Source organism: Empidonax traillii, unplaced genomic scaffold (genome assembly GCF_003031625.1).
Source record: "Empidonax traillii isolate 1590-97213 ecotype Southwest subspecies unplaced genomic scaffold, ASM303162v1 scaffold45:size3623477, whole genome shotgun sequence".
In the NCBI taxonomy this organism is placed as follows: domain Eukaryota; kingdom Metazoa; phylum Chordata; class Aves; order Passeriformes; family Tyrannidae; genus Empidonax; species Empidonax traillii.
Genome location: NW_020955238.1, coordinates 2,670,727 through 2,742,815, shown reverse-complemented (window position 1 = coordinate 2,742,815; position 72,089 = coordinate 2,670,727). Strand labels below are relative to the sequence as shown.

Sequence of the window (72,089 nt, the reverse complement as noted above, 5' to 3'; positions counted from 1 at the left end):
TAATTATTAATAATGCCACTGTAAAGAAAATAAACCCTGCAAATATGCACACATTCAACAAACCAAAGCAGCCTGGATGAAAGGGGCCCTGAGGGAGAGGTCAGTCCTCACAGCCAACTGGAGCACTGGGCTCTCAACTCCCTTTGCATTAAGCAGAGCTAAGATGCTGTCTCAAGTTTTGAGTATCAGAATTTAGTATCCTCCACCCATCATCTCCTCCTTTTCACAGCAAAAAAAAGGCTGGGATGTGTTGAGAGACATGCCCGTGGCTTACCTGGAGCCTGCTGTCTGGGAATCGCCCTACCAAGGGTGTGTAAGTGACGTCAGGGACACGCCAGGGCAAGTGCCAGGGCAGGGGACAATCCTGCTGGGCACTGGCAAGGTGGCTGCTGCAGCCCAAGGAGGAGAAAGAAGCATGATAGGTCAGTGAGACAGCAACACCTCGGTCTGGGCTTGAAGGACAAACAAATGAGCTGAAAACAGACACCCACCTGCACCTGCCAGCTGCTCAGCCATGGGCCAGCAGGGCTGGACAAGGGTGGCCAGGAGCAAGGATGCGGGTCCGACTGTAAGCCCTATGACCAGGAGTGCAGGATACTCTTCCCATAGGTAAAAAAACACTAGGGATAGTTTTAGTAAACTTCATTCCCCTACAAATTCTGAAAATAGGGATACAAATACTTGAAATTATGCACAGCTTCCAGTTGTTAAGCTGAAAAATCTGGCCTAACTAACCAAGATTTGCAACAATGAAATTAGCTTTGCCCTAACCATTAATTTCCTTTTTTATTTTTCTTTATTTATGTTAGTGTCATAAATAAACCTGAAGATACTGAATCTCACCATATAATAGCTGAAAAATTAATCTTTATGCAAAATTGCTCAGTTACTGATCACTTACATTTCTAGGAAAGCAGAGAAAGACAGAAATACCCCAAGATTTCTGTGTACCTTTTGTCCCAAAAATATAATCACGAGGTATTCATTGTTCAGATTTTTTCTTTTATGATTGACAGAGGTGACAGAAGTGAGGAAAGTCTCCCAAAGGACCATATAAATAATTTAAATAACACACACAGTGGCTGCTGGTGCCCAGCCAAATTCACCCTAGCTGTAATTCTGCTTGGCTCTGTAGTATTCCATCTCCAAAACAGACAAACCAAATGTGTAACAGAGAATTAAGACAGAATAAAAAATACCAGTAAACCTCTCTAGTAACAATTATAATCTGTCTTGATAGAGATTTAAAATCTAAGCTGTGTTTTGAGAAAGTTTATAAGGAAATTATGTACTGAACTGCTCTGGAATCTTTGGATGGAAAACACTACATATGTTCTAAGTCATTTTTAACTACCACAACTTGCATACCACTACTTTGAACACAACCAATCCAAAGTATGTGTAAAAAGGTGTTATATGAGTACTTTAAATCAGGGCATCAAACTAGAGAATATTAAAGTATATAAGACGCCTTCCTGTCTCTAGAGGTTTTAATACGACTGAGACTTGAACTCCTTATGAGCTATGATATATTAACTGTACATCTGAGCACAACCAGTTCACTGTAAACCTAAGCAAAATGGATACTACCCTCTAGAGAAAACTAAGTATTGTTCTCTCTGCCATTTTTTTTCTTACAAAAAAACATTTGAGGTAAAATTTTCATTTCAACACTACAAAAAAGTTAAATGACTGGGGTTTGTCTGATAGTTTGGAAGAACACATGAAAATGGCTTCCCTTGTTTACTTTTTATACCATTAGTTAAGGGGGAGGTGTTGTAAATATCCTAGAGAAATAAATATGTGCACAAATTAATTTGGAAGCTGAAATAAATTTCATTACTTTAAGGACAAAAAGGTTTGCTAAATCAGCCCAAAGAAAACCTATGATATTTATTTTTTTCCTTTGAACATCTTACCCACTACAATCTAAAATAAACCTGAGCTGAGGGAGAGAAGAGTATATACAGTTTTGTCTATCAAAGTCAAAGCAAAAAGCACAAACATTATAAACTTTTCAAAACCTTTGCCAGAGGTAGAAATGTTCTCTCTGAGGGAAAAACTAAAACAGAAAATGAAAAATTACCCTTGTTTAAATTCCTTATATGGGATTTTACCTTTTAAGTCTTTTAAAGCTGCTTCATAATCCTCAGCTATAGAGGCAATTCAAACGACAGAACTCAAGAACTAAATATTTTGTGGTTTATTCTACATATGGAATCATTTACTTAACAACCAAATTGCTTGTGATATCAAGAAATAACCGTATGGTTTCCTAGCACTATCCTAGGTGTCAAGAAACATTCTTCTCCCGTGGAAAAATACTGCAACCCATAATATCCTGCACTGCTGTGGGTCTTAGGAAGTCAGACCGATTTAAGCGTCTTTACTGACGTCAAATTAGCTGCACAACACCAATTAACATGGCAGTCTGTAGCCATGTCATCTATGGAAGAAGCTGGCTTTCAGAAAGTTCCAAAGAACAAATCTGCCTCTGAACCAGCCACTGCTAATGGTGACATTTCCCAAGGCTATCTAGAGCGGGCAGCGTTCTTCCCACTCTGGTACATCAACATCACTCTGTGAACTTTGTTATAAATCATCCTGCTGATTCTGCAGCTCACTAAGATCTTACCTAGGTCTCATTTGCTGTATTATTCTTTGTGTAACATGTACTGCCTCAGCTGGTGTTCTGTCTGCTCTATCCATGTTTAAGCTCTTCATGTTTGTTTCTCTGTGTTGAAATTCAAAAAAGGATCACAAGTGATATTCGCTTTCTAAAAGTGTGGGAACACAGCTAAACATGGACCTGATACATGCATATGTTATGTACAAAACACTGTAAAAAGTTAAATCTAGCAGATGAAATCACTAGGGACTTCAGTGTGAATTTAAACCAGCAAACTCCTCAAAATTTGCTCCTTTTGAAAAGCTTATAAAACAAACACTAGATGAAACAGAAATTATTTTTATAGAATTCATAGAACCCGCTTTACAAGGATAAAGAATGTGTACTATTTATCTGCATGTGTAAGTAATTACAATTCAAAGCATTAACGTGAATAGTAAGAATAACAAGACCTTTAATGAGTCCCTATGGAGCTTAGGCCAAGCTAGTTTGTTTGGCTAAAATCTTTCATAAATAAAACTGCAGTGGAATTGTGCAAGAACAATAAAGCAGAGTAACTGCCTGAAAAAGAGCACCAAATAAAGGTGAACAAAGAAAAAGAGTATGAATAAATATAAATCCTGAGTAGCAAATATAAAAGGGAATTAAAGACAACTGTACCAGCATGTAGTAAGGAAGGCAGCTAAAGAAACATTGCTGTTTCTCAACAACTACCTTTATCTCCTGCTTCGTACCTGTTTCATGTCAGAAAATGGAGACAAAAGCAATAAAAGTAAGTTGTGAAAAACAGATGCATACCACAAGATCTTACGCTAGCATAGACAAAACACTTTCTCCAGATGACAACCAAATAGACAGTCAAAAGAAGTTTCTCTGCAGTCCACCTCTCCTGATGCTGTAAACAGACATGAGTTGGCTTGTTAGACAAGCAGTTTGCATCAAAGCAAGCAGTTCTCCCTCAAAGGAGCATCTTTTAACAACCTCTTAAAGTCTTTTGACTGCTGATTTTCCAAATATGCTCCAAGGACACAAAAGAAGTCAGTCACTCCAATCTCTACTTTAAGTGAAGGATTTGATTAACCATCCAGAACGTATTACCGTGGGACACGTGACAAGCTTACATCTCTTTAACTCCACTGCATGGATTTTCAAACCATTTGTGAAACAGCTCCCAAAGGGCTATATTACAGTACAGTTTTAAAGCACACAGAAATGATTGATAGTTCTCTGTAAAATGTTACATTTTAACATAAAGCATAAGACCCTGAATCATAAACAACTTGGACATGGACAGAGTAGGGCAGGAAACTTGGAGAAGTTAGAGCTAAAGTTGTCCCAGCATAAGCCTTTCCTGCTTACTTTCAGAAGCCTGAGAATACCCTTTGTTAATCAGGCTAGATCCACAGTTGGCTTTCAGAGCGCCTGGTTTTCGGCATTCACAGTCTAGTACAACGTGCAACTTTTAAGTGGGACATAGAATTCCATTATTATGTGTAGAAAGATCTGATAATTTAAAAGTGGGTGTACAAAAAAACACAGTCTTGGCAGCAAAAATACAGACCAAACTGAGGGCTTATGTCTGCATGGGAATCATGGTTTTGAGCCTGCTCCTGAAATTCAGTGTCTTCAACAGCCATTGCTCATAAAACAAAACCAGGAGATGAAGCAGTGGTTCTCCAGTTTCATCCAATGGTTAAATGCCTGCATTCATTTGAGACACAGAAGAATTGTATCCAGATCCATTCTCCACTTCAGACATTTAGATTTCTTTTGTCCTATGCTGGCTGCTTTAATATCCTTTTTAAAAACTGGGCTTTCAATCTTTTCTTCAATTAACATTTATGTACACAACATTCAGTAGAATATAGACAGAAAGCAAAACCAGCATTATAAATTTTATTTTTTTCTTATTGCAAGTCAAAATATTTAAATCATTTCAACACATAGCAAATGTGTAGTAGTCATAAAGCTGCAATGTCGATGTCTGCACCAACAAAACCCAGTTATATTCATTTCAGTTATCTATGGTGGATTGCACTGAGGAAACACTGGAAATCTTCTAAATGGAAATCATATGCTCAGATGTATCAGTTTATGATTCTCTCTATAAACAGGTTTTTTTACAATATTTACTTTTGTCAGCATCAGCTTGTCTATTCACACTTGTGAACTGCAGCAGGTTGCTGCAGTATAAGAGCCTGAAGAATAATAAAACAAATGGTTTTCTGATTCAAGAGATTAGCCTGTAGCACACAACCTTTATTCTAGCTATAATACAATTCACATCTGGTTAAATGAGATGTAACGTGCAGAGAGGGTCTGTCTGTCATGCAGGCCTGACGCATTAAGTCCTTATTTTTCCTGTTCCTATATATTTGCTGAGCTCTAAGGTTCAGCAGTGAATGTGAATGAAGGTCTCACAGACCTTTTCTTTTTTGCTTAGAGGTCAAACCTACATAAAAAGTAAAAAAAACCCCCTTTTTCTAAAAGTAAACCGCAGTGAAGATTATTATTCTTATGTATTATGAGGGATACTCAGTTTTTACAGTAGGGTCATTATTCAACACAGAGAAATTTTAGTGATTTGCCTCAGTTACATTGCAGACAAAATAAAGTAACAGTAGCAATGGCAAGTTGACATTTGTTTTCAGAAAGATAATTATTTAAAGTGACAGTAGTCTCTCACAGTGGTAGAGAAAGAAAAGCTGTTTTCTCAACAGTACAGACTTGAAAACTATAGGCACAGTAAGGACACCTCAAAGTAACAGCCAACACAAAAATATGTACAAATATCATGAGTTCTGTTTTATGTCCTAACTACTATATATGCTTATTTTCTGACTGTGAACAAGCAAACCCTTTTTTTAAATGACAAGCAGGAATTAATTTAGAAACATGAAAATGCTTATTTCTCTGTGCATATTGGTCAAATTTTGTCACTAACACATCTCACGAACTGAGAGAGGAGATTCAGGAAGGTTTCAGTATTGGCAGAATAAAGATTTTTAGCCAGGAAAAATGCAAGCTAATCCATCTGTGAGAAAAGTAACTGAAACACAGCAATAAAACATGAGCAAACCTTCAGTGGAGTGATGTGGTCATGGGGGAACTGGGACAAAGCGAAGAAAGGAACAAAGGTGTTCAGACTCTGCAGGAGTTGGTTCTCCAGGGGCACACTTGCTGCACTCGACCAGTTTGTTCACAGATGTTAACCTGGAGAACCGAGCAATGATCTAAAACCTCAGAGGGAAGGCATCCTGTCCTCCTTTCTAGACAACATAGCAACTCAGGGCTGTGTGCCCTCCTGGCCTTCAGCCGTCTATAATGTACTTGTCCGCTGCCTGAATGCACAGCTCTCTGCTGGGGCACTGACTCAGGTGTATCCTGTCCTCTAGCAAACATTTTGTGGCTGGAGGCGTGCAGCTGATACAAGCCACCACCTCAACAGAGTGACAAGTCAAGTGGCGGAGAGAGAAGGAACTCACATGATGTTGCTCAACCATTTCTCTGTGCACAAGCTCTGCAAGGGCCCTGCTTGATTTGCTGTCCAAGTTGCTCAGCATCGCTGAGCAGAACCTCTTAGAAGGAGAGAAAGAAGGAAACCATTCAGATTGAAAAGGTAACATGAGCATCACTCCTACATCTAATTCAGCCTGAGAAGACTGAAGTAGTTGTCAGTGAATGCTTTCAGTGATGAACATCAAGTTGTGCAAACCTGAAAACTGGACAAAGTATCAAACAGAAAAGTATTTAATGTTTTTGAATGGTTCAAGCAGGTCTGATTTTTGAAAGTGGTAAGTTAACTTTAAAAGGAGTAAAATTTCATAGATTAAGCAGTTAGGTATTTATTTTTAAATAAATTACCTCTTTATCTGTAACACATAATTACTGAAAGCATGTGTAGTGAAATATTTCACAAATCCCTCTATGTTCCTGAAAGCATTATGGCGTTTCATAAAGAACAGAAACATTTTGGAGTTTGTTTTTTATCTCCCTAGTTACATGCTTTCTCTTTTTTTGCTTCATTATTTAAAAGAAACGCTGCGAGCTCTGAAACTTAGCTGAAGGCAGCTTAACTTGCAGTCCATTCACAGTATGGGATCTATGACTGGAAACCCCAGCCCACACAGCATCTTATCCTGCCTTCACAGAGCACACCAACACATGCCAGCCAGAACATCTCACTGCTGAGGCCCAAGCACTGGGCTAATGCTCAAGATAAAATAACCACTTGTGGGCCAAATGAGTAATACTAAATCCAGCTAGCTAGTAATCAGATCCCCCCAAACACTGAAATGATGAAGGAAGCTTATCTAATCCACATTTATAGAAAGGCCTTTGCTACCCAAAAGAATTCACATATCCCTGTTTACACTACAGTATTTTTGTGCCTATTCAAAGCAGCATGATGCAAAATAGGCTGAGTTCATTGGTGATATTCCCCTTCCACTCAGACATGTGATCTTCCATAACACGAGCACTACCCCAGTAAACACTCTCAGTTCCCAGACATACCTCAATGAAGTTCCAGTTGGGGTATAACTGGGGTAGAATGAAAACAAGTTCATCTTGTGTTAGTATCTCAGCAATAGACAGGTTGGATTGCAAAAAATAAACCTCTATATATCCTTTATTTTATATGTACAAGTGATTTCTGCAGTAGCTTTGCCATCAATTGGTCCTATGCTTATCCCACACTTTTTTCAGTAAAACCTTCACATTCAAACCCCAAATGCATTTCTAGAACAATATACAGTGCATTCAATACCATATCATGTGCACAGCTGAATGTAAATATATCATCAAGAACATGAGACAAACTTGCTTTCTAATAGGGTATTTTTCTCAAAGTAATCCTTTCGTGTTATTACCTTCTACAGGTGTACAGTAAGCTGTTTGCTTTGTCATTTAAGAAACTGTTTCAATATTTTGGAATGCACTGGCAACACTAAAGGTTGAAGGGAGTGATATTGATGCCACACTCCAAAACCAGCAAAACTTAATTAACGGCCTCTGTTGCAGAGGAGTCACGCTACAGTGCTATGGATTTACCTTCCTTCCTATGAAGGTAAAGAGAGAAGAATGAGAAGAGGGCAAGAATGAGAGGAGGACATCTGCGTGTTTAAAAGGCCAGATCATGGACTTTCAAACAGTGGCATTTACTGCACAAATTAAAGTTTGTGGATTTTTGTTGGGTTTTTTGTTACTTTTATCTAGCCCTGAAACTGATGAAGGGAGCCGTAAACTTAACAGTGAATAAACCTCATGGAAACATGACATTGAACCTTAAATTAGCATGTAATAAATGAGATATTTATTATGAAATTCAGTGCCAAATATATTTGCATTGTTTGTAAAACATCACATGTATCCTTGCAGACAAAGCTAAAAACACTGTAAGAAAATTTTAATTTCTTTCCATTTTAGAGTAAGGATTATAAAATATTCATTAGGTACTCTGAGAAATGGGAAATATTTTAACACTTTGGATGTACTGGAGCCATTCAGAAGTGAAGACATCTAACTTCCATCACATAACAGTATTTCATGCTGGAATGTTAGAAGCATCCAATAAAAAATGAGTGTTAATTCTAGAGTCCTCACAGAACAAAGCAATTTTTATATTTCTTTAAAGCAAGGCAACCATAATTGAGGAAAACAGCACATCTGCATTAAGTACATATGCTTTAAGACGAGACATCTATTCCTCATCACTCAATTCAGTAACCATTTTCAAAGGCCGCCTTCGCTCTCACCCAGGCTTACTGTGTAGTTTGTGTTTTCTCTATCATCCTTCTCAATGGCAACGTTAGATCAGAGCTGTAGCATGATTTAATAGGTAGTGTTTCAGGAGCAACTAATAATAAAACCACTGGCTTCTTGACTTCTTTGAAAGGCAGAATATCTCATCCCACATATTTTCCCTATCACTCACGTGCCTACTGAGGAGACACCTGTAATACAAGGGTTCCCACCATTTCAGTCTCTCGAGTGGACAGAAACAGCCACCAAACAGTGCAACAGAAGAACTTGGGTCTTGTGAGCTTCAGCTCAAGCCAGTCTCCCTGACTTAATGGTACTATTTTAAAAGTACATACTGCTAAAAAAATTCAGGGCTTACAGCTTAGGGGCTAATTAGCCTTACAAGTCATTTACTAGACACAAGAAATATTACATAGGAGAAATTTGTATTCGTAGAGTGGTCAGGACTTTGCCCAGTTTGGACCACCAACATACTTCAAAGAAAGGCAATAAAAATATTACAAGGTTTTTAAACAAAACTGAAAAAAAGCTTAATGGAATGTGTTACTTGGACAAAGAAAAGAGAGTCATGGAAAGCACTTGAGAGAGAAATGGGACATAGCAGTCTTCCAGCATCTAAAGATCACCATAAAGGTGACAGTGATAAATATCCACCACGTCCACTTGCAATAGAACTAGAAGAATTCCTTTTCTCTTGCAGTAAAAAAGATTTAGTTTGGCTACCAGGAGAATCTTTCTTCCCATAAGGCTACTGAATCACTGAAATAAGACATGGAGAAAGCAGTGGAATCTATTTCACAGGTTTAAAAGAAAAGCATAGATGAATTTCCATCAGAAAACCAAGAACAATTAAGACCTACATTTGTATAATCAAAGATAATACTTATTTTTAGAAAATCTCTTACGCATCAAGAATTGTTGTCTCAATACTGGTGTAAATTTTGAAATATAATAAGCATATATATTGATTAAACCAGCACAACTTAAATACAAAAAAATGGCCAAACAAACCCACTTGCATAGCTTGAGCTAGAATCTTTATGTTAGCACATGCAGCCATTCCCCCATGCTTACTTTTGCATCTTCATCTTCATTAAAAACTAAATTCTCCCTCCTCTCAAGATCTTTGCCTTAACTCTAGTTTTTATCCATTTCCATATTTGGGTCCCTACATTTTTGACCTTTTTTTAAATTATTCTCAATGTTACTTAACTCTGCCCTCCCTGCCTCCAGTCACAAATCTCTTAAACAATCTGTGCAGTCTCCACAACTGTTAGCAGAACAGTGTAGTCTCCACAATGTTGTTGGCAGAAAACACTCTATGACCATAGAGATCTACCACCTAGCAAGGGAAAACAGAAGGAAGTAGGTTGTCACACAACGAAAAAAGTGAAAGCAGTTCCAGAGGATCAGGGGGGAAAAAAAAATGTTAAAAAAAAGGAGGGGCCATGAGTGAAGACAGAATCATTCTAAGGCTTCTCCATTCTAAATGCAGTTCCTATTATACACTTATACTTTCTAGAAAATATATACAAAGTTATTACCATCCCATTGGTATTGCATCCAATGAAATTCTGACAATATGATTTACAAAACTCAGCATAATCCCAGCTATTGCACGCTTACTTTTTTATTATACAAGTGTGGTCCTTAGACACACCATCAAGAAAGTGCCAAATACCTTCAGTACTGGCAAATACTGGATGCCACAGTATGAAAAGTTACTTGATCCAAAAGCTTGTGATTTAAGTGTAAGGCAAGAAACAACTGCTGGCTATAATAAATGGGCAAGGCAACGGACAGCACAAAGCGGGTGATGCAAGTCAGGCAAGGTCACTCTTCGCTCCCTGTTTCATTTGAGGAAGTAGGGAGGGCCAGAGAAGTTTTAGCAGTAAGCTTGCTAAAAAAGTCATTTGCGGTTCTTGCAACAAACCAAAGGGTGAGATCAGCTCCCTAGATTTGAGATCACTATACTCATGCCCGTGCATTTTTATACACATCTTTTAAAAAACTGTTTTTCTGAGTCACAAGGGAAAAAGACTTCTATATTTCCTGCTCAGTGAGTATTTGCACATGAAGATCTCATGCATGTATTTGGACTTCTTTCTCCCATTTACACAATCTTTATCTCCTACATCAATTGAAATCAGAAGGATTAGGGAAAGTTTGCAGTTCAGGAACAGATGTGTGTTCCTTTAAGACTCACATTGCTAATGTAAAACAAGAGGATAGTTTTCTAAATTTTCTTTTCAAAATCAGACTAAGAGAACAGTTTACAGCCATTTACTACAGGTTTTCAAGGACACAACTGCATATGAAAGGCCAATCTTTGAGACTTTGTCCCGCCTAGAAAGAAGACACAAGGGACCAGCTACCCCCAAGAGCACCTGTAAGAAAAGCACAGATGGATCTCTTCCACACTCACAGAACGGGCCAATTCCCAACACAGAACCCCCCAGATTTTTCAAAAATTCATAGATGTAAGATCAGTCACCTTTATTTTCTTCTCTGCTTCTATGAACACCAAGTATATGGATAAAGCACAGATGCTATTTAGGAAGCAGATAGAAACTAAAAATTGATGCACTTACATCAAATCTGAGTTTTAGTTTCCAACACAAGCTGGAAAACTCAAAATTGTGCTACACAAAGCTGAATCTGAGACACTGGGGACACAGAGGTACTTGAGGAGCAAACAGCACTGTTGGAGAGCCATTTTCATAACCCTCCATGCATGCAAACATGTATGTGACACTTCCATGGATCAAGTAGAAACTGTCTGCTATGGACTTCACAAGAAAACAACAACTTGAATTCCCTCCTCACTAAGTGAACCTACACCAAAGCAGACAGCACTTTTCCATCTCCAGTGAAATTCTACTTCACTTCTGAGGTGGAGAGTAACATTTTACCAATAACACATGACTTAGTCTAACTTTATCAGATTGACTCCAACCAAAGACTGTTTTCTGACAACACTGACTAAACCTTTTAAACTGAGCTAATATTGCCATTGTGTTTATACGATTTAGGGCATGTGCAGACAACTTCTCTTTTACAAAAAGAAACTAGGTACAGGTCAGAAATGAACGTAGGTCTGCTAAGTATTTTTGACAAACAGGGTAGAAAACATACATCTGGCATTTATCAGCCAGATTAGGCCTAAGACTATAAAACATTCATTCTTGTAGTCAAATTTCCAGTAAGAAATCAGTTGCAGCTGAAAACAAACTTCCACCAGTTCAGGAAAAAAAAAAAAGGTCACCCTAATTGTTCTTTAATAATAATATAGAATGTCAGCTGTCTCCTTTCTATATTCTCAGGAAGAAATCTGTATCCCTTTTAATCACCATCTGAATAAAGAATAATCCAGGGCCTCCTATAAGCAGATACTTCGCACATTTTTTTTTTAAACTACTGAATGCAACTGTAGTAGTTTAAAAATCATATTAATATCCCTGCAAATAAAATAGACTTATACAAAGCCATAAGAATCTAGTTGCTAGTCAGAAAATTGTGAGGCCACCTGAAAAACTAATAAAATATTATTCTATTCAATGTGAATACTTCACTGATATTTCCAGAGGGCTACTTAGCTAATTCTAATCCTTTCTTTGAACACTAAATTCCAACACCCCCCCCACACACACACACACAAAACAGTTGTTGCCATTCAAGAATAAAATTTCATATTAGCCTTTTCCCCCCCTTCCTTTTATTAAAAAACAATCAATCCATCTAGAAAAAACCTACCATGGAATCTGTTGTGGTTTTGGCCAACTATGTATATTCCTGAGAACTTTTTCAGGGTGGAAAACTCCCTTATCCTACATGAAACCAGAAAACACTTGTTCTAAGGCTCTTGGTTCTTACATTAAAAGGGAAAGGGCTGATGCAATCTGTCTTCATCACCTCCTTAGAAGTCTCCTCAGCAAGCATACAGCTAATGTTTGTTAAGATCACTGCAGCAGTGAGAATGGAATGTGTCCAAACACATCCTCATATTTTAAAAACTCAGACAGAAGCCACTGAAAACACTAGAAGGGACAAAATACCCACCACAAATATTTCCTTTATTTCAGTTTAAAACTTCTCAGCTCTTAAAATTCCTGCTCTTTCTTGGCTTCCTTCTGATGAGCTAATCTAGTTGCACATCTCATTTGCTCATATTTAGCATGGTTTCTAGTAGTCCTTCACTTCAGCTCTACATGCAACATATCTGCAAGAAGGCAACTGCTTACATTTATTTTTTTTTGCAAGACAAATCTGAATACAGAGACATTTATCATCTACACGAGTTCAGAACTTACTTTTTACTACTGCTGAGTACAAGAATAGCTGTAGGCTTCCTTAACTAGTACATCAGAAGAAAAGAGTCTCAGAAGTTTTAAGCTATTCTTTTCTTTACATTTATGAAGAAATTTTGGCATCCTAGGGCTCTGGGCACTTGTCCCATAAATTAATGCACAAATAACTAACTGCCTGCAGACATTCGCTTCACCCCACTCATCCTCACTAAATTTAGGGAGGGAAAAAAATAGGCTTTGTAGCAATCCCAGAAGTTGACAAATATAAGTTCTTATACTGCAAAGCAAAAGGTGAGATCTAAAGCAAACTACTCCCAAATGAGAATGCCCTGCAGAATCCTTTCTTCGTATTGGCAGAACTCTCACTGAGCAACTCTGCGGTTTCCAGAGAGGGCAAAGGGAGAATGAAAATCAAGGAAGGGGAAGGGGGGGGTGGGGCGTGATGGACAACACACTTGTCTGCAGTGCCTTTTAGGGTGCTTGGTATCAAATTGTTTGCTCACTTCCCCACGGACTCAGAGCTCAGCCTTGACAATCACATTATGTGCACACCAGTTTATCCCCCTTCTGAAGATTAGAAAACCAACCAACCTAAAAAAAAAAACCCAAAAAAACCAAAAAAAAACACCCCCAACCAAACCACAAACACCACCAACAAAAAAACCAAAACAAAAAACTCTAAACAAAAACAAAACAACAAAAAAACAACAAAACAAAACCCCAAACATACTAAGTTTCCTTTAAAGAGGAACGATAGCCATGACTGAGAGGAGAATTTGTTTCACAATTCACTTACTCTGCCACCGTCAGCCTTCCAAATTATTCCAGCTGGATTCATACCTTCATATACTACTTCAATGCCTTCACTGAATGAACTGGGCATTTTACCTCGCGGTGTCACTATCATGCTACAAAAACACACCTCTGAGGTAACAGTTCAGCCCTCTCATTTTTCTTAGAAATAACATTTCTGGTGAAGAAGAAAGCAAGCAAAGTAACACTTAACAACCAGTACAAAAGAAAAATAGAGCTTGATTTCTACTTCCTCAGAAGCATTTCTGAGAGAAGTTTTGTATCCTGGTACATAGACAGCTTTGAGGACATGTAAAGATGAAGAACTGCAGACCATGGTGGTAATACCACTTAAAACCATTTTAAAATATAAAACAACTAAACCCTTAGGGCAGTAGGATTCAGGAACAGGGATTCTGAGGAACAATTTAAAGCTTGCACATACGCTCCCAGTGCTTAGGTGTACCAAGTTTGGTTGAAGGCCACATGACCCCTTCTGTGAGGCCCAAACTCCACATCACACAGAGGACTTTATGCCCCAAACTCTGCAAGAACACCACTAGCCCTTGAGGTTAAAGACAAGTGTATAGGGAAAAGCCTTCCCATCTCCTCCTCCCTTTTATGCTATCAGTGGAAGGCTTAAAATTACCCTACACACAGAATTCTAGCACAGAAACGAAGGCCAGCTGAGGTGAGCATCTTCACCTCACTGATGTACTTAAGAGGTCATATTTATCCTTCACCATTTTTAAATGCTCTTCTAGCTGCTCTTTCCAGCATTCTTTCATAAAAAGCAGGTTAGAACATGGAATGGGTAGAATCCCAATATCTACCTGCTAGAAATGAGAAATCTCCAGACAGGACAAGTGCATCCCCAAAACAGCAGATGAGTGAGCAGAGGCAAGTGCAGACAAAAGGGGACAAAAAAGTATTGTCAGAATTCCATTAGCTTCATGTAAGACCTGGGATGTTTTACAGTACAGAAGTAGTATGATCATGTTATAAATTTTAAGTTTTGACTTTAGGTCAAAAAGAAGTACTAAGAGAAGAAAGAGTAAAGAAAGGGGTCATCTGTGGAATTTTCCAACTCTAACAGTTACATCAAAGACACAAAATTAGGCTATTTGTGTCACCACACAGGATAACAGAATTAAACTAATGTTAGAGCTAGACAACTCACCAACAGCATACCAAAATTAGATACAACTGTTTACATTCATTTTTCCAAACTTAGCATTTAAATAGTAAGCAATATTTACCTGTAGCAGGCTGACTCCCCTTACCATATGAAAACCCCCTAGATCAATATCCACTTCTTTACTAGGTTAAAAAAGCATGTGTATATACATACATACTTCAATAATGGACCGTGGACATTTCATTTGTCATATTTATTTTATTTGCTATGTTCTATGTTTAATAATTTCATCTAAGTGTTTTAAGAGACACTTAGAGAGGTTCAAGAAACCTACCTCAAAAAAATCATGAACTTAGATGTTTCCTTCAGTCCCAACTTGTATGAGATAATTACCACCAAGTAAGGGCAGTCACTGCAGAAACTCAGGTCACACTGAGTCAAGTACCAAGGGTGGAGCCTTCAAGGGGAGACCACACCGCCTGCAATTTAATAGTGCAATTTGTGTTTTTTTCTATATGTTTCACCAATTGATTGCACTGTCAGTTAACTGATAACTTACCACTCTGCACATTTCCTACTTCAGTAAAATGCTGCAAAAACAATTCAGGAGCCCCTGACAACTCTCATCAGTGACAAAGCCGAGAACTGCAGGAATTGACGAGAAAAGCCACTTCGCCCTCCCTTCTCTTCTTGAGTTGCAAAGCAGAAAAAATTGCAAGATGGATTGTGATACCATAATTCTGGGGAAAATACAAGCTACAGCTACACTACAGAAATCAGAGAGACTCATTAACAGCCAAGGGTACTCTGCAAGTCAGTGCATCTAACCCTGAAGCAGGGTCGTAGCTAGAACTATCACCATGAGATCTCCTTCCCATCCTTTCTTAACTCTAAAAGCTTCTTAGATGCCTTTTTTTTATTATCACACTGTAAGACTGAAAAAAACCAGTTACTGCACTGTAGGCATTCAGTGAAATTATTTAATTTTCTGTATTTTCTAAAATGCCAAATAAAAATCAGTAATGGACGAATTATTATTTGTGAAGTATATTAAATGTTATTCTGTAATATAAAGCACTAGAATGTTGGCTGTGCATCAATGACACTCAATTCAGCAACAAAAAAACCATGTCTAAACACACGTGCATTATATTCTATAAGGAAGATGAGAAACATATGGGCAAGTCATAAGATGCACCGGCTATACACTTTGAAAGAAATTCTCAATAAGGAAAGGAACTGTTCAGTTCCACTAGCTACAATGGCAGACCAACTTCATCCCTTCGGATTGCATGGAAATTATGAATTAGTTAAAGGAACAAATTTCACACAAGTGAACACTGATGTTACGCTTTGGTTCTCTGGGACAGCAACTCATCAGAAACTTGAGCCTGATCATGGCATTATACCTAAGTCAGATTTAGAAGAGCTGCTTTTTGATACAGCAATCTAAACAATTTGTACTGAGAAAATTATANAAAAAAAAAAAAAAAAAACAAAAAAAAAACCAACCAACCAAACCCTAAACACCAACAAAAAAACCAAAACAAAAAACTCTAAACAAAAACAAAACAACAACAAAAAACCAACAAACCCCAAACATACTAAGTTTCCTTTAAAGAGGAACCATAGCCATGACTGAGAGGAGAATTTGTTCCACAATTCACTTACTCTGCCACAGTCAGCCTTCCAAATTATTCCAGCTGGATTCATACCTTCATATACTACTTCAATGCCTCCACTGAATGAACTGGGCATTTTACCTCGCGGTGTCACTATCATGCTACAAAAACACACCTCTGAGGTAACAGTTCAGCCTTCTCATTTTTCTTAGAAATAACATTTCTGGTGAAGAAGAAAGCAAGCAAAGTAACACTTAACAACCAGTACAAAAGAAAAATAGAGTTTGATTTCTACTTCCTCAGAAGCATTTCTGAGAGAAGTTTTGTATCCTGGTACATAAATCTGGACAGTTTTGAGGACATGTAAAGATGAAGAACTGCAGACCATGGTGGTAATACCACTGAAAACCATTTTAAAATATAAAACAACTAAACCCTTAGGGCAGTAGGATTCAGGAACAGGGATTCTGAGGAACAATTTAAAGCTTCTACATATGCTCCCAGTGCTTAGGTGTACCAAGTTTGGTTGAAGGCCACGTGACCCCTTCTGTGAGGCCAAAACTCCACATCACACAGAGGACTTTATGCCCCAAACTCTGCAAGAACAACACTAGCCCTTTAGGTTAAAGACAAGTGTATAGGGAAAAGCCTTCCCATCTCCTCCTCCCTTTTATGCTATCAGTGGAAGGCTTAAAATTACCCTACACACAGAATTCTAGCACAGAAACGAAGGCCAGCTGAGGTGAGCATCTTCACCTCACTGATGTACTTAAGAGGTCATATTTATCCTTCACCATTTTTATATGCTCTCCTAGCTGCTCTTTCCAGCATTCTTTCATAAAAAGCAGGTTAGAACATGGAATGGGTAGAATGGGTAGAATCCCAATATCTACCTGCTAGAAATGAGAAATCTCCAGACAGGACAAGTGCATCCCCAAAACAGCAGATGAGTGAGCAGAGGCAAGTGCAGACAAAGGGGACCAAAAAGTATTGTCAGAATTCCATTAGCTTCATGTAAGACCTGGGATGTTTTACAGTACAGAAGTAGTATGATCATGTTATATATTTTAAGTTTTGACTTTAGGTCAAAAAGAAGTACTAAGAGAAGAAAGAGTAAAGAAAGGGGTCATCTGTGGAATTTTCCAACTCTAACAGTTACATCAAAGACACAAAATTAGGCTTATTTGTGTCACCACACAGGATAACAGAATTAAACTAATGTTAGAGCTAGACAACTCACCAACAGCATATCAAAATTAGATACAATTGTTTACATTCATTTTTCCAAACTTAGCATTTAAATAGTAAGCAGTATTTACCTGTAGCAGGCTGACTCCCCTTAATATATTAAAACCCCTAGATCAATATCCGTTTCTTTACTAGGTTAAAAAAGCATGTGTATATACATACATACTTCAGTAATGGACCGTGGACATTTCATTTGTCATATTTATTTTATTTGCTATGTTCTATGTTTAATAATTTCATCTAAGTGTTTTAAGAGACACTTAGAGAGGTTCAAGAAACCTACCTCAAAAAAATAATGAACTTAGATGTTTCCTTCAGTCCCAACTTGTATGAGATAATTACGACCAAGTAAGGGCAGTCACTGCAGAAACTCAGGTCACACTGAGTCAAGTACCAAGGGTGGAGCCTTCAAAGGGAGACCACACTGCCTGCAATTTAATAGTGCAATTTGGGTTTTTTTCTATACGTTTCACCAATTGATTGCACTGTCAGTTAACTGATAACTTACCACTCTGCACATTTCCTACTTCAGTAAAATGCTGCAAAAACAATTCAGGAGCCCCCGACAACTCTCATCAGTGACAAAGCCGAGAACTGCAGGAATTGACGAGAAAAGCCACTTCGCCCTCCCTTCACTTCTTGAGTTGCAAAGCAGAAAAAATTGCAAGATGGATTGTGATACCATAATTCTGGGGAAAATACAAGCTACAGCTACACTACAGAAATCAGAGAGACTCGTTAACAGCCAAGGGTACTCTGCAAGTCAGTGCATCTAACCCTGAAGCAGGGTCGTAGCTAGAACTATCACCATGAGATCTTCCCATCCTTTCTTAACTCTAAAAGCTTCTTAGATGCCTTTTTTTATTATCACACTGTAAGACTGAAAAAAAACCAGTTACTGCACTGTAGGTATTCAGTGAAATTATTTAATTTTCTGTATTTTCTAAAATGCCAAATAAAAATCAGTAATGGATGCATTATTATTAGTGAAGTATATTAAATGTTATTCTGTAATATAAAGCACTAGAATGTTGGCTGTGCATCAATGACACTCAATTCAGCAACAAAAAAACCATGTCTAAACACACGTGCATTATATTCTATAAGGAAGATGAGAAACATATGGGCAAGTCATAAGATGCACCGGCTACACACTTTGAAAGAAATTCTCAATAAGGAAAGGAACTGTTCAGTTCCACTAGCTACAATGGCAGACCAACTTCATCCCTTCGGATTGCATGGAAATTATGAATTAGTTAAAGGAACAAATTTCACACAAGTGAACACTGATGTTACGCTTTGGTTCTCTGGGACAGCAACTCATCAGAAACTTGAGCCTGATCATGGCATTATACCTAAGTCAGATTTAGAANGTAATATAAAGCACTAGAATGTTGGCTGTGCATCAATGACACTCAATTCAGCAACAAAAAAACCATGTCTAAACACACGTGCATTATATTCTATAAGGAAGATGAGAAACATATGGGCAAGTCATAAGATGCACCGGCTATACACTTTGAAAGAAATTCTCAATAAGGAAAGGAACTGTTCAGTTCCACTAGCTACAATGGCAGACCAACTTCATCCCTTCGGATTGCATGGAAATTATGAATTAGTTAAAGGAACAAATTTCACACAAGTGAACACTGATGTTACGCTTTGGTTCTCTGGGACAGCAACTCATCAGAAACTTGAGCCTGATCATGGCATTATACCTAAGTCAGATTTAGAAGAGCTGCTTTTTGATACAGCAATCTAAACAATTTGTACTGAGAAAATTATATATAAGATGCATCCTATTTGAGATTAAAGTGCTCCAGTATCTGAATGTGTTATGATATATAATAAAACCTAAACAGTGTTCAGATTTGAAGGCTGTCAGGAAGCTTTTGCAGTTATTTCTGCATCAGTCATATGACTTAAGATGCTCTGGAAAAAAAACAAACTAAGCACAGATGTTGCAAGAACAAGACCTAAAACGAGTACTATTATCAAAGCTGGATTTGTCCCATATAGTTGGAAGAATTATGACCAATAATGTACAACTCTGAAAATTTAAAGGTGACCTTGAAGCCCAAAGTTTTTACTTCAGGTTTAAATATTCCATAGGAAAAAATAATTTTAGGAGACCCATGTGAAACACCCTCCCACCCGAGAAAGCCTTAAACACACAGCACTCAGTTTAGCAAGATTTACTGCTGAATTTAATTTCTGTGTCTGTGAAAGAGTGCTTTTGCCTTTAAAAATTTAGTAGGCAACTAAACTGAACATTATACACAGTAAGCATCTTAGTCTTTTATTCGTTGCATCTTTTATACAGAATAAGCTTCACTGATATTTAATTCACTGCAGTATCCTGCTGATGTAGCAATAAAAGATTACATTAAAACAAAGAACAAAATTTTGACTTGAAATTTTTTTAAAAGTGTGTAATTTTTGCAGTTGACAAACAGCATTACAAGTACTGAAAAAAACTGAAAGAAGCACATAAGCTATGGCCCATTTTTTTATCTCCAATTGATAGTTTTTCTATATTTGTCATAAATATTGGAAGCTAAGCTCCAGCAACTAAAAATAAACATACCTATAAATTCCTAGCAACCAGGATTCAAATAAGGGAGAAAACATACAACAACAACAAAGTTTCTTTTCACTTGAGTTGACATCTGCAATCTATTTACACTGTATAAGTTAAAATTCCACGCGATCATGAAGGGTAAAGAATTTTGAAATAACCTGTTAAGCACTACTTAAAATGGCACTGTTGTAACTCAGGTCTGGGATTTTAAAATTGCTAAAACAGTGAAAGACAATACACTGCAGTATGCCTATACCATTATAACATATAAAAGAAACTACTCCATAAAGTGTCATTGAGATGGCTCAATCAAAATAATATGCATTTGTATCTTTATCAAGATAGATATTACTGTAAAAATGCTCACATTAAAAAATATAGTTATTATTGTTCAGATTTTCATTAAAACTAGAAGGGACTACATGAGACAAAGTATGAGGAGTTTGTATATAATGACATGCTTCCTCATTTTATAGCACTAGTAAAAATAATAACAGAGAAAGCTCTATTATAAATCTTTAATAACCACAGTATAATTTCCTATTATCTTTTAAAAACTTTACTATGTGGGTGTATGTGCATGCATGTCTGCATAAACACACAAACACACACACACAAAATCAAAGTGTATATATTACACATACACACATATCCACGTTCCTGCATACAATGCCTGCATAATGCAAACAATATGCAGGGACTCTTCCATGTGACAATCACATGCCACATGCCATGCTTTCTTATTTCTCTTTTTATGTTTATCCAGTAAATGTAATAACACTTTCATATTTGGCCAAATGAAATTATTTAGCCATAACATCACACACCAGAAATGATACTGCAAACACTGCTGATCAACAGTTGAACGTGAAAGCTCACCATGAAATGGAATGTAAATTATTCTAAAAATTAGTATTCAAAGATTAGTTAAATATTGTGGCAAACAACTTGGAATTTATAGAAAGTTTAAAATGTAATTCACATTACAAAGACTGGAGATATTTTATAGATAGAACTTTTAAATATGGATATGACTGGCATTTATTTTTAAGCTTGCTTCTATTAGAAATAGACTTGTTTCCTGTACAGGTGATGCTTTGTCTATGCCATATACAGTAGAAAAATAAATTCTTTAGCAACCTAGAAATAGTTTATAAAACTCTTGAAGTTTCATTTTCTTCGCTAAACATGCCAAGAGTAGACTGAAAACTATAAATAAAAGCTATACAGACAACAGGTAAAGTAGAACAAGTTAAGAATACTACAATTTACAGGACAGACTTTATTGTACTATTAATTCCTGTGTGCTTTGTAATAGGAATAGGGTTGACTTTTCTTTTTTATGTTTTCTTAAAAAAGATAATTACTTGCAAGAATATAACACAATATCAAGATAATTTATAATATACATGTACTTCAAACAGCAGCCGGGTTTATGGTATCATAGTAATCTAGAATGATAATCAAAGTCATAATTAGAAGTACAATACCTAGGACATAAGTGGGAAAGGCAATTTTTATTTTTGGAAAATGGAGCAAATCAAACTCTTGAAAGCCTTAATTCTCAAAATCATCTATTTACTATAATACATACAAGAAGATCTTAAATCTTGTTATAAGTGAAGATTACAACAGTGACCATCATAAAGCTTTTTTTTTAAACTACACAAAACATTCTAGCAGCTGAATGAGCCACAACTTCCTTCTTTGCAGACCTAAAAAGGTACATTTTGAGCATGAAAGAAAAAAAGCTGCTATGAAAAGTCTCACAGGTAGTGTTTATCTATGGTCTCCCCTTTGCTACAATTTGTAACCTTCTAAATTTTTTATCACTATCAAAATATTTAACCAAAAGATTTGTTTAAATTAAGCAGCATTCTTTTACAGCAAAATTGGTACCAATATAAAAGTAAAATAAATGAAAAAAAAAAAGATAATTTAAAAATACAGAGGAAAAAAAAATCAGTCATTTGAAATTTTAGTACAACATACCACAGGAAAAAAATATGAATACAAGTTTATGTGATCTTATATATACACACTCCAAAGAGGTTAATTGTCAGTACCCAAAGTATTTATTGCTATGTATTAGCAATGCATTTTTGTATATCTTTAGAGGGTCACATAAAAATAGATTTAAAGAATAGATTAATTGAAGTCCTAGATTAAAACATTGTTTGGTTTAGAGAATTTTACTACAACAAAAGTCATGTTTATGTATGAAAAGTTATATAACCTTATATGAAAATGTCATGAGCTATTTTCTAAACACTACATGTATTCCCAAGTGGGAAAAATTAAAATATCTAAAATATATTAGATTAAGTTTACAAGACCATCAATGATCTTTTAAACATGCAGCTGTTTACAGAATTAACAGTTTTACAAAATGTTTAGTTCAGTAATGGAACATAAAGAAATAAGTAGGCAACATCAAAATTTTTGTACAATATTTGAAACTCACTTTTACAACAAGCATGTCCTTGGTATTGTGCTGTAAGAAATAATAAGCAAGTTCACCCACCCTTAAACTGTCCACAGGTTTACTTATAAGTAAAGATGGATGGTGAGGGATTGTAAAATTCTCAACAGTGCATTTTGCATTCTTCCATTAACCACCCTAAGCATACCATCACATAAGTAGCCAGGAGATTACAAAATAAACTATATCTGGGCTTTAGTTGTTTACACAGAACGCCTGAATGTGAAGAAAATTGCCAAAAATAGCATGTTAAATAACAAAAACCAGCCATAAAGCAGGCTGTAAGCATTGAATGTTTCATAAATGTAGTTTTTTTAAATCATTAAATTTCTATAGAAAAATTTTATTCACATTATCTTGTGACAAACTGTCACAGGAATGATATAGTGATTGCAATAAGGTATCATGCAGCAGCAGCTTTGTACTTAATAGTTATTTTTGCTTTTAAAAATTAAACCTCTCCAGTCATGCTTATCACATAGTTTTTTATCTGCAGTGTGTACAAATGAGGAACACAGTACGGGATGTAACAAAAAGATGTCCAATCAGCTGGATGGGAATTATTTTTCATAAATATGAAGTACATTACTGTATCCTGAAACATGCATGTCTACAGCTTGTCCTTACTGTCCAGCGCCAGGCTGCCTGCAATCATCTTCTGCCTATATGATACCAAGAGGGTCTGCTGGTAACTGTGACTGTATCAGCTGAGGCTGCAGGGGCGGCGGTAGCTGAAGGGGCACCATGGGCTCCACCATCTGCACTGGGTTGGAAGGTGGTGGCTGACACGCCACTGGGTTTGGTGCTTCTACAATCTCCCCGTTGTAAAAGAAAAACTGACATTGTTGAATGAAGGTCTCTATAACTGATTGGTGGATTTTGGTGGTAGAAAGAAACTCTCTGTTTTCAAAATCAGGTCTCATCAATGTAGGCCAGAAACAAATCGATAAGTTATCAGCAGTCATAAAGTTGGTCTTATATTGTTGACTAACCCTGAAATGAGAATGACATGCACAGAGTAAATTAAAACCAGTATGCAATCAATTAGAAATATTTTCATAGCTCTCCTAACTTTAGGCATTATTACTAAATCTCAAGATTTTTGTTGCTTTTTTCCAGCAATCCATTGAAAGAAGTGCCTTTGAATTTTTAAGTGATTATGCAGAAGAAAATTTAGAAACCATGACATTACCAGATTTGGACAGTTAACTTATATAAATCTTAAGCAGCTTTTAGTCAAGAAAACAATTCAACATTCCACCAGCATTTTGAAGGACAATAAGAAACAAACTGAAACAGGTTCTTCACTCATGATCTAAATTCATTATTGCAATACAATTACAAAAAAACCAAAAACACCTCAAAAGAACAACAAACCACCTTGTTACCAAATTTATCATCTACAAGTAAATGCCTCCTCAGGAAAAATAAAAGGCTTTTCACAGTAATAGGCCAGAGAGAGCCACGACATTTTGTTTTCTAAAAGTACTCTTCATTCTAAACTGACATCGCAATTTTATCTAGAAGAAATTACTGAGAGATACATGAAAAATCAGGTCTTAAAAGATCTGACAAACACCTAAGATATGCACTCAGCTGGGAACATGCAATTCATATATTACAGTAAACATCACAAAGGTAACCAAGCTACTGTTGTCCTGTAGAAATAGATGGAAAATAAAACTTCAGAAATTTGTCAGTTACAATTTTGAGGATTAACAAGAGCAGTCCACAAGAATTTCTGACAGCTGGCTGTAGTCCATAGATTCAAAAGCTGTGAAAACCATAGTAAACACTAGAATTAATGCTATAAGAAAATTTACATGCATTTGCAATACATGTATAATGGTAACTGTAAAGGGTAGACTTCCATTTTATCATGTGCGTTACTTATTCCAAATAGTGTGAAGGTACACAAATACTGCCTCTCAATCTGTTTTGAGTAAGTTTAGTCCAAAGGATATTTCTGAGTGACAGTAATATTCATAAAAGAAAAATAACTATATTTTAACTTCATTTACAGATTAAAGAATAAATGTAAGCTTACATTTACAAAAACAGAAACACAAGCTTACATTTTGCTTAGTATTACTGTTAACATGCTGTATCTACATAATCATTAGATCCAATAAATGAAGCAGTGGGAACTTATGGTTAGAGGAGAGAAAAAAACAAGGGCATTGCACCTCTTCCCCAGTAACAGAACACAACTAGATTAAACAAAAGACCAATTGACTGCATTCTCTCCTGTGCTTCATTTTACCTTTATACTTTCTAAGAGTAAACAAAAACCTACCAACCTGTATGTTGTCTCCTATAAAACTTTCTCAAACTACTTTAGAATCTTAGTGCTTAGCAAATGCCCATTTACCACTTTCTAAGTCCACCCAAAATGAAAAATGAAGAATCTGTTTCTCTTGAGCCTGTCTACTTCTTGCACTGCAAAGTCTCAGAAGCTTCAGGCTGTAAACCTGCTCCATGATCAGACTTTAAAAGCTATACACCTATATTTTTCCTGACTTCAGAGGCATATTATGGCATATTAGCCCTTATGTATAAAGGCACTCATTATCAAAGAACAATATAAACCACAACCAGTATCAAAACAAGGCAGTGTCAATACAACATTATCCTGTTAAACTCCAGTCTTAAAAGCTCAGTTCTGCATAGTCAGTAAATCAACCACAACTGGAGAGCTGGAATGCTCTGAAAAGTGTCTACAACACTAATGAAAAATTCATCTCACTATTGCCATTATTGAATTCTCATTATTGAATTCTCATGGTTATTCTCATATAAATATGATGTGAATAATACTTGTATTTTTTATTTCAACAACTAGGTTCTATGCTTGTGGATACACCAAAATATCAATCACCAACCACTATTAACTATACAACAGTAGCACATTTTTACTCTAACGACATGTAAAAACAAAGCATCGAAAACATTAGCTTGTGATGAGAATTCTTCCATCATGCAGAAGACTGCTTTACCTAATATAATGAACAATTCATTTGACAAACATTTCCCTTTTAATTATACACCAGCAGTAATTTCCCACAAATTAATTTCCTGAAAATGAATATAGACTGTCAAGAATTTAGCTACAAGTTCCTTTTAAGATCCTGTACCCAGCTGTACCTCTTTCTATATATGCAATTTTCTTTTCAACAAGAAAAGCAGTTTTCTTGTCGAATTGAATGCAACTACCTGATACTGCAAATAAGACAAGACTAAGAAAAGATTATTTTGTTACTAGCAACCTGCTAAGTAAGTCAGTCACCACTAATAGAGAGTGGACCAGACTTGAAAGCAAAGGCCAATGTACATCACTTATCTCCAGTACATCTCCAGAAAGTTCCCATGATGAATGTGCTTCATTTGTTTGTAGCTATGCATGTATTAGAACCTATTCAGGAATTTTTTAAATTATGTTCAGATCTTTTACTTGCAGCAATCCAGGTACTTGACACTGTACATTTAGCTATGCTATGCAAATAGGTGATCAGATGAAGACTTCTGACCATTCAGAGACTGCCCTTCTTCCACAAAAATTTCTATCAGGCTAATTAAAAATTAACAAAGCATTTCTAATAACTGTGTCAAGTCTGAGATGTTTAGTTTTACTTCAGATACATGCAAGCACATCTTACAATTCTGTAATACGGATATTTGTTCAATGATATGATTTTATCTATTTTAGGACTGAATATGTATTTCACAAGACTGCAATGGAAAAATTGATCCATTTCCCTGCAAAGGAAAATGGACAACTTTTATTAAGTGAATTGTATATGTGACAGAAAGAAGTGTAAAAGTAAGTATCTAAATTCTAAAAGCTCTCATACATTTAGTGAAAAGGGAAGACTTCTTCTGAATTGCAACAGAGATTACCTACATTCTCCCTGTTGACTGAATAGGAAAGTTAAAAGCTCTTATTTCTACCCCATATTACATGCCCAGTTAGATCATTACAAATACCTACAAAGACACAAACACATGGACAGTATTCCAGAACAATTAAATGTCATGAATACACACAGACACACATATATAGTTATACACACAAAGTTGCCTGGCTGAAAAGTACCACTGCAGAGAAGCACCAGAAATTCCTGGTGGACCAACTGAGCATAAGTCAGCAAGGTGACCATGTAGTAAAGAAGGTCAACAGCATCCTAAGCTGCACTAGGAGTGCTGCCAGCAGGTCTAGGGGGGAGATCTTTCCCCTCTATTCAGCACTGTAAAGGCCACATCTGGGATTCAGCTCTGGGCTCTCCAGCACAACAGACATGGACACACTGGAGCTCAGTGATGGGACACAAGGAACATTTAAGAGAGCAAGGATCTCGCAAACAAGGAAAAGCTGAGAATGTTAAGATTGCTTAGCCTGGAAAAGCTCAGTGGAAGTTTTTTTTTAAATAAGGTTTATTTTTATTAAGGTTTTAAACATTCAATAGGAAGGTGTAAAGAAGATGGATTGAGATTCTTCTGAACAGTGTCCAGTGACAGGACAAAAGGCAACAGGCACAAATACACACAGGAAATTAATTCTCTCTGAGCAAAAGAAAACACGTCTTTACTGTGAGGGTGACTGAGCACTGGCATGGGTTGCCCAAAGAGATTGTGGAGTCTCCTCCACAATCTCACTCCCTGGAGATATTGAAAACCTAACTGGACACCATCCTGGACAACCTGTTCTAGTTGACTCCGTCAAAGCAACGGGGTTGAACTAATCAATCTCCAAAGACCCATATAATCTCAACAACTGGGAGTCTGTTTAAAAATGCAGAAAAAATATCACAAGCTAATCTTTAAGTGACAGATTAGTGGATAATGAATTTTTACATTAAAAAAAATTACTTTAGCTTTTGCTTTTTTTTTTAATAATATAGCTAACAATCTCATTCAGTGGATTTCAGAGAATAATTCAATTTTAGCTGAAGAAGCATGAGAAAGCTGGTGTTTTTCTCTCTTTTTTATGACTGAATATTGTACACTTAAAGGTCAGATTATGAGGTAATAGACATCTATTTTTTTAAGTAAATATGCAAATAATTTTTAAAGATAAAAACATTAAATTTCCATGCAAGAGACAAAATTTAAGAAGCAAGTGTAACCAATTTACTGTTGCTTATATCTTTATTCTAGATTTTACTTATTCAGCACATGTTTTGAGCCCTACATTTTATATTTTGATTTAAGCTAGCCCTGTTTTGGGAGCAGGGGAAGGGTGTTTAGGTCAAATGACTCAAATCGCTTAAAACCTAGATTAGTCTGCTATTGCTTCCTGGAGGGGAGGATCTGTAATAGCTTTAATTAGGTGCATAGTTAATTTTAGGTGCAGTTATTCTTTCAAGCTTTTTTAATGTTACGTACACTGACCGTTCTTATAATTTTACAGCAGCAATGATGCCAGATATACATCCATAAAATGTGAAAAACAAATACACAAGGCTTTACTAATCAACCTCTAGCTTCTTTTTCCACATTTATACTAAACAATGAGCAATGCAGCATGAAATTTTCAATTCTAGTAGTCAACTCACTGTGGCAAACACAATTCTTTTTACAATTGATACAACTTAAACAAAATAGAAAAATACTAAACCTGTTTAGATGTGTTATTATGTATCTGAAGACATCATAGTTCACTGGGTGGAATTTCTTCACAATTTCCTTTAATTCATGTAGCCGTTCTGTCTTATCCACGATTTCTATAGAAATAAGTGACATTTTCTGACACATCTAGAAAGACATACTGAATAAAATGTTGCTTAGTTTTTTTCATAGTATAATAGTATAGACACCCACAGAGAAATATCAAGTTAGAAAATTTTTGATAAAATTCCTATTTGCATAAAGTAACTTTTTCATTATAGATGTTAACTACCTAAGCACAAAAATATTTTTCTGAATTTAAGCAGAATTATTTATCTGTGTTCAACAGCAAGGAATCACTTGATTAGCTTACTGTTCGCTTGTAGAATAACAATGTGACAGGGTCATTTCTTGTTAAGAGTTTTCTCTGCTTGCAAAATGTTATGACAGAAAGACCTTCACATGAACTTTGAATATCTTAAGCTTCTCAAGTATTCAAATAATAAAAAAATTACATATAAGGCTGGTGCAGCTATTTTAAATATACTGTTTAAAGAACAGGGATTTTGCGCAGGTCTAAGGGACATAATCCATGCTTCAAAGAGGAAATAAGCAACATTTAAGAAAGGAATACCAAATAAAATAACAGTTTCATTTAAAAAAATCCCACAACTAATGCTGCTGATAAAACTCTTGTGAAAAATACCATAAAGGATTGTGGAACCATACATTCTACGGAACATACTTCTAGTCCATGATGATTCATACAATAAAAAGGAATACAAGTTTACCTCTATTACTTGACTGCACTGCTAAAAAGAACCTCCATCTACCCTACTTCCATAGGAAAAAAATGCTAAATATAGTCCAGTATATACCAAATATAAGTTTTAAGTAGTATTAATGGCATTTTAAAGTCCACTTAAATCCTAAGCTATTTAATGTTTTGAGTGTAATTTAGCTTTTATACTTTTAAGAAAAAATAAAACCAAACTAATTACATTAAACAAGCAATATGCCTGAAAAGTACAGCACACACATATAGGTACCTACAAATATCATCAGAAAATACAATTTCTAATGGTCTATATATTAATCAAGTCCAGGCCCAAGCCTTAGGCTTACATTAGTGTTTTCATGTTTTGAACAAAAAATACTTAGGAATAATATATGTCACAGCTGAACCCTGCAAAAAAGTGTAGTGGACTTTTTCTGAAACAGCTTGCTGCCAATACAAGAGAGACACTCCTAATTTAAAAGTAGAGAATGATTTAGTCATCTACTCTGAAGTGTTTGAAAAATGTCTGTAAGGCAAACAAAACTAAATATCTCATAAGAGTTCAAAAAAATTCTGAAGAGAATTAGAGAAATACCATAATATCCCATAGATATGTCTGATTTCTAAAGCCTACTCTGAATGTAAGACTTTACAGATTCAAGGCTTTTTTCCCCATTAACAACTGCAAATCCACTCCAAGAGATTTCATCCTTTTCAGCACTAACAGAAAATGGAAAAAAGTAAATTTCTACCAATTAAATTAAATATTAAGCCATAACTTTTTTTTAAAAAAAGCTTAAAAAAACTTATTTTTTTTAAAAAGCATTACATTTATTTCATCATATAGTTATTACTTTTAAAGAATATTTAAAAGTGTACATGTCTCAGCCATTTTAAAAATATTCAGTGTAGATAGTACTTTCAACCTACCATGAAGTAAAAATAGCAATAAGGGCAATGAAAATAACACTATTAAATCAAGAAAAGGTTGTTTATACTTACTTGATGTTTCTAACAACTCTTGATGCAAAGAGTAAGGAACTAATGGATCTGGCAGATCTGCAAAAAACGCTTTAAGAGCCCCAGCCACTGCATTCACTGTTACTCCCATTGACTCTAGGCTGATATTATGATCTGCAAAAGAAAAATGAAACAGCAGTGTAAGTAAAACCTACCACTATCATTCCTTACAGTATTTTATGAAAACAAGAATTTATTCAAACACTGAAAACTAACATTTTGCCAAACGGTTGTTAAAAAATACAGTGACAGTATAACAGAACAGCAGAAGATCAGAAAAATGAGGTCATCTGTTTCTCCATGAAGACTTAACTGTTTTTGTCTTTGTCATTGACTGGTTTCCGATTCATCAATTTTGTCCAGTAATGGGTTTTAAATTCCATTTCCCAAAATGTCATCAAACAGCAAAGTCAGGCATAAAAAAAGAGGATTTTTATTTTCCTTAATATCTACAAGGAATTTTACTATTTTTCAGAGCCTCAACTTCATGATTAATATCCAAGAACTCTTAACAAATGTTTTCATTTTGAAATATAAACACAAAGTGAACAGCCTAACCTATCAATCATATTTCATTATATTTTATAATGATAAAGACTGTGGTAGAAACCATCAAGACTTAATTGTTAATCCATATTATTCAAGAAGCCTTTCAATAAAATAAGTATCAAGAATTACTATTTGTGGGGGATAAGAAAGATAAGCCAAAGTGAATACCCTAACATCCAGGACTGATGAACTGTTAACACAAGGAAAAGCTAGGACCTCATCTAAACTCTTTCAAACACTAAAATACCACCTACAAAACACTTTAACAGCACTTAAACCAGCTGCAACAAGATTTCATCCCCATTTAGTGTTTACTCAGAGCTTCACTGGTAATAACCTGGACTATACCAATACAACCTACCAGAACATTAACTACTCAGTGCTACAAAGGTTGGTTTGAAAGTGCAATCTTTTTATACTTCATTGTGATAACTCCATAGAGAATTCAAATTCTGTTTTGGTTTTAAATAATAAAATCTGTGATTACCTTGATCAAATTGCTTTTGAATGTTGTCTTGATCTGTTTTATTCCCACTAACACGGTACAGGCCTTCAGTACATAATCCTTAGAAGAGGAAGAAAAATAAATATTAAAAAGCAAGTTTATATACTATGAAGCAAAAGAGAATCTAACTTCTTATTCAGAAACCAAAAGTAAGAACACAAATCTTTAGTGCCTAAAAAGTAAACGTGTTCACAGTTATAGCGATATAGAACTACCAAAATACCAGTTGTCTATTATAGAGTCCACTATCCCATTTCATGAGAACTGGAGGGAATTACATTGTAGGATAACAAGAACTTGATTGAAGGCATTTGTGGAATGATTTACTCAAAATTATTCTCTTATTGATCTCTACTAGACTGTTGTTATTTGCACATTTTTTTTTTTTTTTTAATAATCAAAACCCTACATTCTGTGGTACCCACAACATTTATGTTTCTAAAAACCGTCTTCACATTCTGGGCTTCAACTTACTACGGTGAGCAATAACACACTACAAATACTCTGCCAAAAATGTATCAGGTATTTGTAACTCACTCCTGATCTTTTAATTTCACGGTGTAACACACTCCTGTATAGGACAAGAACTTAATCTTCCAACATGCTTTCCCTTTTACCATTTATATTTTATAAACTTTGAATCCATTTTTCTTCACTTCTTATCTAAGATAAATTATCATTTACAAGGCTTTCTTCAAGGGGTAGGGAAGAGAAGAAAGGGAGAAGGGTGTTAGGAAGCAGAGGCTCTCCATGCTTCTCATTACTACTTTGACTATGCATTACAGAGTCATCATAATTCCAGCAGCCATTCCACATAAACATCCAACAGTATACTTTTATTATGCACATGCACACATGCACGAACTTGCTCTCTCCACTACTGTGATTATGCTTCCTATCACGTTGCTACCTTTTTTGCCCACAGCTACTCAGTGAATGAAAATGTCCATCCTGATAATCATACCGTTACTCAAGATCTTTTTCTTTGTTAATTTAGAACCCATTAAGGAGTATCAGCAGTTTACAGTTCCATAATTCTTCAGGTTACCTTCACGGGTGCAAAATTATCTATATGCTAGATCTCCATAACAGTATATGGTTTTATCAAAAAAATTCCAAGGTTTCAGAGTTTTATGAAATCTCTTGGCTTTTTACTATCACAGGCCAATAACTGAATTGGCCTGTGTTATGTATTGATCACTATGAATTATCAGATCAATACACGACTCCTCTGTCACACCACAGTCCACCAGTGTGCCTTTTAAGTTACCAAGAAACATTAAGAATCCTGTTACAATGTTCAAAGTACAGAAAGCACTTGAGTGCTTCATACAGCTGGGAAATTTATAACAATTCATACCAACTCTTCTAACTCATTTTACTCTTCTTAATGCCTTTACAATTCACATGTCTCTTTACTGGCTGCATCAAGGCTATTTTAGCAAGCATTTCTTCAATAAACTTTTACATCTATCACTTAGTTTTCCAAATCCACAGTCCAGAGTCTTCCTTCGGTAAATATACACCTAAACAGTCCTTTCAAAAAAACCTGAGCCTTGTTCCCTGATATCCTCAAAAAGCACCAGAATATATAATTTGGCATCACAGGGCAAAAAGTGGTTTCAATAATTCAATAGTTTCCACATCTGAAAGGGGTTTCAAACCCATCTTTAAAAAAACGCCCCAAATGTGCTAGTGCGATCACAGGCAGAAACACTTTCACTCCTTTTCCAGAAGCTGTAAATAAATAAAAAAAAAATCACTGGCAGATAAGAACAATCTAGGATCAAGATTCTCTTTGTTAAGTATGAGAGAATTCTCAGTTGGAGACCCTACAGCCCCAGGGTATTCTGCGTTTTATCCAACTACTATTCAGTTTCTTTCAGCACAAAAGGAATTGAATGTGCTGCATTAGCAGTTTGTGAGAAGTCTGACACAGTCACTGTTTAGTCGGAGTGTATAAACCTTGAATACTTGAACTGGGCTGCTCTGGAGACCGATGCTCTAGTGCAGTATCTGGGCTACAGCTCTGAGAACACAGAAGGACAACCTACAGTACTTCAGAAAATTTTCAGGTTAAAAAAGGAGATTAATTTAGGCAAATTCCAAAAATAGCAACACCCTGCAATTCTGGACTCAGCTAACTAAATTTGTCTTTTGAATTCCTCAAGCAAAAATTTTTCTTACTTGTGTATATTCTAGAAAGTAACACTTCATGAAACAGTTGGTCAACTGTCACTACACAGTTTCTCTAAGGCACAAAAGGAGACAAGTTTGATCTGCTCATGTGCATACACACAACCAGAAATCATAAAGTATTATTTTTTAAGTAATGCTTCAATTCTCTGTTGCTTTCTATTATCCAACCACATCTCTCCAATGCTTTTTACCTCAAGATCTTCATCACATATTAGACATTTCAGTTCACTAGTTTTAGCGTTTAAACTCTTGCATATCTATACTATATATCTATAATGAGACAGAGCATACAACTTTTTTTTCTGACAGCTTTTTAAAAAATTGGTTCGTTCATCTGCAAACAAGTTGATTTTTCAGAATTCTTATCTATGTTCTTATCCTGCTTCCATTCTGTTCCAGCTGTAATTTTCAACATATCCTTATTGAACACAATGGCTGCTGTAATATTATGTATCAGAATCATCTGATTCATTGGTTTCTCTGTCCTGTTAGCTTTACAACACCTCTAAGTTTAAATAATTAGCTCCTCCTTACTTCACGCCACAATAGTCTATATTTACTTCAAGACAGAGCACATCTCCTTTGCCTAGACTATTCTTTGCCTAAAGTACTTCCTAGTGCCTAACAAATTCTCTTCTTGCACCTCCTTTTTTGCTGCCAGTTGTGACCAGGGTTCCAGCCTACCTAACGAACTTCACCACATGAGGTTCAAAGCATTTAGAAGAAAATGAGCAAGGTGGATCTCCACCTATATGCATAATTAGTTTGTAGGACACTTCCACTCTTAGGCACCAACATATTTTCACAACTTTTCTATTCTGAGAAAGACTGAACCAAATTAAAACTAGTATTCAAACTGTGTGTACAGAATGGAATTATGTAATAGCATGATTATTTCCCCCCATAACACTCACTCTCAACTTTTTTATTTTTTCCTTGCATGATAGCAAGTACAGAGAGGTTAAGTTTTCACACAGCAGTCTATGATGATCTCAAAGCCTTTTCCCAAGCGACAACAGGTATATTAACATGTAGACTGCTGAAAAATCAGTGCCTGATAACAATATCCACAGCCAGGTTCTTCTATCATGTTCTATGTTTCTGAATACATGCAACCTAATCACAGCAAGTCGCTCTCCCCAGTTCAGTTCCTTCCTCTACAGTAGCCCATGGAATGTTTCAGGACTCATTCTCCACTACTATAGCTGAGACTATTATTCCCACACTCACCTTTGTAAATTCTGTAATCTATATAATTCTCCAATTTTATTCCACAGATTGACCTTTTCAACCCCTACGCTACAACACAAGACTAAAGGAATTGCCACTTTATTGATCCAAAACAGTAATTTCTATGTACACCTAGAATGTAGAGCAAAGAATTCAAACTCTTTACGTAAGAATCTAGCACTAGCTTTACTTACATAAAATACATTCAAAATTCTACATGCGTTATCTACATATACCAACATTGATATTTAAAGACCCAAGACATTCAATTCACATACACTGAAAACCAGAACCAAAAATAAGTGTCTTACTGCTTCTTGTAATGATCGTTTATAGCATGTTGAAATGTTCAATAAACAGTCAGTAGAGTAAAAAATAAGCAGTCCTTATAGAAAGACTAATATAATAGGAAGCTCTCCAAAGCTGAATTAACATTTCTATAATTTACACTAACCAATTATTAAACAAGGTATCAATCACTTTATGAAGTGCACTCAACCACTTATTTCATGACTTGTTCATTTCCAAAGAAGAATACAATACTTCAATTAATATAACATTACAAACATGCCTAGGAAAAGGTAGGTGCATTCTTTGCTTCATTAAAAATGGTGACACCTGAAGATACTCTAATTTTCCTTACATATATCTGTTTGGTCACTTCAGGCCTGGAGAAAGCTAAGGGAATAAGTAGAGCAGCTAAGTAACTGTACACACTCTGCAAAAGATATTGCCATCTTGGTCCTATCTGCATGGTTTAGGAATTATTTTTATAATTCCTATGATGTTTCCTTTGAAGAGATACCTTAATTAGAAATACAGCTCAAGTGCACAACATGTGTTTATGAGTATTTCAAAACATATTTGTTTACAGTTTTCAGTGATTCTCTCACACTACTAAATTAATGCATGTGCTCCTCCTCCATCCGTCTGGTAGTCAAGTCTTCTGTTAGGAGAAACAACTGATGCCTATTTTACCCTCCCCTCAAGTCTGTACAAAGTTTCCTCTCTGTTGATCAATTCCAAAGTTACAAACACAAACTGGTGTAGTCTCGTACCTACTGCAAGCTATTCTATGCCAACTTTGAAGTGATCACAGAAGGGATTCACAGAAGTTCATCTAGTGCAACCTCTTCCTGCAACCTCTGTATTTGGTTGCTTACCTTGAATATCTCCAAGATTTCTAACAATCTCTCTGGATAACCTGAACCAGTGCTTAGATAATCTTCCAAGCATAAGTCTTTCCTTCTAATGAGAACCTTGTGTTTTAATGACAGTGTACTTCAGTTCTTTAGCCTGGGTGCACCTCCTCACAGGTATGGGAAGCTACTTTAGAGAACCTCTTCAGTCTTTCTCTCTCCAAGTTGAAGAAACCCACTGATTAGGAACTGCAGCCCCTGACCCTCTGCTGCTAGACTCAAGTTTGTCAACACCTTTCTTGTAGTATTTCAGATGAGGCCTAACAACTGCAGAGCAAAAAGGAGTAACCACTTCTGCAGCTGTAGTGCCTCCCTTTCTATTGGGACAGCCCAATACCAAAGGCATGCTAAGCCTATTCTCCACCATGACCGCAAGATCCCTTTCGTTAGCACTGATACCCAGCCACTCAAGTCCTCAGAGTGTACCACTGCAGGGTCCTTCTAATTCTAATTGCAGGACTCGGCACTTGACCTCACTGAATTCCACCAGGTTCCTATTGCCCCATTCCTCCAGCTTGTCGACCTGCCCCTGAGTAGAAGCCCTGGCCTCAAACACATTAACCACTCCGGGATCACTCACCAACACCATGAGGGTATAAAATGTATTGTAGAGCTATTTAAATCTATTGTTACTGTACCCATCCAGAATCAAAACTAACAGGGTCATGGCCCATGCAGGGTTTTTTGCTAAACATAGAGTTTCACAGAAGTTGAGTCAACTTAAGTTATCATTGTGACTCAAAAAAGATGGTCTAACTCCCTGCTTATCAATCCCTGTTTCCATCCCTCCCTTGCTCCTGCTTCCTGCCTCATGCTTGTTTGGGCACTTATTTGATCCTTAACTTATCAGCCACAGCACTACACAGCAGGACCTTGACCATTTCTGTTGATAATGATTTCCAAGACAGTGAACTCCACTGATTCAGAGATGTCTGACAAGTGCCCAAAACAAGAAAGTGGCAGAAGCATAGAGCAAGAGAGAATCTTTCTGGCTATTATACCATTCTTATGAATTCCAGCTCTCATACATGAGGTAGAGGGGGGTGGAAACTCCTGTCCTTTTCCATTCTCTGTCCAACAGAACAGACTCCTAAAAGCTTCTTGCTCTCCCAAGCTCCTTAAATAAAAGGAGAGATAATCAATCTTGAATTTTTGGATTTTCCAGCCACTGGGAATATACTTCAGTAATTTAGCAGCCTTTTACCTCAACAGGCACTGCTGACTCACTTTCGTTGCCTATTTCTACTCAATTCTCATTCTCTGGAGATAAACTTTACCTTATCTATACTTTCAATGTAAAACTCTGAACTCACAGCAGATTCAGCATAAAAGACCTGGGTATGTGAATTTCCCTGTGAGGAAAATTCAAAGAAGGCAATGATCTGTTACTTGAATTACCTCCAAAACTGTAGATTTAGCAGCATTACAAAAAGGTATAAATATCAAAAGCAATAATTATTGTAGATATAGTGAGTATGCAATTATTAAATTTCACATATAGCTCTCTATAGGGACCATGTGAAATATTAAATGAGATGATGTTGTGGTTCTGTCAAATTCATTTTTCCTTCTTGTCTCATAAAAAATACAAATTAAAATACATATTAAAATACAAACTATTCTAATAAACTCGTCTTCCCTAAATTGTTTCATGTACAATTAACACTGTATTAATGCTATCAGTTTTCTATGAAGTACTGAATCTAAAATTTATAATCTGGTCAATGAAGTACATGGATATCAATATCCTATTTAAAAAACAAAAACCACATTTGAAAACTTTGAGAAAAAATCCTTAAAATACTGCTGCTATTATTTAAATTTGAATATCATCAGAGGCTAAATTTACTAAACAGCAAAACTGTGATTGTGTTCATAATATTAATTTGATGTCTCCTTCCTTGGTAAACAGAATGAAATGTAATCTATATCAAATTTTTCACCAAGGAATAACAATGAATACAAAAAGTAAATCCAAAATACAAAAAAATACTGAAATATTGAAAACCCCTCATATGCTAATAGTAGTAGTTAGCACAAGTCATGTTGCCTGAATTATTTTAAGTTTGGGAAAGTTAAAAATAATCAACAACAGCAGGTGTTGAACAGTACACAAACAGTACATGAAATTGTTCACCACTAAACTGGCGGTGTAAAACACATAAAAACGTTACTAACAAAACACTCAAGTTACAAACTTGACATAAACATGTAAGTTTTTACACTTAAAATTAGACATTCAATAGATATTTTTACATGATATTGCAATACAAAATTCAAACCATATTAACATTTTATTGAAGTTAGACATTAAATTAACCCTCAGAAATCTGTGTTCCTCTCTCTCAAACAAACAAAATTACCAGAGTATCAGAATATTCCTACATGGTAATTCCTAGAGAAACATAATTCATGCAATTAATACAATTGAACAGTTTAGCTTCAAAAATTATCTCTATTCTGCTGCCTAAATTTAGAAAAAATGCACTGTACTAAAAAACGTAATGGCTTACATTGGATAGTATTTTTTTTAAAATAACAGGTTTTCTTTTTCTAGCATGTCTTAGCACAGCACCATTACTTGCACATAAAAACAGCCACTACAATTTTCTTAAAGATCAAATCTCTAGTTTTCCCTGCTAAATGCATTTCCATAAGCCTGGATTACAGAAAACCAATACACTTTAATAGTTCATTTCAAGTGATGAAACAAAATAAACTTCTCTTCAGTTCATCAGGAGAAAGCAAGAAAATATACCAGAACAGTTGTATCACCAAAATACTCTTTTGGAAGCTCGTAACTGAAAACAGTTACCAATGTCAAAAAGTCAGTTTACATATCTGCCCTCATGAGCAAGTTACAAACTGATTTGCAAAGAATGTGACAGAGGCAAAAGCATTCAAACATCATGGAGTTATACATGTTATACATCGTGCATGTCACTAGTGATAGAAAAGTGTTCATATAGCCTGTAAAAGGTTACAATAAGATCACACTATCTTTACCATAAGTTTTCATGAAAACATTATACATTTATATGAACATACTTAGTGGAAAACTTGATAATTCACCATTATCAAGTTACTTACCTGAAAAAAAAAAAATATTCTTTTTGGTCATCTTGTTCAATGAACCAACAAGAAAGTGCTCTACCAACCAACCAAAAGATTATACATCCTGCTATAATTACAATGAATTCAAAAATTGAAGGCTTGGATAGAAAAAAGGCTTTCCTGTAATTGTGGACAATGTGGAAACATAGAAGTGAAGTTTGTTTACAGTAGTTAGCAAAGTTTTCTTCATTTCTTCTCCAGAAGTAACAATGTTACAAAATTTAAGATAAACTTACATGGTATTTTGTTGGGGGTTTTTTTAACCAGTAGGTTCCAACAAGCCCCAATATTACGTGCTACTGCTGTTTCATACTATTGGTGTCAGTGACAGTGCACGCTGATGTGAAATGGAGGTACTGACACACTTAGAGCTTATTAGGTTTAACTAGATTAATACTGAGGTATTAATCACTTTGTTCCTCAGTTTCTACTTTCAATACTATCAAAAAGATTACAGAGGGATTCAAAACCTGTATTACCTTTCAAAAATAAATTGGTTGACTCCATAAAGCTAAATCAATTCAAAATAAAGCTTCTTGTCAGAAAATACCAAAGTAAATAGGAACACACAGACAATAACCTACATCTGCAGGCCTTGACTTAGGATCCCTTATCCTTATCAGATCTCCCTTTACCCTGACAGGATTCATATGGTTTCTTCAAAAGAAAAATCTGTTGATTTATAAAGGGCTAGAACTTATCAGCTCCTGGATTCACTTTAATTTTCCCAAATTGTCCCTCTTCTACCGATACACACTTTTTTTTTTTTTTTTTTTTTTTTTTTTTTTTTTTTTTTTTTTTTTTTTTTTTTTTTTTTTTTTTTTTTTTTTTTTTTTTTTTTTTTTTTTTTTTTTTTTTTTTTTTTTTTTTTTTTTTTTTTTTTTTTTTTTTTTTTTTTTTTTTTTTGTTTTTGTTTTTGTTCCAGAACATTATGGAAAACATCTGAAACAGAGAAAACTATTTTCACACTGCACACTTTCTAGCCTCAGTCACAATTTAGTTGAGTGGGTACAAAGCACCATCTTGTATAATTGCAGGACAAGGCAGAAATAAGGAGCATTAAAAATTAAGATTAGCCTTTTAAATTGAGATTAATCACATCTTCATAAATTCAGCAACAATCCAAATTACATATAATAATACAACGGGAAGGAGATGAACTCCATGAAAGTACCTTAAAAGGAAAAGCTTAACAATTATGTCCTCTGTAGGAGAAATATATGGATTAGCCAAGTTGGAAAAGACTGCACTTCCTGATTAAAAAGACAATGATAATAAACACTAGTATTCAGTGCAGTTAGTACTGACAGTAGGCTGATTTGGAAAGAGACAGTTGAGTATTGGATGACTCCCCAGGGCCAAGAAGCCTTGTCAAATAGGAATGGTACCATTCTTGACTCCAGCCTGAAGCCAATAGATCCTGACTTGCCCTCTGCAGATAATTCCACAGATACAGATTTGGAGGTTTTCTCAAACAGTCACAAAATCAGCGATTTTAGTACAGGATTTGAAGGCAATGCAAGTGAACATCCTCCTCTCTCAAAGGCAACAAATACATTACATCCCTGCTTGAATACACTCAAATACCTACAGCATATTAATCCAACATAAAAATAATACACACCAAAAATAAAACTTCCACAGCCAAGTATAGAGGTTTAAAAGAACACAAAAGCTACTTACACAGAATCCAGAGCAGGAGAAAGAAAATTCTAATACAAATCAGAAGTAGAGGTTTTGTTCTAAGTGCTTAACGAAACAAGCAAGACAACTACTGTCTTCACAGCTACAAACCAAGTATGCAGATGGTACAATATTTGTCCAGCTTACATATACGGCCAAAATTAAAATTCTCCAGCTGCACAGCAGCATCCCAGGGTGAACTAATATACACCCAACCTGCTAAAGGAAAAAGCAGTGCCTCCTGAGTAACCACTTTTGAGAAGCTCCTGCATTTTGAATACATAGTAGTTTAACTAAACATCTTTCAAAGACAGGTCATGAGGGGACAACAGAAGTGCTAAGTCTTTTAAGTGCTTGTATGATTTGATGACTATGAGGAAAAAAAAAAAAGACAACAAATAATGTTCCCACAGTATTATAGTTCTCTCTCTCACTCCACAAGCTGGTGAAAATTCTTTTACTTGGAAAGCTTACCACAAAGTGAACAGGTATTAGACAACAACACTTGTAAGCAAATAGAACTTTATCTTTAGAACTAGATTTATAATTTTGTTGTTCAAAAATATTCTTAGAAAGTTAACATCAAGTTATTGCTAGATTTTATAAACTCTTAAAAGAGTAATTTGGTCTTCAGTACTGGAGAATGTCTGTTTTATATAGGTATACATAGTAGTGGTATGTAGCCACTTTTAAACAACAGCAATTCAGACAGTGACTCACCCATAATAATATGTTGGTTTGTTTTGGGGTACTTTTGCAACATAAAAAAGCAAACAATATATATACTAAACTGCCTATGTCACTCTTATTACTCCTTGCCCTTCTTCCTCCTTCTCCATTTTTAACTGCGTGAGGTGGAAAAAGCAAAAGCAAGAAGGAAGAAAATACAGCTCTTACCTTTAAGCAAGGAATCCATAGAAGGTAAAGATTAAAGACAGATTTATGCTAACATCTCTAAAACTCCAAAAAGATCAGTGCCTGAGGTTTCACCTAATTTTTTTATTACAATAATGCAGTATGTAAACTTTCAAAAACAGCTACTAGGCTTACCACCAGTAGTTATTCTTTTGGAAACACTACTCTTACAGATGGCAGCAAAACTGAATTTTACTATAAGAACGAAAATCCTTCAGTTTTACTCTTGCTAAAACTGCTACTGTCATCTTATAGCCAAAACTGTATTACAGAACAAAGCAAACACTGAAAAAAAGATGCTGTTCTACTTTATGCTAAACAACATCATAAAACAGCCCTATGCATGATTAAGCTCAATCACACTGTCACTTAATCCAAATACAGCAATACAGTATTTATGAAACTTCATAGCAAGCAGGACCTACACACTAAAAAAACCTGGTGCTCACAATCCTTAAAAACAAGCAAACAACAACAAAAAAACAAACCCAAAAAAACCAAACAAAACTCAACCACAGGTCACTCCCAAACCTCAAAACAAATCCCCACTCCTAACTGTAGTCTTTTGTTGGACCAGCAAAATCATCCTACTTGCCTCATGGTCACTCAGTAAATAGGCTGAAAGCAGGGACAAACACACAACCAGGAAGTCAGGGAGAAAGGAGAGAGAGAAAACCAAAGAGTCATTTGCTATTAGAAAAAGATACAAGTTTTTTAAATCACAGGAAACATGTTAAATTTCAAACACCAAAAAGCAATTAAGTATTTGTATAAATAAAGTCAAAAGACATATTAAGCACACAACTTAGAAAGCACATTCTACTTTTCAAGTGTGCCTAGCCCACAATTATTTCTATGACAAAATTCTAAAAGTACTTTAAAATAGAAAATGAGAGGCTTTACTCATTATGCAAAGTGGGAAAGTCTTTCCTCCAATAGTCCTCCTATCTTACCTGTATCTTCAATGAATTGCACACATTTTTCAACAAACAGAGGTATCGGTTTCTCAGGTGTAACCAAATCCTGTAGGGGCATCCCAAAGTAATTACTTTCCCAGTTTCTACGGATTGGAGGATTGAATGTCTTAGTTTTCTTTTTTGGCTACAACAAAACAGAGTTATTTAAGTAATATTCAAGTAACATTTTAACTAATTCATATTGCAATCATTCAGTAAATGCAAACAGATCACACATTTATCAGACATGAAAATTCCTCCATGGCAAACTGAATGAATAAAAATTAAATATACTTTCAAAATAGCATACATTAGATACAAAGCACTCAAGTAATTTCTAAAAGGTTTGGTCCTTTTTGTATCACGTTAGGAACAGGATAACCCGAAGTATCAGTAACTGAAATACCACAGGAACAGAAAAAAAGACACCACTTGTTTAGAGTGCTGTGGTCAAGTCTTTACATATTAACTTTCAGCACTGCTCATAAATGAATCTATATGAATCACATCTGATTCACGACCTCTACAAAAATTGTTAGGATAAAACTCCGAAGTGTCATATCACCAAAAAAGTTCTGCATATATTTAAAGATTCACAATAATCTTTATCCTGCAACTATACAAGAAACATGATGATGAAGAATGTATAACAATCAATCTCAAAGCTAAAGTTGCAGGCACTCCTATTAAGCATAATTGCTTTGTTACAAGCACAGGACTTTAGCCAAAAGGAGGTTTGCATACAATCAAATCTAAGAAGATGAGTTTCATATGACATTTTCTTGCTTATTTTTTTTTTTTCCCTTGAGAAGGAACTCTATTCAGTGGAACTGATAAATCACCTTTGGATGATTACAAGAATTATATCGTACCAGATATCATGTTTCATCTCTGAATGTTGATGAATTCACATTACATCATCAAAAATATTTACTTAGGCAGCATCCAGTTCAGAGGACCAACAGCTGAAAGCACCAAGCTGAAGCTAAACAATGTATAAAACTAGGTGAAAACATCTTTATCAAATGTTGAGTGAAAGACCATTTTAGAGATACGTCCATTGAAGCAGAAAAGAAAGGGAAAACAATTTGGTTGGTTTTTTCCAAGATGTTCAGTGCACATCCCCACCATCTTAGAATAAATAAAGCAACACTCAAGGCTCTGTATTTTAGACCAGCAGGATAGAAAAAGACTGTGTCTCTTGGAAGGCAATCTGGTTAACGGAATAATAAAGTAGGATTCTAGAGAAGTTATATGAAAATTATAAATACTACTACTATAAATACTGGACATAGCATGAAATATTAAATATATCTGCAAAACTGGAGTAAAGAATGCTTTTTTTCTAATAGTTGTCCTGCATTTAGAAGAATGGTTGCAAGGGACGGAGGTATCAAGTACGACATTGCACACTCAGGAAAGGAGAAAGTTTCTTCGGTGAACTGTCTACCTGAAATCAGTTTAATCTCCAAACGGAAAAAAGGGGAATTTGTCTAAAGAATTTAAAGAAGCATCAAGACAAAAAAAGAATAAAGAGAAAAATAAAAAGAAAATCTGAAGTCCCTTGCAAACTTGTCTAAAAGGAGATGATAATTGCAAGACAATTCCATAAACTAAAATTATTATTTCACTAGCCAGAGTTACAACAATAAGTTTATCAGCTATTTCCCATTATGCATCATTTTGCATCTTGTCTCTCTCCTGTCCAATATGTATTAAAATCTCTCAAAATTTCTCTTTTTTTTGGAGGGTGAGTGCATAAATCCTCCACTGACAGAGCAAATCAAATCTTCCTGCAAGCAATACTACACAATCTTCACAAAAAATATTTCTGCACATTAAAAACAAAAGTTTAAGGCATTAAAAAACCCAACATGCTATTTCCTGATTTGAGACTTCCATACTTTCCTTAAGTTGTGAGTCTAGACTTCGTAAGTAGAGAAATTGTCCTGAACAAAAAGGACAAGTAATAACACAGTAATGTGTTACTGTGCGAAAGATCTGATCTTTGCCACAAGATCAACTGATTTCAGGGAAAAAAAAATATGGGTCTTATTTCTAATAAAAGTGTGGTTTAGTGACAGCTTTTTTTTAAATCTCTGTTCCCCACTCTGAGAAAATAGCAACTTTTCTGATCCAGACATAGAAGTGAACTTTTATATTTGCTAGTCAATATAACAACTATCAGAAATTTTTCTGTGTAAGATTAACTTTTAAAATATCTCTAATGAAACAACGAACAAAAGCAGTTTAAACATTAAACTATTCCTACAGTTAAAGGGCACCTGAACAGTTTTAATATTCCTAGATTTTGGCAGACAGATTATGATTTTGCCCCAGGTACTTTTAGTTCAATAGTTATGCCCAATGCACCTACTCCCCAACAATACACAGTCACCTAATACTGCACGCAGCAAGTACTAATGCAGGCACAGCCAAAACCAATTTGGTATTCTTCTTCTACATCATAATGAAAAAGAACTAATAGGCACCAAGTTAGAGAAGATAAGAACCAGCACAAAAGTTTTGTTACTTAAACCTACCAAAAAAGATTGTTTCACGTACCACTGTTTTCGTGTTAGTAATTAAAACACCAGCCCAACACCAAGAAGTTGAATCCTTAGTTTTCAAATAAATCTGTGGGGTTTTTTATAATTGATTGCTGCACTTATGTTGAGCTTTCAGCATAGGTTTCACCACTTGCTTCTTGCCAAAGTCAACTTCTCTTCATACCCTAACTGAAGTTAAAGCCAAACTTATAACAGATGCTTATATATCTTGGCAGAAAAGCATTTTAACTCTGAGAATCCCAAACTTGCCTTGCGCTGTTGATACTAAAACAATTTATTTGCAATATTGCTTTAATTGCAGTAGTTCAATCACCAAATGTGCTGCAAAAGATTAGCTCAAGCCCTCTCAATATAACAAGGTAAACACAAAAACATGCACTTGAGCACTGAAATGTATCCAATTCTTGATTTCAAAACCAGAAATATTGCAAAGAGCATGAAACCATGAAAAATATGGACTAAAAGAATATTCAAGCTTAATCCTGTTGACTGTAGGTACCAGGGAACCAGATAAGCTGCACTCACCACCTAGAAAAAAACGAGGCTGAGACTTCAACCAGCTATGAGTCTTGGGAGTACAATGCACTTAAATACAACCTTTTAAAATTAACTTTAGACAACTAAAAACTGCCCAAATATATCTATCAAATCCTTTTATGGATGGGCTGCTTACTCTAGCAAGCTCTCTGTTCAAGACAGGTTCCTCTTCCTTTTTTTACTCTTACCTCCAACTCACCAGAACTATCATCAATAATTTAGTTATCAAAGCGGAAATCCAGCCACTTCTCTATCTCCCACAAACTTCACTACTACTTTTGATCAAAGGAAACTTTCTGCCTGCTTCATTTGCAGTCAGCCCTGGGTTCATGAAGGGCAAAGTCAGTATTTTCAAGACTAGTAAAATACTTCAAAAAACCATGCACCATGAACAACATTTATAGGCTTAATAAAATATTTGTAATCTCTACTTCATAGCCAGTTTCTTCAGAAACTATATGACATAAAATACTGCAGATGATGCTCTTTCTTCCCTTTACACGTTCTGCCATTTTTAGAATTCCAGCTTGTTACACTAAGTTTTAAACTACAGAGGCTCAAGAAGATATATGGCACTAAATATGCATATTAAGAGTGTTAAATTTGAACAGATGAAACCTGAAAGTACAGATTCTTGTATTTCCTGTACTCCTCGGGAGAAAAAAAATTCACTGCACATTTCTGCTACAGAGAATTACTAAATTAAGACAAGGGTCAAAAATAACTTGCTATTATTTCATGTGGCAATAATAATAATAGATAAATTGATAATAATTGATAAATAACTTTTAAAATATTTATTTACTCATAGGAAGAACACAATGAGAACACTGAAAAGCCAAGGAGTACTGTGGTTTGGGCCTTATATTAATTCATAAACTGAATTACAGTTGCAGCTTTAAGGTTACTGCACAAACATGAAGAGGTTCCTCCTGTCTGAGCTATTAGAAGGCTTCCATCAGCAAGATCCTTATGCTCTAGGAATGTTCATGCCCTTTCATAGCCTCAAAGTTTCTGCAATTTCTGTTGTTCTGTATCCCTAAACTCATCACGTTAAACTGAAGACAAAAATAATTTATAACTCGCAAGGCTGCTGCTTTACATATGTACCAACACCAATAATGTTTATACTAGACCTTAGTATTACAGTCTTGAAGATTCTAATTGTGATAAGCATCTACTTGTAGTTCCCACTTGCAATTTTTGAAAGAGACCTGGACATGAATGAGCATTAATCTCAGCTGGAGAGGTCTAACTTGGCAAAGAAGAACAGCTGAGGCAAAGCTGCATATGAAAATTGTACACAGTGCTTTGTTCCTCCAAGTTGATGAACACTGCTAACAAACTAAATCAAACACAGAAAGCATGCCAAATGCATACTGGAAAACGCATTAAAAAACAAGGTGCTTTTTTCCTAAGAGAAACTTGACAGAAAAAGGGGAAAGGGGAAGAAAAAGGGGAAGAAAAAAGGCCATCATAGTTTAACAAATACTAGCACACAGCATGCACTTGAAAGCTTACAAATTCAGTGTGCTCACATATGAACTTGGCTAAAAAGTCCTGTGACTGAAGAAAGTCTGCTTTTTTTCCCTGTCCTTCTTTCCACTTCTCTTTATATACATTCCTACCAGAAAAAGTTCAACAGTCCACTTGTTAATAGCACACGCAAGGCCACACAGTAATTTTTTCAGAAAATTTAGACATGTAGTATTAGGGATAAAGGTGGGTGTATCACAAGTCAGACTATACTGGACTGATTCAACCTTCTCCACTGAAAATATGTATTGTTTTCTAGAGGCAAAGACAGAACAACCATCAGTTGGTTTCACCAATCTGGACTCAAGTAAGGCACTTGGTGATGGCATAAACGAAACTACTGTGACAACTGGAGTAGCAGAAGAAAGACGATACTCAACAACAAAAAGGACAGTCACAGACTAATGCAAAATCATGTACTGGAATCCACAACTAACAAAAGTTATATGCTGTAAGGTGCATGTAGCATGTACTATAATGAACAGGTACTACGTATATGTACTAAAAAATCACCTGTACTACTGGTAGGAAGTCATTAATTGGAAATTATCAAGGACAAGAACAGGTCAAAGGTTCCTAAAGTCACAGTAACTGCAGCTAAGAAAAGTCTGGGTGCGATCACACAATTGTGTCAGGTAATAATTTCCTGCAGGCATCAATAAACATTAATATTATACGATGCACTGCTATGACATTCTTTGTGATAATATACACAGTTTCAGTCATCCTCATTCAAAAGCTTGGTACATGTGTTGGCCAAACTACAGCTGCCATTCTCCTATTCTACCATTAGTCAAATATTGCTTCCTCCTTCCTACTCACCCAACTCTTTGTGTTCTTCAATTTTTTTACGTGAAGCCTCCAATCAAACTACACCCATCTCCTACCTCCCTATATCTGTCTTAGTGCCCATTATGAGCTGGGACACTGCAGTTCTGAAAGCATCAGGACAGAATGAGTCTTTCCTGCAATACCTTACAAGAAATGCACAGAGAAACACCATATCTCAAACCAACAAGGATATAAGGAGTATCAAGAATGTTACATTATATTGGGCTTTAAAAAGCAATAGCATAGTACAAAGCTGATTTAAAAACAAAAAAAAAATCATTGCAAGAGACAATTAGGACCTCAGATTTCAAAGTATGAGTTCTTCCAAACAATTTCATTTTGTTCATAAGATTTCTGTATTTCAGAATCTCTATAATTATAGCAAGAATGTACCTTATGTTCCTTTTTCATAGAGAGGAACAATTTTCTTCAACAAGGAAAATATAATTTGAGTAACTTTTGAGTTTTTGTAACAAAAGACTGCTAGTTGCTCATCTAAAGCAACACAGGAAATCATAGTGAATAAATTCCAAAACTAATAAAACTGCATCTCTTCTGAAAAAAAATTATGTTAGAAAACCTAAAGAAGTATATTACAAACTAGAATGGCCCATCAGTTGAACTACTCTCACTTCAACTTAATGCAAGTTACCACACACAGAAGTTACTGCTTATCAAAAGCACTGAGCACTCAACATTCTTCGATATTTTGAAAGCTTGCAAGCATTTTTGCTAACAAGTAAATTTGTTTTCTGAATCGTTACAATAATTTATGCTCCTATTAGAAGTTTTCTTTGACTAATTTGAGAGTAGCAGACCTGCTAGTTGTGAGTTTAAAAAACCAAAAAACAACAACAAAAAAAACCCATCACCAATACACACCACCACCAAACCACAAACCAAACCAAAAACAATCAACCAAAACAACCAAGAGGTACATTAAAAAGAACTTAAAACAACTCTACTCTTCCAGAGTTGTAACCACTACAAAAATTCAGAACAGCCTGAAACTTTTAATTCAGGCTTCCTCTCAACAGGCCAAAACCAAAATTAAAGGCACTGCTGAAGATATCAGGGGGTTTCCTGACACAGTACCAGGAAGAAAAGACCCCACTATACTGGGTCTACTCAGCTTAAAACATAAATATCCAACTCAGAGTAACTTTGTCAACTCAACACAGCTGGGACAGTAGGAGGATTATGAAACTACATTTCAATTTCCATGTAGCAAGATTAATTCAATCAAAAGGAGTCCAGGAGTTGGACTTGACGATCCTTGTGAGTCCCTTGCAACTCAGGATATTCAATGATTGTATGAAAAGTATATAAATTACTGTTTTTAAAAAATCTAAGTTTCCCCAAAAGAGTAATTTCGAAGTATTTTTAATCATATGATTTTATACCCACAAGACATCATTATCCAATACTTATGAGTAAGCCTTAAGAAAATTTAGTGCCCTTTAAATCAGTCATGTGTAATTCAAATCACAGCTGCATACCAGGAAGTGCAATACAGAATTTAATCTATTAGTAAAATTTCACTATGCTCTACTTTACCAAAACGTATTTCTAACTGCTATACAAGTACTGTCAGATTTAAGCTAAAAGGGACATTTCTAAAATGCTACAAAAGATAATATTAAAATCAGCTTACTTTCAGACAAGAAAAAAAAAATCTGATCAGAAACACCCGATTTCATGTCAAAAACACTACACCCAACAGAATTGACGAATTAAAAAGAATTAAAATCTAAACTATGAAGTGTCCATCTAAAACCTAGACCACAACATTACCTTGATATAACAACTTTTAAGATAGTAAGTCAAAAAGTAACTATCAGGCATAAAGATCAAAATTAAACATTTTTCAAGTAGAATGCAACATTATCATTTTCCCTTTATTTCCCTATTGCGTTCCCTGTATTTTACTTGAATAGAGAATTCTACAGATAGTACAACTTTCAACTTGATTACCTGTTTGCCCACACCAGGAAAATGCAGCAGTCAGAAAAACCACTACGTAAAGTTTCCTTTTCATGCACTTATTTTAGAGTTCCAGGTTGAATCGAGAATTAAAAAGAAACCACTCCTTTCATTCACCAGCCCTAAAACTCATTCCAACAGCAAGAATTGCAAGAACTGAAAGAACCAGTTCTACTCAAAAACTCACAGAGCAGCTTTTAAAAAAAAAGAAAATAGTACCTTAGTCAAATGGAAGGAAGCCTGCACACAGAATTATAGAATCGACGGGTGGGAAAAGACCTCTGAGATCATCAAGTCCAATCCTTGATCCAACCCCACTGTGATTACTAGATTATGGCACCCAGTGCCACATCCAGCCTCATCCTTAACACCTCCAGGGCCAGTGAATCCACCATCTCTCTGGGCAGCCCATTCCAATGTCTGATTACGTTCTCCGTAAAAAATTTCTTCCTAATATTCAACCTAAACCTCCCGCGGCACACCCTAAGACCATGCCCTGCTGTCCTACTGCTGGTTGCCTGGGAGAAGAGACCGATCCCCACCTGGCTACAACCTCCTTTCAGGGAGTTGTAGACAGTGATGAGATCTCCCTTGAGGCTCCTCCAGGTTAAACAACCCTAGATCCCTCAGCCCCTCCTCATAGGACTTGGGTTCAAGTCCCTTCACCAGCCTCGTTGCTCTTCTCTGGACCCGCTCCAGCACCTCAATATCCTTCCTGAACTGAGGGGCCCAGAACTGAACACAATACTCAAGGTGTGGCCTCACCAGCGCTGAGTACAGGGGAAGGATCACTTCCCTGCTCCTGCTGGCCACACTGTTCCTGATATAGGCCAGGATGCCATTGGCCGCCTTGGCCACCTGGACACACTGCTGGCTCATGTTCAGCTTCCTGTTGATCCAAACTCCCTTGTTGAACCTCATCCCGTTGGAATCAGACCATCTCTCCAGCTTGTCCAGGTCCCTCTAAAGAGCCCTCCTGCCTTCCAGCAGATCAACATGTCCCCTCAACTTCACATCATCTGCAAATTTGTCGACAGACGATCTGCTTAAGTAGACAGATGATCTCATTCCCTAAGGTTTGCTAGTTCCGAGCAACTTAATAGAGACTTGAGACAAAAATCAAACAATATTACATGAAAATTTTAAAGCACCGGTATCAATAATAGGGTGCAACTCTTGCATATTTTGACTCTTCCCTTTTTACAATGCATCAGAAGTTGTAAATAAAAGTTAAATCAACGGACTTACCTTCTTATCTTCTTTTACTTTGTGGGGTTTCTTTTTCATTTTTTTATCATCCAATTCTTGATCTGATGTAATAGCAGGGTTATCTATGCCACCCTTCCATGTTTCAACAGGTGAAAGAAGTGGATCTTCCTCACTTCCACGATGTCTTCCTTTTCTTTTAGTTTTAGAGGTGGTAAAAGCCTCATCATCACTTGCATCTGAATGTGTTCTTCTATAGTAAGATTTGGCTTTGCTGAACAGAGTCTTGGACTTGTATTTGTATTTTGAAGGCCTTCTTTCCCCATGACCTTTGGATACTCTATCAGCAAACCCATTTTCTTCCTCACCTTGGGTATTTATAACAATTGAGTTTCGAACTTTAATAATACGATTCTGACTATCATCTGGAACCGCATAGATATCGTCTGCAAAGCCTTTATGTTTGTAAATAGTGTCAATAGGTTCAGCATAGTTATCAGATTGGTCTATATCTTCTGGTGGTGCTGCAGGCACTCGAGAAGGTTGTTTCCTGGGGTTTTTGCCAATACCTGCCTCAATTGTTTTCAGGAGGTTAGGATCCAGTTTTTTCACATTTGTTCTTGGAACAAGTGGTTTCGGTTTTATCGGAGGAGGCACTTTATGGTTACGTTCATGGTCATGACAATTGATTGGTGTACTGTGAATAGGATATTCATTTCCTTCCAAATCCAATCGGTACTTTGAACGATCACTAGGTGCTGGGAGTAGCCTTACATCATCACCAATTGGACTGTAAGGTGGTGGTCCTTCAGCATCATCCTCCGAATCTGGGTAATTATAATCAAGGGAAGTTCCTCTTGGAGATCTTGGAAAAACATCTTCACTTGTATGCGTTGATTCCCTTGTGCTGTCTGACATGTAAGAACTTTCAATCATGTTTTTCTTCTCCAGTACATCACTGAAGAACAATGTGAAAACCTCAGTTTGACGATGATATTGAGACAATGAATATAAAGCTGTAAATTTAGCAGTAATTTCTGTTGCTATGTGTTCTCCTTCAGTCATGAGTTCCTTGATTGCTTCATTCTCAAAGAAGTCTGCCTGGCTATCAGTAACAGCCACCAACTGGACAGGAATCGTATCCTGAACTTCAGAAAGAAATGCCCGAAGCATTCCCATAGATGCCTTCCGCTTCGCAGAATACACCAGTATATATCCATGAACAAGTTCATCTTTCCTTACACCAATTGAAGAATGATATGACAATATAGTTATCTGTATTCGACGCCTCTTTTCACCTATTATTTTATCAAGCATCAAAGAATTATTCTGGCCAGCCTGAGCAGCACTACAGGAGTGAGAGTCAAGGAAAGGTGAAAGAATAAGATCCACACTGAACGGATCACCACACATGGCACACATGACAATCCTTAAGTCAGCTTCTGACAGATCTTTAATGGTGGGAACTGGACTTACAACATCAAAATTGTGTTTAACCGCTTCTAGTACTCCCCTCAGAGCTTGTTTTATTTGGGTCTCATTAAATTTGCGTGGATACGTACCAGCAGGCACATCTACAAAAGGACACTGTAACTTGTTCGCCAATTGCTGTCCCTGATGTCTCAGAATAGGCAGATTCTTGCTAACACTGTCCCTCTGGTTAGCCAATATTAATGTAAATGAAAGATTAGCCATATACTTGTCTCTCCTTATCTGAGATGCTTCAGCCCTTATTTTTGCAATGCACTCCCCAATAAAATTCAGCGATTCAATAGAGTTAAACACACAGAAACAACCGTGTGGTTTGAAAGTTGAGGTCCACAACTGAGTCAGCAGGTATGGGGATTTGGCATCAACTGGCCTAAGATCCAGTTCATATATTTTTCCATCTAAAGCATATTCATCATCAGTGGATTGTGTCCGAATTTCATTTGCCAATTCTTGTGCAAGGCCATCTTTGCCCAAAATGAAAAGATTGACTTTATCAATGTTGGCACTATCATGGTATAAATTTGAGCGGCCATGGTCTAGTTGCAGAAGACTGTTGGCAAGTAACTCCTCGACTTTTATGTCTGTGCAATTTTGGCCACTGAGACAGGTTTCTTTAGTTGGGTGATAAACAAATCCTATGTGTTTGAGCAGAAGAGATTCTCTATCAGGTGCAAGTTTCTGTAAAGCTTTGTATCTAGGTTCTTCACTCAGAACTGCGTGAATTTCACTCATTTTGTCTGTACTTGGTGTTGCATTAAGATCCAGGTCATAAAACAGTTCTGAATGTTCAAAAAGCATTTCCTGAAACTCCTCTTTGGCTTTTTCAACAATCTCCCTCTGATGCCTAGCATACACTTCCTTACTATCTGCATCAGTGATGTATTTGAATGCTTCGTCCTCCACCACAAAACATATAACTTCCTCCCATGGCTGTCCGGGTGAAATGAATTGGATTTTCTCAAGAGTTTTTTTGAATTTCTCCTTCATTTCAACCCTCCTTTTTTCTGATATGAGATGCTGCACATGGTTTTGATAAACTTTTTCTGCCTCTAGGGTAGTGAGAAGGTCAAACGGAATCCTTCTGTCATTCACTTTATCTATATGGTCAGTTTCATCCCAGGGCGTTTTTTCAAGCACTACAAAACAGGACTGGAAGTCAGGCCTTTTCTCCATTACCTTCAAGGCATCTGACCAGCTCAAGAGTTCAATTTCATCAAGATTTGATAAGAGAGTATTAAGAGCTCTTGGCAATGCATTAATGTATTCCTCTTTTCTCTTTCTAATATGTTCCTGTTTAAGCTGTTCTATGTGTTTTGAAAACGTATTTTTGGCCTTTTTAGTTCCTTCCAAATTTATGTACTCTTCATAATCAGGATGGTTTTTCAGTTTGTTACTAACAGTTTTCCAAGTTGCATGATAGTCTCTCACAGTTTGGACAAGTTTTTCAAACTTATCTGTTGCTGTAACAACAAGCTGTCTTTGAGTTTTATAGGCATCCAGATAGGGGATTATTTTAGGCTTACCACGAGTTTTATCCATCATCTGTACCAGTGCAGTAAAACATGTTTCAACATTGACATTAAATCTTGCCGATGTTTCCACTACCACAAGGTTCTTCTTATTTGAAGCAAAGGCCTGAACCTCTCGCAGATAATGATCCACACATTCATCACACTTTGTTGCTGCTATTATTATGGGTTTTTTAGATTTTGAGAGCTGGATATAGAGGTTATTCACAAATTTAAGTTGATCATCAAACTTCCTATTGCATCCTTGGCTTACATCAATGCACAATAAAAATCCATCTATGTTTAATTTCCCTTCAGGCATTTGTTTTTGCTCAAAGTCTTGCTCCAAGCCTAGCTGATCTGTGCAAATGTACATTAGTTTTTCTGCGGACTGCAGTTTGGAGGCAGCTGCACGTTTTATGTACGGTTGTAAATTCGTACTCCGATGAGGCAAGAAAGTCTGATCATCAATGAACTCAGTCTGTTCAATTACATGAATTCTGCACTCAATTCCATCCTCGCCACTTTGTGTTACGTCACCCCAGTACAAAAAGTGATCATTGTTAACAACTCTTCCTCCAAAGTCAATTGTGCTAAGCACAGAGGTATGCTCAGGATAATATTCATCTGCTTTCGAACGAACGAATCTATTGCACAAACATGACTTTCCAACTCCACAATTACCTTTATCCTTTTCAGTTCCAGACAGTCCAACAACACTAACAGCATAAGATGGGGGGCGTGGCTCTTTGTTTTTTGCCATCATAACTTTCCTCTCATCTTTTTGCAATTATCAAGGTAACTGTATGTGGTTTTCATTCTGGAAAAGTTCCTACAAATTTAAATTGTATATCCAGGGTTCCAGAAAGAGCTTTCAGTTGTTACTGCTTCAGCTTGTCATTGAGAGAACATCAGATAATCAGGATGAGGGTGATCATCTTCCTAAAAAATACAAAGAGGAAAAAAAAAAACAACTTAAAGATTGCAGGTATTTCTTTGGAATATTCATGAGAGATAAGAGATTTTAAGAAGCACTTTTGCTTGCTCACCCTGATTTTCTGTGTACATGAAAGCTCTACAACTACTTTAAATGATATCTTAAATTTGTAATTCATTCATGTTAAAGCTATTTATACTACAAATTTAAAAGTAAACAGGTTTTAAGCACAATTTAGTAATAGCTCATCACCTATTTTGATGGGTAATCAGCATACTTCTAAAAAAAAGAAAACCCACACCCAAACCCCCAAATTACTGTTTTCCTTCCTAGCTTATGAATACTAAGCACTAAAAAGCATTTTCAACTATAATAAATACAACATAACAATTCTAAACCAAACCAAATATTCACATACTTCTGTTTACACTCATGTTTTCACCAGATATCAGGCTTAATTTGCATGAATAACACTACTTTTATGTACATTTGTAGGCCTGGGCTTAGATTGCAGAAAAGAAAATTTCAAAATAAGAAGCTGTAAAAGCAGGCAATTGGCCACATAGCTAAAGTGCTACCTATTTGCAGAAGTAAACTACTTTATTTGCATACTAATAATAAACTCCTTTTAAGAAGTTTCTAACTTGAATTCTACAGAAAAACACAAATATCATCATACAAATACTAAAAGTAAGACTTACGTATGAGATTTTAAGACTACAATGTGTCATTGCTTCTGTCTCTACAAAAAAACCCAAAACTTTTTATTAGCTGTAAAAAACTATTATATCTACATTCAGACTTCCACAGAATTATTACAAGACTCCAGTGGCTTTACTGAAGCTGTTGTCAAGTGTAACAATTACCATTAACTCTTAGTTATTAATTAGAAAACTTTGCACACATACTGCAAATAGAAAGATACTGGTTTAGAAACAATTACATTATGAGGAAAACTTAAAATCGAATGGTCGAATGACTGGGCCCAGCAGTTTGTGATCAATGGCATGAAATCTAGTTGGGGAGCAGTAACTAGATGTACTAGAGCCAGTACTGGGTCCAATATTGTTCAAAATCTTCATTAATTACTTGGACGATGGAGGGGAATGTACCCTCAGCAAGTTCACTGGTGACAAAATTGGAGTCGTGGCTGATACAGTCCCTGCACCCAGGGAGGAACAACCCCAGGTACCAGTATATGCTGAGAGCCACCAGTTGGAAAGAGCTGTACAGAACAGGGTCTGGGGATTTCAGCAGACACCAACACAAGCCAGCAGTGTGCACTTGTGGCAAAAAAAGGCTAACATTAGCATTAGCCATGGGCAGCATTAGCCAAAGTATTGCCAACAGATCAAGGTAGGTGAACCTTCCCCCCTTGGCAACACTGTAGCCACTGAGGCACTGTGTGCAGATCTACAGTACAAGAGAGATACAGAGCTACTGGAGAAAGTGACCCCTGCACTAACCCCATTAAAGCACTACAGCGTCTCTCACTTAAGGAAAAGCTGGGAGAACTGGGACTGTTTAGCCTGGCAAGGAGAAGGCTCAGGGGAGATCTCATCAATCTGTACAAATACTTGGAGGAAAGGTGCAAAGAAGGCAGAGCCAGACTCTTTTCAGTAGTGCCCAAGGACAGGACAGGAGAAAATGGGCACAGACTAAAATACAGAAGGTGCCATATGAATATCAGGAAACACTTTTTTGAGTAGAAGGGTGACTGAGCACTGGTCTGATTTGTCCAGAAAGGTTGTAAAGAATCCTGCATTAGAGATATTCAAAAGTCACCTAGATGTAGGTCTGGGCAACCTGCCCTAGGTGACCCTGCTTGAGCAGGGAGCCTGGACATCCAGAGATCTCTTCCAATCTACACTGTTCCACATTCTGTGAAAATATTTTGGTAAAATATTTTTCCCATTTTCTTGGTAAAAAGACAGCTATCACATGGCACTATAAATGACAGGTACTGTCATTTATTCCTGTACTGAACATAACCTGCTTTTACATTACACAATGTATGTAAACAAACCTTTAAACAGTCCTTTTAAGAAGAGTATAACAAGCATCAATACTGAAATTTTAGTCTCAATATCTCAGCTGTGTTATATACTTTGTCATTCTTAGCAACAATTTGTTAAGGGTTCAGTTTAAAATGTGTAGAGTCTGGCAGCCAAACAGCTCTCAAAATCTCCTTTAATACCAGCAAAACTAATTCACAAGTGCTAAAATATATCTGAGCTTGAAGGCATGCAGCAGTAGAAGTATTTGTATCACTAAAAATTGTAAGAGAGGATAAAAATATTGAAATCTTTAGTATCTTGTTTATAGAAACAACTCCCAGCCAACTTACTAACACCCAGAAATGGAAAACCAGTGTTCTGACCAGAAACATAGTATATATGTAACTACATTTGTAACGAAATTATTAAACCAAACAATAAAATAAAAACCACACACACAGACAGCTTTCAGTTATAAAAATTAGTCAAGGAAAGTACCTTTTTTTAGAAAAAACACGAATACATTTCATTTAAAAATGCAAAGGAAAAATCCAATTTTTATACTCAAGAGCTTCTACATTGCAAGAACTAAAACTTTTATGCTGTATTTTTGAGTTTTTTTTTTAAATCACGTTATTTAAAGACATATTCAGAAAAAAGAACTTGTAAATTTTGTTTTCCGCTGTTTCCACTGTGTTTATTATATCCAAACTACAGCATTTGGAACTAATAGAAAATGGCTCTGGGAACAAAAATACTTAGCAAAAGTAACATCCTTTACAAGCCACTATTTATATCACTACAAATAAACCCACTGTTTTCTTTCTAAAGCAAAGCTTACCATAGTAGCATCATTCACACTGTTAGAACGAGAAGTTTATTCAACATTTTCACCATAAAATGTTTTCTGTTTGCCACAGCACAATACAGATGTGATGTGGAATAAACACAAAAATCTTCCTCCATAGGATTATTTTATTTCATCAGGAAGACATTGTCAAATTGCAATTAGTTTATAAGAAACAATCAATATTCTCATATACTCCACATCCTCACGTAGCAGAGGTTGTTCCTCCTCCATCTATAAAATGTCTTGTTAAATCAATATATTTTTAAGTGAGTAAGTACAAAGAGTAAGGTGAAATGGGACACTGAAAAAGGGAAAACAAACACATCAGTCTCTCACAAAGTTTCTGACATGGAAGATTTTCACCATACTGAGAGCTGAATCACTGCAGATATTTAAAACCAGTGTGGTTTTCCTTTTTTTTTAATAAAGTTTCTACTTCACACTGATTGTACAAAGTAAAGTCACAGACAAAATCTAAGTTAATTAAGTAATAAAACTGGTAAAAATCTGACATTATAATGGCTTCGCATTTAATACGTAATCATCATTAAATTGCTCCCAAAATGGAAGCTTTTCTATTTCACTATACCACTAATGCAAAGGTACTTTATGGTTTTGTACAGTTTTAAAGTATACACACTGGAAATTCATGGTAAGTTAGTTCCATTATCTTACTTCAATCTGCCTAATTCAATTATAACAAATTGTAAACACTACGAGTCATTACTTCACCTCCCCCTCTCCATCTTTGTTACAGATTCAAAGGAGGGGTTGTTTGATTTCCCCAATTTTAATCTTAAATTTCATCTCTTCTGAAAATTCTGAAGAAACTCAGAAGATACAAAGTATATGACATCACAGGAAGAATATCTGACCATCTACAGATAAACCACAGGACCTTGTCTCTAAGGACTTCTGCATTTCCAAAAGCAGTTACAAAGAAAATAAGGTGTAGCATCTTGTACTTATTCCCCCACATCTCCCCTTAAACACAACGCCTAAAGTCCAAACTTACCCTTAGGAAAAAAAGGTGCAAAGCAAGATGGTTATTATCCTGCTGTGATCTTCCTGCAGTGATGTCACACATTTAAACAGTGCCCTTCAGTAAGTCCTTCCCTGAGGGATCTGAAAGCAAAAAGTAAGAATCATTAAAAGTTTCAATTTTATGAAAGCAGAAGCAGCAATCAGAGAGGGTACAACATTTCACCTATGCATGAGGATCATTTTCCACATTTTAAAGCCATAAACAAAACTCAAGAGCTCAAGCTGGTCTTCCTCTAGGTTTAGAGGGTTTAAATCCTGTAACCATCTATTAATATTTGAGATAGAGGACACTTCTTAAGCAACACGGATTTAAAGTTCAAGTTGGTATTTTAACAATACCTAACTTGCAGAAGCCTCTTCTGAAAAAAACTAATAGTTTTTCAGATAACAGACAAAATGTGAGATATAAAAATCATTAATCACTTGTAGAATAATTTAGAATTCTAAACTATCTAGAACACAGTTTTCTAAGATGAAGTTGGCATAGTCTGTAAGTACAAAATATATGAAACTCATCTAATTACATGTACATATATTTTACTTCTAGAAAAAAGTACTACCTCAGAACCCTTTCACGTGTACTATAGCATTTCTACATTAAAAGGTCTCATAAACTGGGACAAATTAGATATTGAAAGTATAATCATATTTCAAGATTTTTAATTCTCAACTAGGATCCAAATTATTAGTATAACTTTGTTAACTGTTGATTTTACTGCAGGGATGCTACTGTGAAGTAACCAAAAACGGAACTCTGTTCTTCCCTTCGCATACACAAAAAACTCAAGACTTTGCTGGGCCAGCAATGCACATATTATGATGCAGAAAAGGACAGGAACTTGAGGCACTTGCAGTGGATCATTATGTAAGCTATTTTTAACTAAGGAAAGGTATAATTTTTAAGCAAGATGCAGCACCATGCTATGTATGTGCTAAATATTACATCAAAATGGTACAGCAGAGCTTTTTCTTGTTTTGCAATTTACAATTATATTATTAGTAATTCCATCTTACTGTGAAATAATATAACTAGCTGAAGAAGTCTAAGCTTTATTAAATTCTCTTTTGGACAAAAAATGTTTGGCTATACTAATAAACAATATACACTGTAACTAATACTAAAATAGTAACTCATCTTGTGGTACCAAATAGCACTAAAATCAATAGGCACAGGTCATCAGTCCTGCATTAAGCCTAGCCGGGCTACAGTGCTAAATTCTATCACCTGAAAGAGAAGACAGGAGGTCTTTACCTGCCCTTACCTCCTAGCTGTGACACTCCTTTATGTCCACAGCTAGAGCAGAGCAGACAGCCACTCATGAGGAAACAGACTACAGGACTCTGAAGAACCCAGTATGTGAAAGAGCAGACAGAGGGAGAGAAAAGCATCTCTGCCGGCAAGAATGCATCTGGGGCCTGGGGGACATTGCCACTAGAGAAAGGTCAAAGACAGGCCCCCACAAGATCAGTCACAAGCATTAAGAGGCCAGAGAAAGTCTGATTTTCAAACATGCGCTTCCTGAAGTCTTCTGAGATGAATTCTAAACATTAGAATAGAATGCCTTATTATTAGCAAGTAATAAATACTGGAACAGTTAATCACCTATCATTATTTAGTAATTGTGGCTGCACAGGGACTTGTAGATGGGCCCATAGTCAAGATAATCACTTACAGATAAATACTCTGAATATTTCTCAATACCTTCCAAATTTGTTTTAAGAATCTAAAAATGTTTTAGACCTAACATGGCTGAAGCCAACATGTTGTCTGAAAGAGTCTACAGAATTGCTTATGACCATCAACTATTTAAGCAGTTGCCAACAGGGAAAATAAAGAGTGTTTTCCCTGAGTCCTTTACTCACTCTGTAGTGTTGTCTAGACACAACAGTTTATGGATCAGTATTTTCCAGGGTTAGTTCCAATTACCACAGTCTTGCCATAGAGTTTGTAAATTACCTGGCTAAGTAAAGAAAAGCACACATGAATAAAAGGGCCATCACAGCCTAGTCTGCTTTGCAGGGTATTCAAATACAGCAACAGAAAGTTACTGCGACCTCTGCAGCAGTTTACAAAGTAAATTCAAACACAATTCACTGAAATGGTTTGGAGTCTGAAAGCACTGTGCATTCATAATATCAAGGACCGTGACTCCAAGAGAGTAACAGCTCTGGATTCAGGTTACTGCTGACACTAAGTTTGTATACCGAGTCATTTCTCACTTCATACTTTTTGAGAACCAAAACTTGGCATTGGAAAATATTTAGTAGAGTACCCAAATTCCCTATTAGTACATCAGTAACTATAGCTCTATCCAAAACATGACAGAATAACAATTCAATTGTTTTCCCTTCGACAATCAGTTTAAAAAAAATTATGTTGATATACCTTAATGTACTGTTGTCATTTCTCATTCAGTATTTACCAAGAGTTACCTTTTTCACTCAAACGAGCATAAGAAATCTTCCCTTCAAATGAAAATCCTTTGTAGAAATGAAACCAGATACAGAGTACACCAATGTCACCTTATTAACAATTTCAAATCACCTAAGTCTGCTGAGGTCCTAATACTTAATGTGTCCCTTGCTCTTTACTCATACGCCAATATTCTTGCCTTCACAAGTGCTGGTAGCCTTAATTAAGTAACAGTACCTGAAATCTTATTTATAAATAAAGGTAAATACAACACTCTCTGGTAAAATTATGTAAGTATCAGCCAACATGTGAAAAAAATTATCCAGATTGCTTATTAGAAAGTAAGCTCAATAAGGCAACAAGATAGTAAAGGTCAGTATCTTGAAACACCTCCAGTAGTGATACTGTGACTGAAAAGGAATATAGCTTAACTGGATTAATCATGCTAGGTAAATGAAGGATGAGAATGGATTACTCCAACCGTTGTTGAATTCAGATTTGTTTAGTACAACAGCAACTACTATCCCTAAGGGAGTTCTGTAGCCTAGATAATTCTTTGCATACAAAAGTAAAGTAATCAATTTATTTAACCAAAAAAAAAAAAAAGCCCAACTGCCCAACTTTATATTACAATATTTTAAAGCAAAATGGGGAAACTGTGTTTAAAAAAAGAAATTCAAAGCTCCTAGTTTCTACTAAGTTCACTAAATGTCTTCTATCAATAACAAAACACTGCAGACCACCAGAGTATTACCCAAAGTTAAATCAGGGTATAAACATTATTTCTAAATTCAAAACAAATCATTCTTTAGCTGGAATCTAGCAAGCCAGAGGCATCTATTATCATTGTTGCCCTCCACAGGAAAAAACAAACAAACAAGCAAAACAAAAACACACCAATCTAAATAACTGAGATCAGGGTACAATAAACAGGCAAACTGAAAAGGTTCAAATTATCAGCACTGCAGTATTCTGAACTCAGGCCTCTCAAGTTACTTATCTTCAGATTTCTGAATACCTGAAAGCACTCAGAATAGGTTCAAAGCCTGTATTTTAACAGGAAAGGACACAGTGCAAGTTTACAGGGAAAATAAACTCTTAATTCTTTTTGCAAAAGATAACCTCCTACCAAAGATATGCATAGTGCTCAGAGAAGTTTCTCAGGGCAAGACTACCTGATCAGGCATATTTACAGAGTTACTCAGGAAGAACACAAAAGAAGTAATGGAGAAATTTTACAAAGCCAATTCATCAAAGAAGTTGTAAAAATAGAAGAAAGAAAAAGAAGCAGATGATAAAGGACAGAACAAGGTAAGGACAGAAAAGGGGCTAAAATGCCTTTTGGGGGGAGGAGGCGGGGGGAGAAGAAAAATTTAAATCCTGGTAGCAGCTACTTCAACTCATTTCACTGATCCACATATCCAGATCATTTCACATTATTTACTTCATGAGTAACTGCAGTATAGAAGACAGGACTCACCACCATGGAGTTCTGAGACTTAATTCAAACAGTAGTTTATTGTTTGACCCTGTACGAGTCATATGTGTCATTTCTAACTGTGTAAGATGACAACACTGGTTATCCACTTTTTAAAACTATGAAATAAGCAAGGGAAAAGGAATAATATGCAGCAAATAATATTCTGCATGATAATTAGCCAATGTAAATAAATTAATGCCAAAACACGACAATATACACATTTCCAAAAAATTTTGCATGCAGGTATTGGTTTTGCTTTTTAAAGCAAACATTCTTCTGTCATGTTTGTATGTCAACTGAAGCAGAGTTGCAAAAATGCGTGGGAATGCCAACTCAAAAAAACAACTCTTATTTACCACAAGATGTAGTGTGCAGAACCAGCCACAGATTAATTATTTCAGCTTCCAATAGGTGTTAAGTGACTAGAAAAACACAGTTAGCATGCAAATTCAAACTAACTTCATGAGGATTGTTTCAGATTTTCCTAGGAGGAATTTTCAACTCGTTTTTCTTTAAATATTTCACTGAAACTGTAAATATAAGGAAGTGATGAGAGGGTTCAAATAATAATCTATAAAACGTAATAGTCTTCCAACTCACGCTGACCTTTAGGTTAAAAATTCTCAGAGTAAAAAAGAAAAAAACCAACAAATAACCGAAGTGATTAAGAAGTGATTACGAGTTGTGTGTGCCCATTAGGAGAGAAATAACACAGATGCGGGGAGGCGGGGGGAATGCTGGCGTTCCTAGGACACAATTCCCAGTGTTACTGGGACCCCCTGGAACGAACCTTCCAGTGGGAGTCCCGAGTTGCGCGGAGTCCTGGAAGGGCAGGAGGCGCGGGGCGGCCCCGGGAGCGCCGCGCGGACAAAGCCCCCTAGCGGCGCGAGCCCGCGGCAGGCCCCTCTGGACAGCATTCCTTCCTTATCACCGAGCAGGAATGCACCACGGGCTTCACTCGCACAGCTACGTCATGGCCAGAAATGTGCCTGTTTTCAGCCTGCTCACCGACGTCACCGTGCCAGCAGAACTCAGCGACGGATATTTGGCTTCACAAACTTCCATTCTCTCAGCGAAGGTCAGAGGGTGTCACCCCCAAAGAATGCCTGATGCATGGAATCCTAGGAAAACATCATGTAGTAGTCTACTAAACATAGGGGAGTATTCTGAAGTTTAATGCAAAATGTTCCTGAAGGATGCCAGTACATGGGATTTTATCTTGTGTCAAGAAAGGACTTTTGGAAGCCTTAAGATATCATCAACATCCTTTTAATATCTTTATTAAACAGAATAGAATTATTTTTGTACCATCTACTCAAATAACAAGTCCCAACAGGGAAACTTACACAGAACAATCTATTATTATGATCAGTGCTTTTCTTTTCTATGAAGTCTGGACATGGAAAAAAACACCTACAGCTTTAGGAAACCATATTTTATCTTTAGTTTGAAAAACATGTGAAGCATTTGATTCTGTTACTGCTAAATATAGCATTTTAAAAGAATTAAGTCTGAGCCTAAAGTATTTAATTGGATTGTGTTACACATGCAACACCTTAGCTAAAGTAAAGTCCAATACCAGGGAGTGGTAGGCATCTGGCTGCAATTATTTACAATTTTACAATGGCAGCTGCTGTAGATAGGGATACTTTTTTTAAAAAAAGAAAAAAAAAAAAGCATGCTACTTCAGTTCTGTATGTTATGAGCTTAAAAGCAACTTATACTAAAATAAGCTAGTGATAATGTAACAAACACTTAAACAATTCTGATACTTTAATACTACAGACTTTTTTAAAAAACTACGTATTTGCATCATATTTCCTAAGCTCTAGCAACACTGAGTTTTGGTAGAGTACTATAAATAGAATTTTAAGAATTTTAATACTTCTTAAAACCAACTTTCAAAGCAGCAAAAAAATGAAAATAAACCCTTATTAAAAATGTACCTGAATGAATATTTGTAATATCCTTGTTTTAGATACATACTATAAATAAACATGGGTTTTATCAGAAGGCTGTTAACTCTGGTCACTGATGTCACTGCTGAAAACAACTGTCATGCCAAAGAACCTTCAGAAGGTAAGACAGCCCAGTTGAAGAAAAAAAAGTCACCTATTAACTCCTCATTCATTTATAAAATAAGTATACAGGCATCAGGGCTGCAACTGGCTTCAATGCACAGGTTTAAAATGGACGTCCAATTGACCAGCAAATGCTGGTCTCTCTTTACTGCTTTTACTCTGCAGTGTAGAGTTTTCAAATTTCTGTCAAGGATCTTTATTAAGAAAAAAAATCCTCCAGTTTCTGCATGGCAGTAAAGAATACACACATACCCCCACAGGCCTATTTTGGTCTACATTAAAAACGTTTCCCTCCTACTTATTAAGGAAATATTCCACGCTGATACGAAAAGCAATACAGGAGAGGGCTAAAGAGGGGGGTACAGAGGGGTGGGGTGTATTATCGGGAGAAGGTGACAAGTATGTCTTCCTTCAATAACTATACGGTCCTGCTTCTACTTCTAATTAAAACAGTGGTTTATATTCCTTATGTCCTATATTTACAACATTACGGCATTATATCTCTATGTCTCTGGTGATTCCCTTGGGTGGAGAGAGTCTAAAGGTTATGCTGGTTTAAGGGATTCAAAATGCTTGCAAGCTGCACCACTGCAACTGACTACCCTATTCCAAAGCCTTAAAATCCACCTGGTGGAAAAACAGAAATGCACACATTATTAGGAGAGTGAAGTTTTATGAAATTTAATATCGAGCAATATTTGAAGGTGAAAGGAAGGAGGAGACGAATGGACAAGTGTTCAAATTTACAAGAGGAGGGAAAGAACAGAAAAGGTGCGAATGAGCAGGGGGTAATGAGGAGGAAAAGAAGTACGGAGAAAGGAGAAAAGGGGAGCGGGAATGTAGTGAGAATGGAAAAAAGGAGGAAGCTGAACGAGTAGGGAGAAGAAGGGAATGAGGAAGGAAGAAGAGAGGAGCAGGGAAGCTCCCCTTCCTGCCTTCCTCCCTCCCTGAAGAGCCGTGACCAGCTGGCAGCCTCGTACAGCAGGCTCAGACCCTCCCATTGCTCAGGCCTTCATCACCTGTCTGGGACCAGGCGCTCCGCTCCTGCCCCTGCTGCCTCCCCTGCGGGCCGGCGGTGCGGGGGGGCCGTGCGGGGGCGCGGGGCCGGTCCCGCTCCGCACGCGGCCCCAGCCCCGCGCTGGGCACGCAGCGCCCGCCGCGCCTCGGGGGCTGCGGCCGCTCCTCCCCCGCTCCCTCCGCCTGCCGGCCCGGCCGCCCCGCTCCGCTCCGGGCCGGGCCGGCTCCCACGGGACCGCATTCCTGCCCTCACCTCGCGCCGTCGGGATCCGGCTCCTCGGCGGCGGCGGGAGCGGCAGCATTCCCGGGACGCTCTCTCCACGCCGGCGCCCCCGGCGGCTTCTCCTCCCCGCGGGGCTCTCTCCGCTCTCCGGCCCGCAGCTCCCGAGCGCTCCCGGCCGCCGCAGCCCCGTCCCGTCTGTCCGCTGCCTCCCCGGCGCTCCCGGCTCAGTAATGGCGGCCGCCGAGCCTCCCCGGCTCTCGCTTGGCTGACGGAGTCTCTCTCTCCCCCAACTTTACCTCAGCAGCTTCCCTCCCCTCCCCCCTCCCTCCCGCCGCCGCGGCTCAGCGCGCGCCCGCCCGGCCAGCTGCGCGTGCGCGGGGAAGAGCCTCTTCCTGCTGCCGCTGGATTCCCTGGGAAGCCTGGGAGAGCGCGCGCGGACAGCCGCCAGCTGCGCGCGCACGCGCGCCGCCCCGCCCCCCCCTCCCCTGCCCGGCCCCGGCGGGCGCGCGCGCGTGGGGCGCCCCGCTCGTGCCCAGGTGGCCGCGCGGGGAGCGCGGGGAGCCGGGAGCTGGAAAATCGGGGTTCGAGTCCCGCCTGCGACAGCCGGGATGCCGCCGTGGCCCAGCGTGAGCGGCGCGCAGGCGGCCACGGGCTTGATCCCGCGCCATCGGCCCGCCGAAGGGACGGAGACCGGCGGGGCGCGGCCTCAGCTTACACCCAGCGTCGATGCCTCTAACGGAGGAAAATGGCGGTGAACTAGGATGGAATTAAAAGATGCAAAAATGCTGCCTCGGTCAGCTTTGTACCCCCCTCCTCCTCTCTTGCCAGCGCTCGTAACTAGTCCCAACATTTCCCAGGTTTAGCCGGTGTAACACGGCACTTCTTTCGTCTGGCTGTCCTTGAAAAGCCGGCTGGCAGCGGGGCCTGCTCTGCGGGCTGCAGGTGTGACACCGCTTGTTGTAGGACATCCCTCGCTGGGGTACCAGCCACGGGCAGCTCGGAGGCGGGTTAGGCAACCAAAGGCAGCACAAGCCTTCGGCTTGGTCCTTACGTGCCGCTGTTTGCGCGTGGGTAGCAGGAGGCAAAGTCCCTCTTCCACCCGCAGAACCCTGCGGGGTTGTACATAAGGCCTCTTGCGCACTTGGGTAGTGATGGGGTTGCGAAGCTTCGTGCGCCTGCCTCTGGAGCTGGGTTTCCACAGGCAGTGGCAGGTGAGGCATGGGACACAGCAAAAAAAAAAAAAACAAAAAGGCGCTAATCTACTCTGTCCACCATGGGGAATGGGATACCTGTGGGCATCATGCAAATACACCATATTTCCGTGCATGCAGAAATGCATATTCTATGCATCATTTATTACTAAAGATCTCTTATATATATGCATACAAAGGAACAAATTAATATTTTACTAGCAATCTTACTGCTGGCACAGTCCACGTTTTGAGTGTTATACTTGTCATTATAATATTTATTAACAATATGGTTGATTCTGTACAATTTTACGTATTGCATGCACGTCTTAAAGTTTTACATCTTAAAATTGGGAAATTAAAAGGTTTACAAAATCAGGTCCTTTCTAAAGACACATTGCCTGTAAACTTGAATTTTTGAGAAAATTCTAACTAGCTAAACCTTTTTGTGTTAAATTTGAGTGAACCGCCTAGCATGAACACTGCCTTACATGAGAATATTTCTAGAAATACTCATCTGAGGAAGCTCCATGTTAAAGAAATCAAAAATTATTTGACACTGTAATCCCAGCATCTGTTCAAGAGTTTTTGGAGTCACCTCCTAGTTTAAAAAAAAAAAAAAAAAAAAAAAAAAAAAAAAAAAAAAAAAAAAAAAAAAAAAAAAAAAAAAAAAAAAAAAAAAAAAAAAAAAAAAAAGGCTAAAAAAGCCTAAAATCAGAACTTAATTTTAATTTGAATTACCTGATTTTTTGAGCTTTTTGTGGTTTGTTGTTTTGTTTTTGTTCAAAATAAATACCTTGGACTATTAAAGCCCCATTTCACATTACCAGAATCAAAACCTTATATTCATATGAAAAGAAAAATCTTTTGAGAGTTGTTAGCTTAACAGAAATATAAAGGAGTAAGATCTGTATCCTTCTAAAACTGCATAGGTATTAATTACCTTAAGCAGTTCCTATTAGAGAATTTTCATAAAGTTCCATTATGTGGAAGACCTCTCATACAGGAATTGATTGTATCACTTACTTTGATCCTGATCTTAGTTTATAAAAACCTCAGCAAGGTGAATAAGCTTGGGAAGAGAAAGAAGCTTTTCCTGGCAAGCTCAAACCTGAAGCATCCAAGGATAGCAAGGAGCATCTCAGTTAGAAGCAGTTGGCAACACCATGGATATGGAGGTTCTCTCTTCACAAGGATGCACAGCAACCAGATGAAAGGCAACAGGCATAAGTAGTTTCCTATGGCATTAGTCCATAATAAGCCACACCATGATCTCCAAAAGCAGCCCTTGGTGAAAGAAGAGAATGGGTTTCCAGGCAGAATTAGATCAGCTAATTCTTCTTTCTCTGACCCTAAATATACCCCCAAAGTTAATATAACAAAGGAAGACTGTAAAACCAGAAATTGATTTTCATATGGATTTCCTCACTTCAGGTCACAAGAATCAGAGGCAACTTATGTGCAGAAACTCCCTTTGCTTGTGGCCTTCCAGAAGCATGCAAAGTCCTGGCAGGCTGCAGTAGGCAGCTTGCTATGATTTTGCAGAGCTTATTAAGCCCCTTGATTTTGCGTAAAGCTACAAAAAGTCAAGAATTATGTCCAATGAACCAGCAAGCAGGGTTCTAAGCAGATTTATGACACAGTGTTTTTCCTAGACTCTATGAAATTTATAAGCTTTTTGTGAACTGTTGGGTAGAGATACACCCATAGACTGTTTCAGATGCATATTAAGAAGACATGCAAGGTTTATAAACTTTCAAAGGGAAACTGGTGAGAAAATTGCAAATCCATGAGAAAACAGATAGTTTTATGTCCTCATGAGAGGATAATATTTAGATTTATAGGGCTACTTATAGATTTGATGTCAGTAATGAAGCAGTAAGATAAATGAAAGCAACCCCATCAAAGTATTTTTAAAATAAAATTTTATTAAAGTAATCCAGAAATATTTGAGAATACTTGTCTGAAGAAATATTTCAAAAAATCTTTTTAATGACTGAGAAGAATGCAGGGAGCAGAATAACTTAGAGAAAGCATCAAAATAAAGTGTAATAATGAAAACATTAATAATTCAGCTAGGTTAGTGTTTTATTAATTATACAGAAAGGCACTTCAGAGAAATATTTTAGTAAACCTTGTGAAACTCAGAAGAAAATCAGTCATGATTTGCAACATTTGTTATTTATAATGACTACTGTTATTTGAGCATTTCCCTGTAGCAGGCTTCACCTTAAAAATATCCTCATACTTTAAAGAGTGCTTATAAACACAAATAAAGTGAGCACCTTGTAGGTGTCTAGAAGCCTGTACCTCAGTTTTCTCTTATTCTGGTGATCTGAAGCCAAATGACAGGAGAGTGCTTATCTCCCCATGCTTCTGGAATTGGGGGGATTTCAAACCACAGATCAGATGAGCAATGCACATAGTTCTCATAGGTATAGCATTTTCTTAATTGCCCTCCCTCCTCCATAATTGTTTCTGTAGTACCACTTGGAAGTGCAAAGCAAGCAATCTTAGCAGTGTACTGAACCAAAAATCAATGTTCTCTTGGTGGTTGCAGAATATGAAATCTGCACGTATTATTTTAGTGCAAGCTGCTTTTCAGGTGTCTTCCCCAAAATCCCTCATTAAACAGGAGAACTGCCAGGTCTGTCTCACTTCAGGGGAAAGGCACTGTTTTGCATAAAGTTTAAGAATCAATGCTACAGCACCTTCTCTGTGAGAAAATCTTCACAGACTTGGAAATTGTTTTACTAATTATGCTCATGTTAATTCGTTGTGCTATGTGTAAAAACGTTTGTATACAGGAAGAGAGGGCAAAATAGAAGCATAAATGCTTACACCATCATCTCAAATTATAAGGAAAACCTGTTTGGCTTCTAATAGGAATCATTTAGATAAATGCATTTACTTATTAAGAGACCTGTATCACTGCATAATCTCGTGGTGTTAAGGGGAGAGATCACCAGCACTTCTGGTTTTCTGATAACCAGCACACCTGACAAACAAAAAAGCAGGAAGAAATTTCCACTTTCTTTACCTTTCTTCTGATCTCCATCCGTACTCTAGTGTGGGGGTTCAGGTTTTTGGGCTGTGTTTTTTTAAATAAGTATTTTATTAATTTTTAAATTTAATACTACATTGATCATTAATTTTTTATTAATTTGGATCATCTGCCATTTCAAAAGGAACATCAGGAGCATGATCAGTGATTGCATTGAATCTGGCTTATGCAAAATCAAGCTGTCACATAATTCACATGTTCAGGTCTTTGTGCTATGACTTCCTCCCTTTTTCTAAACCATGCAAAGTTTGACTCTACTAGTCTGAAGTCCACGACTCCCAAGGACTGGAAAATCCCAGAGGAGTGCAGAAAGGGTGTGAGAGGGAGCCAGTGAGCAAATATATGGAATCCAGTTATTCTAAAAATTAGTAAGTAGAAAAGAAAATTAGCCAAACACCTTACATGTATGTATTAGTTTAGAAAAAGAAAGGGGAAAAAAAGAAAGGGAAAAAACCCTTTCAGAGCAGGTTTAGCACTTGATATATAGAGAGAGCACTTGATATATATATATATATTTATATGTATATTTATATATTTTTATATATATATATATATTTAGCACTTGATAGATATATATATATATCTAAACACTGAGGAGAGAGCGATTGCCTAGCTCAACATAGCTAAGGAAACAGAGGATTGTTTCAGTTGTTATTTTACTTCTAATGAGCCAGTTTTAACTGTCTCAGAACCCTGACTGCTCTAGCCCAACCTCACAGAAGCCTCGGCTTCAGGAGAGCACCGAGCTCTCCACAGCATGCTGCACCCTTCGCTGAAGTCTTGCAACAGGCCTGCCTGCAGCATCCTGTCCAGCTGACAGAGACTACTGCTGCAATCCAGGCTTGGATACCAGTTCCTACGGACTTCGTGATGATACCTCATTTCAGTACCGGCATCAGTCTGATGAAGGGAGAGGAGGATAGAGTTGTATGAACAACACCTCTTCTGTTGCTTGCTTGCTTGTTGAAATCAGTGAGTTGAAGCACTGGGAGCTGCTGAGAAGAGATTATACTTATCACAGGTGAGCAAGGAGAGGTCTGTGAGAGGAAGATACCAGCAAAGACTCATGGGGTCAAGGTCATAAAGGAGGCTTGGTTTTGCTATCATCTTGCCTCCCTGTGTGCTCTCAGACAGCTCAGGCTTTTCTGTATAGAGGCACACTGGTTAAAGGAGTATGGGGAGAAGAGAGATTTGAGAGTGAGAAGGTTTTCTTGATTGCTTTCTGCTAAGTAATTAGTATTGATATGTTTTTGTTTCAGATGCCTCAGGGATAATAGAGCTTTAGGAAATGGGTGGGTTTCGGTTGCCTGTTTGCTTCACAGCTGTAATTGAGAATTTGTTTTTCTAAAAGGGGAAAAAAAAGGTGCTAAATGTGCCTCAGGAGAGGTGATGGAAAATATTATGACACTAGTCAAGATGACTGAAAACGCGGTAAGGCTGAAATGTGTTCAGCTGACCTAACTAAGCATGAATAATACATCACTTCGTTTGACTAAGTATTACTGGTCGAATTCCAAACATAACAAGGTGATTTCAGTAACCAAATTGTTGTAGTATCAGATACTAGCAGTTTAGATGTTACCAGAAAAATATGCTAAAATATTACATTTCTAAAGAAGCAGTGCTAAGCATTGTTTTTTACAGCAGTCTTTCTTATCGGGCAAGCACCTTTCCTTGTCAGAGACTGCATTTTTTTACTATCACAAGAAGAGCAGATTCCTCTAAACTACAAACATCTGAGGACATTTAAAGGCAACATTGCCTTTGAATTGGAAGGAGCAGGGTAGACGTTTATTTTACCAACAGTTCACAAAGTG

General features: G+C 36.8%; 1 protein-coding gene across 3 annotated transcripts; it reads right to left on the bottom strand.

The window, feature by feature from the left end:
• Positions 1 to 19,772: 19,772 nt before the first annotated feature.
• On the bottom strand, positions 19,773 to 66,374 carry ARHGAP5 (Rho GTPase activating protein 5). 3 transcript variants are annotated; one of them, XM_027878779.1, is made up of 8 exons: positions 66,049 to 66,369; positions 58,776 to 58,885; positions 51,020 to 54,918; positions 42,312 to 42,459; positions 31,001 to 31,078; positions 29,947 to 30,078; positions 28,177 to 28,282; positions 19,773 to 23,555 (listed from the first exon to the last, which is right to left on the bottom strand). In XM_027878779.1, exons 3-8 carry the CDS (start codon positions 54,740 to 54,742, stop codon positions 23,225 to 23,227), a joined length of 4,518 nt encoding a protein of 1,505 aa, XP_027734580.1. In that variant the 5' UTR covers positions 54,743 to 54,918; positions 58,776 to 58,885; positions 66,049 to 66,369; the 3' UTR covers positions 19,773 to 23,224. The 3 variants fall into 3 exon arrangements, with proteins under 3 accessions (XP_027734580.1, XP_027734581.1, XP_027734582.1); XM_027878780.1 differs by lacking the exon at positions 58,776 to 58,885; XM_027878781.1 differs by lacking the exons at positions 19,773 to 23,555; positions 28,177 to 28,282; positions 42,312 to 42,459 and having other exon boundaries at positions 29,953 to 30,078; positions 66,049 to 66,374.
• Positions 66,375 to 72,089: the final 5,715 nt, after the last annotated feature.

What these genes read in the sequence shown, in the direction of transcription:
- ARHGAP5 (XM_027878779.1), bottom strand. Translation starts at nt 54,742, where the DNA reads ATGATGGCAAAAAACAAAGAGCCACGCCCCCCATCTTATGCTGTTAGT. An exon ending in GCAATTCATTGAAGATACAG is followed by an intron (nt 31,079 to 42,311) that starts GTAAGATAGGAG and finishes TCCTCTTCTAAG; the next exon opens with GATTATGTACTGAAGGCCTG. An exon ending in AGAGTTGTTAGAAACATCAA is followed by an intron (nt 28,283 to 29,946) that starts GTAAGTATAAAC and finishes TTATTTCTATAG; the next exon opens with AAATCGTGGATAAGACAGAA.